The sequence below is a fragment of the Corylus avellana genome, chromosome 9 (assembly GCF_965113065.1).
Source record: "Corylus avellana chromosome 9, dhCorAvel1.hap1.2, whole genome shotgun sequence".
Taxonomy (NCBI): domain Eukaryota; kingdom Viridiplantae; phylum Streptophyta; class Magnoliopsida; order Fagales; family Betulaceae; genus Corylus; species Corylus avellana.
This window is the reverse complement of record NC_142498.1, coordinates 1,223,329-1,284,276: the sequence shown is the minus strand read 5'-3', so window position 1 is coordinate 1,284,276 and position 60,948 is coordinate 1,223,329. Positions and strand designations below refer to the sequence as shown.

Sequence of the window (60,948 nt, the reverse complement as noted above, 5' to 3'; positions counted from 1 at the left end):
AGTGGCTATCAGCACGTGAAGCATGCAGAAAAGGAGATCAGCACCATGCACGTGAAAATACAAGCAAGAAGACAAGCACGTTCAAGTCAACAGTTGACCTTCGCATGCAAATAAGAAACGTGGATAACGGCTGGCAAAAGGCCCAAGAAAAATATGACCCGTCAGTTTATCTCGTGAAGCCCAGTAATTCAACGTGGGATAATCATAAGGCTTAATCTAATTAAAAACAAAAGAATATCAGTAAACATTATTTGAATTTATCTCGTGAAGCCCAGGAGTTCAACGTGGGATAATCATTAGGCTTAATCTAATTAAAAACAAAAGATTAGTAAGCATTATTTGAATTTCTTTTAGAATTTTAGTTTATCTCTCTTCTTTGTTTTTTTTTACCCTCTATTTAATTGGAGTAATGCCTTATGAAGTATCATGTGATTCATGTCTAAGTTTCGATGCTAGCTCTTCGAGTGTAAACAATAATTCGGGCATGGCACGGGCAAAAGCCTAAACTTTAACTGACCTGTGTAAAGGGGGTTTTTGCATAGTATTCTGAATATCTGGTCGAGTCAAAAAGCCCCAAATACCCAACAAAAAAAAGGAGATTTTTTTGTTAAAATATTTATTGTTTGCATGAGGCCTAAGTTTCCTCATAATTAACCTACCATTGCACAACTTCCATAGTCAAAATGTGCAACCATTGGAAGAAAGATCCTGCTTGTAATAATTTGGTATCTATACTGGTTAAGTCAAATTATAGTTTAGAAGTGTGTTCGAATGTCAAATTACAGTTTAAAAGTGTGTTCGAAAGAAATACAAATTTGAAAATATATAAAAATGATTAAAATACACGAATTTAAAGGCTGAATTACGATTTTACTTAGCGTTAATTTAACTATGTTTTTTAAAAAATATATATCACTAATTTTTTTTTATAACTATATGTTTTAAAACTGGACAATACTTAATCCACTAATTAATAAATAAGTACTCATTACAAACAATTAAGCACACGAACAACAATATAGAATTATTTCATTCATTAGAATTTATTTCAGTACCCCTCACATTGATTTTTCAATATATATATATATATATGTGTGCGCGCGCGCGCGCGAGACACAATTGGTAAAATGAGGTAGAATTTGATCTAGCTTTGGTTTTGTCTCGCCAATCCTTTGCAACAGCAAGTGTCCTTATCGATGCACCCACCATTGATACTTTCTCCATAGTTTTTAACACAGCTTTGGACACATGCCAGCTTTGAACAGTTGATAATATTGATTGGAGGCTTGGAGCATGTTTGCGCCTCTCCTAACAGAGTACCTGTTTTCAACCAAGATCAAAAAGGAAATCATTAATTTAAATGTTTGGATTACTATAATTTTTATTATACCCATTTTTTTTTTTAAAAAAAAATTGACGTGGAAGTGTACGTGATACTTGTCATTATAAGTGTCAAGTAAATTGTTACGTCAATTTATAAGAAACATATAATAAAAATTGTAATATCCTTAACAACAATTCGTCGCAAAACATATACGTACACCTATGTCAATACCAATAATTATATAGTGGGGTATAAATATTTACCCAATTGGCAGATAAACGTTTTTTATCTTTTGTATATCTCTTGTTCATCTACATATGTACATAGATGAACAAATTTACCATTAAATCTGTAAAACTCACATATGGGTTTCACATATTCAATTATGAATTTGCAAAAGATCGATGTGAACTTGAAATGCACAAGAAATGAGAATGGGTTTTTCGAAAAAAAAAAAAAAAAAAAAAAAAAAAAATCATCTAAAAAACATTAACAAATGGAGCAGAATGGTTTCTAGAAGAGAGAAAGAAATTACCACTTGAAAAAACTAAGAAAAACAGCACAAGGAGAGGAAAAGCGGGAAAGCACTTCATCTTTGGAAACGAAAATGCAAGCTCAGTACAGGGTCTCAAGCATGAATAATCTCGTTATTTATAAGCCAATGCTAATAATATATCGTATACAAGGAGTAAATTTCAATTTTGGTACTCTTTTTAATCCCTAAACCAACCATTAATGTTAGTAAAAAATCCTTTTATGCTGATTTAATTTGGCGTATTCCCTAAGTAGGCAATGTTTTTAATTTTATTGACAATTACTACAAGTGAAATAAATGAGATTGCTCTATATAGAGTTTATATTAAGAGTGGTAATTAATATATATGTGTAGGAAATTTACAACTCTTTATAATTAAATTAAATTAAACAGTTTTGGGCTCCAGTTCAAATCATCGTCGACCATGCCTGACCCGACCCATTTAGTGATTGGGTTAGGCTTCGGTTGCATAATTTTTGCTGGGTAAATAGATTCTCTATAAATACCCAATAATTTCAACTGAATATATGTGGGTTGAATTGTCTGTTTTTCAAGAGATTTAGTAAATGGGCCGCTGAATCCAGATTTTCTGAAAATATTCCCTATTGTGTGTGTCTATATATATATAATTTAATTGAATTTTTAGGGCCTGAAAATCCAATTAAATTAAGAGAGCCCCATAACTAACTCAAATCTATTTGTTTGGGCAGGCCTAATTTGTACGTGGGATTTAGCTCGGTTCTGGGTGATCAACTCAAATGTTGTTCAAACACCAAGCTAGCTTTGACATCTTCACCTACCTCCTATTTATCCATATTCCATCCTAGAGATCAAAAGATCATGAAAACAAAACCCTATAGATAATATATATATGTGTGTAATTTTTTTTTTTTTTTTTTTATTTTTTATATTGAAGGTATTGATTGAACAGAAATTTGGAGTAATTAGCTGCAGTTGATCCAAATAAGGACCCACTAACTCGAGTTCACTTTATAGTTGAAGCACAAGATTCTCTCTCTCACCATTCGACTATTTTCGTGACACCCAAGCGTTGTTTATAACCAATTTACGTGCCTTGTACCTCAAGTTTAGGGCGCGCTTCAGTGTTGTGGACAAACATGGAATGAACACACTAAAAAAAGGGTCATCCTGAAACCGTCGGAGAACAATTAAAAGAAAGGTTATTATAAAAAATAACTTACAGGAAAATAGATTTTTGGTCTCTTCCCTAAGTTCTATCATATTTATTTTTAAATTGTTTCCCAAACACTTTACTGATTAAGCATCAGAAACATTTGCCGTTGGTTCACACCAACAAGCTCATTTGCTTATTTTACTCCTCTTTTGCAGGTACTTCATATTGACATTTCAACACGGGAAAAACTGTATTAAGTGCTCCCAAAGTAATTAACTGGCTAATTAAGCGTTACTCGTTGTTGACCACTATATCCAACTTTTAAACAATTCAAATTCCTGCTAATACGAAAAATTAATGCCAACAACACCAAATCTGCCATTGTTATCTTATACGTATATAGAAGGTGAGTAAAGACTGAGATTATGTGAAGCAAACTGATGAATAGGAGCCACATTAATTACCATTAATCCAACGAACTACATCACGCGATGAGATATGGATGCTGACTGTCAAAGAGGCTAATTTACAGTTACGGGTCACATTATCAAATCCAATTCCTTATTAAATGTAACACTCATTTATTTAGACGGACGCGGTTTCGCATTGCCGCATCTGCAGGACAGCTCAGCTTTCACATTGCCTTCCTAATCAAGCTAACCCAATGAAGCTTTAATTCCCGCCTCCCACTTGCATCCCAAGAAAACTGGCCATTTGGTGACACGTCTTTTTCATCCTTAAAAAAAATATAAAATAAAAAATAAAAAATAAATGATTTTTTTTTTAAAAAAATTTTAAATTAAGCTGTCGAATTTTACAAAAAGTACGGATTCAATCATATGGGTTTTGTAATGTCATTTTCTTAGATTGATTTTTTTTTTTTTTTTTTTTGAAATTCGGGCAATTTATTTTTCCGATTACCAAATAAACATAAAATACATCATAGGTGGTTTTTATTATTTTTATGTGACTCATTAAGAATATGTGCTTTGTCATTTTCTATCCTTTATTCCCAATGTATTTTAAGGCAACAATTCCACTAGCTAGGAGTTGATTTTTGAGTGATCTAAATGCTGTTGGGAAGTGAATCATATTATATAATACATAATACTTTTTGTTGTTTATTTCAGTGAAGTGAGAATACAAATTAAATACAAATAATGACTGTCCCTTTCCTAGCTAGCTGCGTCGCTTCTTCTACTTCTACTTCTACTTCTACTCATTGTGGTTTTGGTGAACCACTTTTTGTTTTGTGATCCACTGGTTTTGCCCAAAGTGCTTAATGCACTAAACCCTTACTTTCCTAATTTGCTTACAAAACATGGGTTGCGAGTGAGTGCAATAAAGCTGGCGGAGGGCACTCCGGTTTCAACCTGTTCGGGCAGGTATTCGAACAATCCCAATAAGGTAGAGTTCGAATAGTCAACTATACCTGACCGAACATATGAACTCTTAATACAACCCAACCCGATCATTTCCAACAATTAATTAAATGCATAAATTGTTGTTACGAGAAAATTTATATAAAATTCATCTGCTCGAATAAATTTTGAATTGCCTGAGAAAATTATTGGCAGGCTGGTTAATTGCCCAACTGTAACTGTTTAAGTGCATAGAAAAAGGAAAATAATGATTTCTTGGGGTGATTGGTCTGTAATTAACTCGGAAGAGAAAACTCTGTCGTCTTCTATTCAATCTCAGAAAAATTTACATCCTCGGATACTAAAGCCAAAAAAAAAAAAAAAAAGGTCCAAAAGCCCAGAAGAAAATGGATCAAAATGGAGAAATACTCATCAAAATCTCTCTCTGTGGAGAGTGGAGAACAAAAAAGAAACCAATTAAGCCTCTCTGCCTCACTGGTTGTGATCTTGGGCTTCTGGGGTCTCCTGGAGCTGTCCATTTTCTTCAGTGGAAGCGTGATGATGATGATGATTAAGCTGATCCCCCATCTCCTTTTTCATTGTCTCGCAGTTTTCTGCCTTGTCTCCGGCCTCTTTGTTCTCGCCGCCGTCATTCAAATGATCAATCCCACCACCAAACGACGCCGTCTTAGCGCACACAGGGGTGGCTAAGAACGTGGGCTTCTGATCCCCGGCCATGATCACCAATATCTTCTCCTCGTACACCTTCACCACCTTTCCCTCAGAGCCCTCTCCCTCTTTCCCTTCGCCGGTACCGCTCTCCAAATCTCTGTCGTCGTCGTCTCTGGCTCCGCCTCCTTCCCTCTCGTCGAACTGCCCGGCAAGCCTCCAGTAGGAGCAGGCCAGGAGGAGCAGAGCGAACGCTATGAGACCCAGCATCGCCGCCAGCCCTCCGAAGAGGTACGGAACCGGAGAGTGCCACGGCGACCGCTGTCCCTGAGGCTGTGCCACGTGTGACACCGATGGCGTTGGTGACAATGAAGAAGCGGTTGTTGTGCTTGCAATGCTCCTCATGATCTGTTTCTCTCTCTCTCTCTTTTAATTTTTGGTTTCTTTATTTTTTTTTGAGAGGAGTATAGAATGTGAGCTTGAGAAGCGAGAACTGAGAAGGCTGCATTTATAGCAATGGAAAAGTGAGGGGATAGGAGGATTTAGATTTATTTATTTATTATTATTTTTTTCTTCTTTAAGCTTTTGCTTTTCGTGGGGGTCACGTGTCAGGCGTTTGCTCACTGTTGTTTACTTGTTTATCAAGATGGGATAGCAAAGCCGCCTGCGGGTCAGGTTTGAGCTCCGTTTAAATTAATTTAATTTGATTTGAGAAGCGAGCTTAAACAAATTTTTAACTTTGTTTATTAAATAAACCCGATTTGACTCTTGAATATTTTTATTTTATAATGAGAACAAGATGAAAATTCGTAATTTAATAGTTTAATAAATATTTCTTAAATTATTATAATTATGAGTCTTAATATATATATATATATATATATATATATATATATATATATGCGCGCGCACGCGTGTACGTGTAATGATCAATTACAAGTTTTGGATTTTTAGCAATGAACAAAATGTCGTAACTTAAAAGACTTATTTTATAAATCCTATTTCATGAGAATCTCACAATCCGTTGTAATTTTTATTTTGTAATTACTCTAATATTATTTTTTTGACATGTTAATATAAGGAGATCGAGAAATGGGGGAGGTGGATTCGATTTAGTAAAGTATGCTTCATGATGTATAGTCTTTAGCCAATTTATTACCTCTTAGGGGACAGTTACCAAGAACAATTCATCATATGTTTTTCTTTTTTTTTTAAGTAATAACTGATGCATTGTTAACAAAAATTAATAGATGATGTGACATGTTTAGTCTACCTTTGATTTTTATTATTTATTTTATTTTTTCATTTATATTTAAAATGAATATGAGGTAGATTGAACATGTCAACTAAATAAAAAATAAAAAATAAACAGCACATCTCAAAAAATAATAATAAAATAAAAGTGCACTTTCTGAGGTTACTCCGTTGTGAACGTGTACCATACGCTTAAAACTTATAAGATCCTGTTTTGCCTCTAGGATGGTGTCTCCCATTGGGACAGCTGGTGGGGCTCAGAAGTATTGGACCGGTTGTTGGTGCAAGTGGGCCCGAGAGTGAAGACAGATGGAATGATCGTGACCCTCCGATCGACTGTCATGGGGACGAACGCCAGCTTTTTCACCCTCTCGCAAAAGGGTTCCAACTTCCAATCAAGATTCAAGAGCATTACGCTCGGCTTGGAGCCCCCTCGTACTATTTAACGTGATTCATGATGTTCTAGTATTTTCTTAGTACTAGTGTGGGTATATCTCTAAGATGTAGGTGTAGCACATTGGCTTCACGTGTTTTGTTGTTTTGTTGTTTTTTTTTTAGAAGACAACATTTACAAAAGACATGTAAAATTAGATGGTCATCCTACGAAATCCTACCATACATTTACATTGAAACCGCATTATACATGGTGAAGAACATGTTGTCATGTTGATCTCCTTTGATCAAGAGCTCCATAACACATGACGGTGAAGAATCAATTGATCACACGCTAGGTCATTTGAGCAAGAGTATTTTTGTAAAGATAAAAGGGAAGTAAGCTCAAAGTGCTTCATTGAGAGTCAACCTTATACTTAAGTCAGTATTTTCTTAAAAAAGTGATTCATCGAGGGTCAACCTTATACTTAAGTCAATATTTGCCTAGAAAAATGAATGTACCTCCAAATGACCAAATTATCTTCTTTTTTTAATAAGTCATTTTTTGTGCACTGTAGTTAAGAGAGAGAGGCTGAAGGGCTAACATAATTTGATTTTGTGGTCTTTACTCACTACAAAATCTGTTTCGTCATTTCTTGATAATAACGTGATGTCAGTAGTTTAGGTGGTAATGGCTAAGATATAATAGATGCCATTTATCTTTATGTCCTGTTCACTTGTTTCTTTGGGTTGCGCTGGGTTCGACCAACTTAATTCAAATAGGTCCGACCAACATGGATCAGGTCGGATTAGGTTGTCCTCGAATGGATAATGTTTAGTTGACTTATAAGTTTTATTGTCAATGGGCCGATTTGAGACTCTGCCGAGAATGGGTTAGTTTGAGCTGATTCAATAGTTGAGGGAGGAGCTCACCTTTACGATGTTTATTATGTGCTACAGCAAATTTGATTGTAGTTGAAGTAACAATAGTGCTATATAGACTGTCACGTCAGGATTATAAGTCCACGTAAAACCACGTCAACTATTAAATAATTAAATTTAATTGTTGCTAATGTGACAGTTTCACGTGAACTGCCACATCAATTTATAAAGAAGATGTAGTATATATGCTATAGTACACTATACATAATACATCCAAGCCTTTTTCATATCTAAAGTAAATGGTTTGTCGAGCCATCTCTGCAAATTGCACTAAAGTAAGAGGAGTGATCATGTCATTTGCAGGCAATCTGTTCTCTTGGCATGATTGGTGTTTAAGAAAACAAATAGCAACAGTAGTTCAAAATCTTGCCTTTAAAGATCTAAAGAAAGAGGGAGGTATTATTCTAAACCTCCACTAGGGTGTCTAGAATGTCATGGTTTTGGAGAAAACAAGTAGCAACAGGAATTCATAATCTCTTTTTAAGATCTAAAGAGAGAGGGAGTCATATTATTCTAAGCCTCCCCACTCGTGTCTAGAAATCTTATGTCATGTTTTTTGTTTGTGATGGTTGGAATTATATCCATATTCGGAGAGGCATGCACTTTGTTGTTTGTTGCCTTGAGTTGAGTGTCCTTGTCTTAGGGCAACAGTTAAAGCGCACTTTGTGTCAAATGTGATGAGATGTTTGTATAGTGGAATTAAAGCAACCACAATGATTAAGCAAGGATAAAAGAGAATAACAATTGTGGGTAAAGAGGCAACAAAGCTAACCTTACTTTCCTTTAACTTCATCATTTCCTATGTGATTTCATTTCCTAGTGTCTGGCTTGCAATCACCCCAACAAACATCTCTTTTTTCAGATAGAGGTTCCGTCGGTCGATTTTGTTGTCTGAATTGCTAATAATTTGAGCACTTTATAAGACAAAGTTTGTATGAAGTTTATTTATCCGAGTAGATCTCGAATAGCCCGTCTCCCTGTTCGAGAAGGTATAGGCTCGATAAAAGTTATATTATATTTACCGCTTAAATTACTAATAATTTAGACAACAAATTGCTAGAAATTTGAATCCTTTTATGTGCAGCACTATTTCTAAGAGGACAATCCGTCTGCAAGCTTTTAGACCTTGCTCCCAATGTGCTGCATGGCTGTGGATAAGATATTTTCGATCAGTTTTGAGTTCAATTGCAACATGGTCCCTACATATTCAAGTGCGTTTGACTAAGTGATTTTACAAGTTAAAAGCATATTTTTAAACAAGATTATAAAAAATATTTCATATGTGAGTGCATTTGAATAAATAGGGCACATATTTTTAAAACAACTCACAATTTTAAAAATCGAACTGTGATTTTAATAAATACTTAATTGTCTCTTAAGGAAACCTTTCCTCTAATTTCCTTTTTTTTGGAGGGGGGGTATGGTTGTATGACTTTTTTTAGTTCAAGTTACTCAATTACATGATCTTAGTTTTAATTTTGCTGTCTCAATTACATGATCTTGGCAAACATGATGGTCTCCCTGAAGGCATGAACCGGACAATAAACTTAATTTCTCATATAAACCAATTTAATTCCAATTAGAAAATGGGAAAATTTACTGCATTTTACTGTGATCAGTAGGGTCATGATATAACTCTCTTTATTTACATTCCTATAAAGACATTTTTGAGAATGGTGTCCGTTTGGTTTAGCGGTTTCAAAATGTATGGTGAAAACTTTTAAGCCATCATTTTTATTCAAATACACTCGCAAATAGGTCAATTTTCTTCATTTTGTTTAAAGATGCACATTATGATCTCAGAACTAGGTTTACAATTTAGCTTCGACTACAATTAGGTCATAGTCAAAATATCACCTCATCAGTGGCTTGCTTTTCCGCTGCATTAACCGTAATAGTTATCATATTTCAGTTAAGATTTTATTTTGTTGTATGTATTTAACAGAGTAAATGGTGAAACCTCATTTGAACATGGTGTCACGCCAAATAAGATTCGTCAACTTTAATTTTGACAATGAAATAAATCCTCTCCATTCGTGTTTAATCACATGAAAAATGTTCACTAAATTTGGTTGCATGGTTTTCTTTTGATGCTCGATCGTGTTTTAATTATGACGGTGTCATGGTGATAGTCAGACCTCCATGAACATGATGAAGTTCAAAGCCAAATTATTTCCCGCTAAAAAAGATGAGAAAATAAAGAGAAAAGATTTGTTCCCTCCAATTATTATTTTTTTGATCTTCTTTGTGGTTGCTCTAAAATATTTATGTAGTGGGAATGTACCCAAATGCTCGTAGATTACTGAGTCCTTGTCGTAATCATATATATATATATATATATATATATATAGTTACACAATGCAAAATGTTGATGGTGACATGGTCCAAAACATTGCCATCAAAGGTGCTGCGATTACTATTCACTGCTTAAAAACATGGCTGAGTTCTTCAATATTGCAATAGTTGATGATAGAAAAAAGAAAAAGAAAAAAGAAATATTTGTAATATACAATTTACCCAAAAATTTTGTACCACCTCAAAATTTTTTTATACCATTATAAACAAATAATTTTTTTTATAACATTTTTTAAAATTTTGAGGTGGCCCAAGATCCACAAGGCTAGGGGATTGGTTAAGAACAAAATAAGTTGTTCGAGTGGTAGAGTCGTGGATCCAGAGTAGAGTTGGCAATTTAACTCGCGACTCGCGAGCACGACACATAATTTTAAGATTAGGATTTAGGTTAACCGGATTCGAGTCATAAATAGGTCGTGTTGTGTTGGGTTCGTGGGTTGACCCGTTTATTTATTTATTTTCTTTTTAATATATATTTTTTTAGCTTATAAAAATTAAAATTACTTCTCTATCGGGTAGGGCCGGGCCAAGTCGTGTTGAAACCTATTAACAACTAAGTTTAACGTATTCATGGGTACCCGAAACGACACGTTTATCTAAATGAGTTATACGTGTCGTATCGTGTTATCTATTAAGAAAACATGTCGTGTTCGGATTTAGGTTTTCGATACGTTTATATAAACATGTCGGGTTCAGGTTGGCATAAACAGGTTCACAGGTCAACCGGGTTGATAAGAACCTGACATGCCAATCCATTTTGCCAGCCCTAATCTGGAGTTTATCCGACAAAAATTAATTGGTCACTCTATCATGAAAGAGTTTCACGTCATAATAAAAGCGAAAATTAAAATTATAATACCCATCATATCTTTCATTTAGTAGCCTTCTGTAGTTCTGTTCATATGTGCCCCCTTAGAGGGCATGCCCTAGGCTAGCTATTACCCTCCCTAGATGGAGCTTAATTATAAGGAAAGTAGACAAAACTTGATGGATGGAAGATTAAGACATATGTATGTATAGTGCACCACCCCACCACCACCACTTTATGCTTTGCTTGCCATCCTCTTCGCCCAACACGCCCCGTTGCTTGCGGCAATATTTCTTGCACTTTGGCCCCTCACCCTTCCTATATTTGGAGTTTACGACTTCATCTACGTAACAAAGCATAAATATAGCCCCTGAGCAGGCGCGCACTCACTGTGTGGGTACCCCACTCATCACCCTTTTCTACAAGTGTTTGGATCCCCCGACCATATTCCATTTCGACAACTTTGTTTGTGCGGGTCCTACGTTTTCCATTTGGACAAGTGTGTGGGCTCCCCACTCGATCATATGTCATCATCTTCCACCAATCTGCCTTTTGAGACTAGCATTACCAATTTTAGTAGGTCAGTAAGAGAGGTTCTCTACCGAGTTTACTTGTTCGAGCAAGTTTTGAGCGTTTATTCAGACAAGTGGGTTTTATTTTGGAACATCTAGTTGGGAATGTTGGAATCGAACAGGGGATTGCAGCCAATTCTGATCTCGGGTATAATATACTAGCTAGATCCATAAATCAAAAAAAAAAAAAAAAAAAAATTGATATACATCATATGATATTTGGACAAGTGTGTGGAGGTCCCTACGTTTTTCATTTGGACAAGTGTGTGGGGGCTCCCATATTTCATCATCTTCCACCAATTAATGTACTTTTTGCTACTAATATTACCCAATTTGTTCCTCCCTGTAGAGAAGATTAGGGTTTTTTGCAATTGGGAATTCTCTACAATTGCATGTCTCTGTAATTGGGTGGGCAATTGAATGAGGTTTTTTATGGGATTAACGTTTTTGAGCCTTGAATCTTATCAAAATTATATATAGTTAGGTAGATTAAAATCTAAGCAGGGATTGCAGCCTATCCTGAACCCTAATGAAAAATTGAGAAACACCATATGATCTTTATGACAAGCATAAGATTAGGATTAGGGTTTCCACATTAAGATTAAGAAAAGTAGATAAGACTTATAATTAGCCATGGAAATCCAAAACTCATTTTTGGATATACTTTTTTTAAAGTAATTATACATGCACTCTACACTTGTTTGCTTGCTGTTATGGAAGATATTATTCATTTTGATAGGATATTTAGCACTAACTTGATAGGAATCTACTGATAGATTTCTGGGAATATTTTTTTTTTTTAGTATTTGTGTTTATCCTCATTATCAAATCCCCACCTTAGTTTCAAAAAGTATCCATATAATATTTGAGATCATCTAATTGTTGGAGTTAATCCTTTCGTCTCATGTTTTGTTTAAAAACTTAATAGTCCGTTACGTCAGTCCCACAGAGATATATAATGAACTTTGCATTACTTTTTTAAACAGGAGAGGAACCAAACCATCTCTATTAATTAACCACTATATCTATACAATGGAAAATGATCTTCTCCATTTCAAATGAAATTAAAAGTATTAAGTTAGTGTATTTTAGAGGGGTAAAATTGTCCAAAAACTTAACATGACAATTTACGGTATTCACCCCTCTAAAGTCTTAATTCCTATATATATATATATATATATAGAGAGAGAGAGAGAGAGAGAGAGAGAGATTTCCACCTTGTTATCATCTCAAGGATGACCATTTTTGAAGGATAGAGGGGGCAGTCTATTCTCTGGGGTTGTGTCAAAGCAAAGCTACGTGGTTTGCTTGCAACCACAACCCAAAACTAGCCCAAAGTAGCAAAATAACAAGAAAGAAAGAAAGAAAAAACCCAAGGAAAACCATAACAAAAAAATTCTCAACTACTTCTCGAATCGAAATCTCCTACAATTAGAGATTCCTAGAATTTTTCTTATTCTTAGAATCGAGCATAGACTCTCTAACCGACCGAGCAAGGAGTCCACCTGGATTTGCTTGTAGGAATAGGATGCCCTTCTCACGACCCATTACAATTTCTCTTATACCCTGCACTTTGGGCAAATGACTGTAACAAGGAATTGTAGAAGATCGGAATCCCAACAATCTCTCTCTCTCATGCAAGATTTTTATTATCAATTGGCCTCTTGGATCGCAAAATATTCATATCAGCTTTTTCTTTTGTCAATCTCCTTAATTACACACCTTAATTCTTTCAAGCAATAGATAGCACCAAAATCAACTTTACTTTTTTTCTTTTTTTATTTGTCGAGTCTTTTCTGCTTTGCTTAATTACACAAGAATTTCATCTACTTAAGTTCATCGCACCCGACATGTTTCACATTTGTTTGTCACCTTTTCTCATGTTCATGAATAACCTGACCTTGTTTATTCAGTATTGATTTTATTCTTTTTCTTTTTTTTTTTTTGAATTGATCGATTCTATATTCTATTTGGTTACGTTGACATGTTCTCTCTCTCTCTCTCTGTGCACTTGTTTTTGTATCAATTTTGATGCTTCATACTCTCTTTTTTCTCAAAAAAAGAAAAGAAAAAAAGATACTCTCTTTTTTTTTTTTCCCTCTCTCAACGCCACTTGGAGTTGAGTTGATTTGTGAAGTTTGATTCTTGGAATTTAATAGTGACAACCTTTGAACCTTTCCTTTCACAACCTTACTAGATAATCTGATTCTCCGTACTTTATCTCATAATCTTTGCTTATTACTTCAATTAATTATACTATACTTCTTAAATATTATCCATCTCTTAGCTACCCTACTTCAATCCAGTGTGGAACCACCAAATCATGTACAATCAAAATCAATCTCTCTCTCTCTCTCTTTTTCTTTATTAGGGTGTAAGAAAAATGCTTGAAATATTACAATTTTTTATTATAATTCTTTTACAAACTCACGTGACAGTTTACATTTTATGAAAGTGAGTGTTATCCGCGTGGCATGGTAAGTGTCACATAGAGTACTTTTTTTTTTTTTTTTTTTTGACATATCTGCACAAGAGGGAGAATGAGGATTCGAACTAGTGACTTTCGCTTCATAAGGCGTGATCTCCAGCCGATTGAACTATCCCTTGGGGACATAGAGTACTAAGTTATATACTGTAACGTTAGTTTGTAAGCGGTTTAGAATAAAAGATGTGATATCCTTAATAACGCACTCATTATATTTTGGTAGCTTAGATTAGGTTTCTCTTTTCATTTTATGTGAAAACAGATCACGATTTATAGTAATTATAAACTATCCAAAAGCCTAAAAGGAGAGAAGAATATATATCACATCTATTCATCATAATAATCTGTTGGGGGCAAATATCCATGATATTATAAAGGACTCTAATATAATGCTCATAGTGGATAGGGCACTTAGATAGGGCCATATATACTTCATTGGTTCATTTTAAACAAGAGGTTAGCGTCTAATCTAATCTAGTTAACAAAAGGAAACCCTCGTAACAATCTGCTTATGGAATTTTTTTTTTTTTTTTTTTTTTGTCACAAGAAGAAATATGAGAGAGGGAGAGAGAGAGAAAGAGAGGCACTTGTTCTCACTTTCCACTACTTGGTGGATGCATGACGTAGGGTTTCATTTAATTATGCTTCTAAACCTAAGCACCTAAACCACAAGTGGGGATTTGCACCTTTTGGTCAGGCCCATAATTTTTGATGTAACTGATGAACTTAACACAAAATTAACAGGTTAAGGTTGATGAGGCTAATCCGTTTAATTAAATACGTTAGATTAGAATTAACATATATAGTTTTATTGATCTGAATTCGACACGCATACACGAATTGTCACCCTTTTACATGTTTTGTAGGTTTGTGATGGTCAATTACACACTATAACGTGTGTACCCAGTACCCTCACATATCAAATTCTCCCATAGTGATAGGTTCCCATGGAGACACGTCCGTTCATAGTGATCAGACACAACTCTTCAAAAGGTTGCATTTAATCAAAAAATGCAAGGTTTCATCATCCTTTTACTCTGTTATTCTCTCATGTGATAAACACCTAATGGAAAAATTATCACCATTATTTTTCAAGATCCTTCAGGTTTTTGCCTTTTGGGTCCCTCCCCCCAAAAAAAAAAGAATAAGCCTATCATAGGTGAGAGGTAGGGCTTGTGTCATAAAAGGTACCACCAGAGGTGCTAACAGGGATAATAATAAAGAGTACGATTATTATCCATAAAGGGGTACGATTATTATCCATTTCCTTCGTTTAGTACATTTTTGAAAAGGAGGAAAATAATCCTCCCCTTTTCAAAACTGAAGATAAAGACTTAATATACATTTACCAATTGAAAAGAAGTTGTCATTAATTCTGAGTCACCAAAATATATATTAAGGTCAATTTTTTTTGACACGGTTTGTAATATATGATACAAACCCAACATAAGATTAATGAATTAAGACCGAAAGATTTAACTTGTTTAATTAAATAAATAATCTTATATCCGTGCCTTCATACGACACAAACCTGACTTGTGAATATAAATTGCCACCTTTTTTATATATATCAGAAACAATGGTCAACAAAAGTGCGTGCATACTTCAGCGCGTGTTATTGCACCACAATCAAAACTGACATAATCTTCAAATCATTATTCTTCAATTAACCAATAACAGCAAATAGTAAAGTTTTTTCATTCAGTGAGATTTTTCAACAGCTTAGCGTCGACTCTGTATGGGTAAAGAAAACAAAACAGAGAACGGGATTCCAACGTTTCTATTTTGAATTTTGCTGGCTATAACGTTGTATTCCCTGGACGTCTATGATGCCGGGTGGAAAAACTGGATCAGTCGCCGCTCTGACAGCCACCTTCGCCACTGCAGTAACATTGACAGGAGGGTTGAGCAGAGGCCCAACAAGTGGCAGCTGGGTCAGCGGTTTTGCATGTTTGAGAACCTGCAACATTTGAGTACAATTTAGTCAACAGTTTGTAAGCACAAGGTTTCTTGATCTGCAACTTTAAACACAAAGGCTCTTCTGATTGTTTCCAAACGAATCACATTTCTCACGAAACTTTATGACACCTTCAGGTGCCTAGTAGAAAATGAAAAGTGGAACATGTTGTCAAAATGCACATAACATTCATCATGGGCGCTTTTCCAACCTAGGTACCATTTGGTTAACTGTTAGAAATCCGTATCCCCAACAATTTGCTGTCCGGATAACAAATATGAGAGCCATTATGAGGCTCACCTGTCCAAGCAAGTAGAAGGGCAGTCTAAAACACTATCAAAATATTCCTCAGGACGTAGGTATCTTTTGGCTGTCCTACAAGGTTTTACCTCAACACTAGAAAACCGAAGAGGAATAACAAAAGTGTTTGATAACGGTTTTGAAAAGTGTTTTTTGGTTTTGTTCGAAAAACTATTTTGAAGTGAAACAAAGTTGGGAATTGTTTTTGGTCGAATCCACATTTGAAAAATGTTTTACGTTTTGAATTGTTTGTTAATGGTTTCAAGAGAAGTGTTTTTCTTGTTTTGAAAATAGAAAAGTGTTTAAGCTCAAAGAAAGAGAAAAGTGTGTCTTATACAAAAATTTACAAGGAAAACAACTGATGACATAAATTGTTTTATGCTGAAAGAAAGAGAATAGCTTACAATCATTAGGGATCCAGGATGTGCACTTAAGGTCGAAGGATCTACTGCAAACAATAGTGAACCTCTAAATGATTGACTATTAGTTCGTATATGCAAATCCTTTGCATTAATTACATCAATGAAGAATACTGCTCTAAGAAGCACAATGGTGTAAAAAGACCATGTAGCTGACTCCATGTAGTTGTTATTCTGAGTTGAGTGTCTTAAACTCTCAATAGTTTGGCATGTTAAATCCATATGCTTGATTCCAGGCGATGCTACCATCCCAAGCTCTTCAAAAACTAGTTCTATTCTTCACCCTACTTTAAAAGCTCTAAAAGCCTACAAAATAAATCTAGAAGCCTCTGGCAAGTAGTTCCGGAGCACACTTTTACCCTCAAAGGTGACAAACAACAAAATGGAAACACAACTTACAAAAGAGTATGATATATAAATCTCATATGCAAGCAAGCAATCAGTTGTTAGGTTGAAAGACAAAGCAAAAGAAGACACTGGCTGAATCTAGTTAAACCAGGTACTCAGATGAATCACATATTTTTTTCATCTTCAATGGTTCCAACATAGATAAGGAACATTTGAAAAAGATAAGTATATATTATTCAAAGGAAGCACAGGACTTTACCATCTCCATAGGAGAACCAATTACACCTAAAGGTATCTTCATGCTCCCAACACTGCGAGTCCCATAAATAAACCCAGGCCTCAGAATCACTCCTGAAAAGATCACTAACATATCTTGTTATTATAACAAGAAAAATAAACTAATACTGTAGCCTCCTCTACTCAGCTACAACAAAATGATAATTTCATGTTTATTACACTATTGGGTAAATTAATTTGAATGATGAGATCCAGAATTCATATTCCTCACTAAAAGATGGTAATATCATTTAGTTTTTTGAGTTCAAAAGTTTTAAGTAGGTCTACTCAGCTCTCGGTTCTTATTCAAAGGACTTGCAATAAAAAATGATAGGCATAAAACAATACATAAAAAGAGTGAGAAAGCTCACCACCATAAGGAAATTTGGTTAGTAGCTCTGTTTCAGCAGCTCTCTACAAAAAAAAAAAAGATGCAAAAAAGATTTTGCATGAGATAAAATTGGAAGGTAAACAACCTTTCATTAAGCACCACATTCTACAAACACTTTTATTTATCTAGCTTATGTCAACACCAAGTATTGTCTTTTTTGTTTAAGATTGTAACGAAACCACACTTGAGAATTGTAAAAAAAGGTAAACACTAATATTTTTCATTAAAAAAGGAAATAATTACAACAAAATAGTAGATTTGCTTATTACTATACCGTTCTACTGGTAGATTATAATGATGCTTCTTAGCCTTAAGTAAATAGAAATGCATATGATGAGACTAAAGTAACCAACAAGCTCTTGCTCATTTGTTGAATTGTTGTGATAATAATCTGTGTGGTCTTAATTTCACATATTAACTTATTCTTCAACATTTGTCTTGTACTACTGAAAAAAAAAAAGCTGTATTGTCCTATTTTTGTATATTGATTAATTTACACATAATACGCTACTTCTATTCTTATAAAACTCGAGGTGAAGAATCTAACTAATTCAGAGCTACACAAAACATATAGGCAAAAAAACCAACTTAATTGCCACTATTACCACAAGGCCGGAAAGGATATGGAATCATCCACAACCTCCACAGAGCCAGCTTGGCATGAAACCCATTAGAATAACCAAATGCCACAAAGAAAGAAAAATGTGACAAAGATAAATGCTACTTCACAAAAACAATAGTAAGTCAAACCTTTTTAACTCAGCAAGGTAATGAAAAGACAACCTATCTTAAACAGGCTATAGTAACATTGTGAAAACAAAAAGGGGATAAATAATCACTTAGCAAGCTCTCTCTGTGACAATGATGGACTGTAAGGGTCTGAAATGCCTCTTTCAATTTTTTTTTTTTTTCAAATTGTTTGTTACCATTTGAAATGGTAGTGGCGCATTTAACAAATCAATTAAGAATTTGATTCAATGTAAAAATTGAAGCCCTCAGTTACACACAGTTTTGATTCTGGGTACTAAACTTAGAACATCAAAGTAAACAATCTGGTTTTTGCTTACTAAAATAACTAAATTAAACAATATCCAAAGAACTATAGAAGAAGATGTGGATAATTTCCAAATACATACAAATCCTTGAAACCCAAAATTTGTAGTTAAAATAAAAACAAAAATATTAAATCATATACATACTACTAAACCTAAATCACACATAACAGGGTGCAATTGATAGCCCAATTTTGAGTTCAATATGGCATTTCAAATGAACATTATGGCGATAAATATCTTTTAAGACGCGTTTCAATGCTCAGAATCGAGGATTAATTTCCAGATGTGACAGCAATACCTTTCCCTCATAATATCCTTGCAGTAAGTAATTTACCAAGCCAAAATCAGCAGCAGATATATACACAAATCTTTTCACACCTGCAGGATCAAGAGCAAATCATCCAACCCAAAAAAAGTAACGAAGTGTCAGATTGCAGATGAGCTGAACCAAACTGAGCTTTGAATGTTCAAGCATGGCTTAAAGAATGTATATAGTCCTCAAGCTTGGCTCAAGCCAAGCTTTGTTGTTGGAGCTCAAGCTCCTAGTCAAGCATAATCTATTAGTTAAGAAAATGGAAGCAGCTGCAGCCAAGGAATGTAAATCAGAATATAAACTGCAGCCACATCAACTGTCTATCATCCTGAGAGAGAAAGAGAGTCACTAAATTGATTAAGGTGAGACATTGAGTTATATGGTTCAACAGGTCCTATAAACAACATAAGGGTCCAGTAGTACTCAGGCAATCCATTTGAGCAGTCTTCAAATAGTAATAAACAGTAAAATGTATAATACCTTGTTCTGCTGCAGCTCTTATTGCATTGATGTTTGCAGTCCCATTAATTTTATACATATAAGAGTTGGAGCCAAAACCACCCACACAGGAGATCTAGGATATAAACTTTAATTAGCCGAGAAGACATACATCTCACCAAGAAAGCAATAATGAACAGAAACATCTAGCAGTGAAGGAGAATACTGAAAGCTAAGGGTAAAAGTTCTGGGTGGGGGAGTTTCCAACCTTGCCTTCTTCATGCACAATACACATAAATGTAAAAACAATTCCATACAAGAAACTCATAGCTCCTCACAGCAGAAAGTTTGGTCTTGAACTCATTTCTAGACACCCAGATTCAGACTTTTAGGTCAGTTGTGGAGATCTGCTTCGAACCACTTAAAAAGATCCTTTCAATTCATAATTTTCTTTTTTGGTTGAATGAAGAACCTAAATTTCTTCTCACTCTCATTCACAAACATCTAGTTTCTTTTTTCATTGTTTCATCATAAATCTGTCACTACTCTTTTGTGCAGTAAACAACACTTACTACTCAAGGCTAAAGCATCTCAAATTTAGGGTTGGCAAAATAGGTACCTGACACGACCCAATTACGACCTGTGGGTATCCGTTACACGATTAACCTATTCATGAACACGACTTGTTTAGCTAAATGGGTTAGCGGGTCTGACATGATTATAACACGGAAAATAGCCAAGTAACCTGACACGACCCGTTTAAAATAACCGGGTCATATCAAGACACGACCCGTGCTCTTAAAAGGTAACCCAACCCGACCCGTTAAAAACCCTAAACCCTAATTTTTTATTTTTATTTTTTTAAAAAAAAAAAGACATAGAAAGCATACAATTTTTTGACAAAATCGGGGCAATACACAAACACAATATGTTGATTCAACCATCCTAGCACAAAAAGACAGAGAACATACAATTTTTTGACAAAATCCCACTTAGAACATCAACCTTAATATAATGGACAAAACCCAAAAACAAATTTTCCAACATAGAAAGCACAATCTAATGAAGAGGCCAAAACTGTCTTCTCCTTATCTTCCTCAAAATAAAAAATCAGAGCTGTACAGATCATCAGCATCAACCAGAACCTCCCACCACCACTGTTTCCACCTTTCAGCGCAAGAGAGAGAGTAAGAGACATACTGCCGTGAGGGTGAGGAGGCGTGGCCGACGGCGATGGCAAGGAGACAGAGTGCAGACTGCAGAAAGACAGAGAGAGAGAGAGAGAGCCGAGAGGGAGAGAGACCAAGAGTCTCAGAGCAAAAGAGAGAGGTGCGGGCGGCGTACTAGGCGAGGCGTAAGGCATTTAGGAATTAGACGTAAGGCGTTTAGGCGACTCTTTAGGGTTTTTTTGACCCCTTTTTTTTTAACCGAGTCTGGCAGGTCGACCCGCCAGACCCGAACAATAACCGGGTCTGGCGGGTTGACCCGCTAGACACGAAATTAACCGGGTCTTAAACGGGTAGACCCGATTAAGACCCGAACATGATAAGGTAAAACCCAATACCTTTTTTTCGTGTCGGGTTCGTGGGTCATGTAAAAATTGCCAGCCCTAATCTCAATCAACTTTTGCACAACTTGTCTCAATGGGTAATACCTTTACCCTATCAAAAATACATTTGCTTTTTGTTTTTATCTTCTTCAGCAGTGGCACTCATTGATCTCACAACCCACAACCAAGCTACATTTATGAAAATGTTGTTCTTGATATCACAAAGCTCAGTTGCTTCCATTGTTAACTTAAAAGAAAAATCTCCATCAATTTAACAAATTGGAGCCAACTAATTGATACTCCTAAAAAAGGCAACCATATGATAATCCCAAACACTTCCTCCCCTTTACCCTGCATGCTCTAATTCTTCAAGCAATTCAAAGGAATAAAGACAGAACCTAAGCTTGATAGTAGAAATTATGAGATACAATTCAAAGGAATCCCCTATCCACAATATTATAAGCACATTGTCAGCCATAACTCATAAGAAGCATCCATCAAAAGATAAGAAACTACTTACAACAGATGTCACCCCACTCAAGGCTTCTCTCCATGAATCAGGTAAAAGGAGGTTTCCTGGCAATGGGAAGAAAAGTTTAGAGGCATTACACCATACCAAGTACAAGGTCATCAAGAAATATAATATACAAGAAAGCAAACCTTGATGCCAGGTCACTTTGTTAGCCCAAGAATCATGTATAGATGATTGACCAGACCTGAAATGAAGAAGAAAAGCATTAACGAAAAAAACATGTACCTTATCACAAGAGAGAACAAAAATGAAGTTTGCTGAAAAGGGGGATGGCAAATACAGCCCAAAGAGAATCTATTTCCTAATAAACCATCTTATTATTAAAAAAATATATATACGTCCAAAGAGAATGGAAATCTAAATGGTCATACAAGGGAAAACCTTACATTTTGATCCAACCACCATAAAGAACCAGAAGTTCCTATAAAGAATCTTCTACAGCATTATGAAAGTTTTCACTAAGATTGTGGAAATATATTTCCAAGTTTTTTTTTCTTTGAATCATATTTGCTGGTTTACAAGAAAATTATTAGTGGACCTATCTCAACACTGTTGCTTTATGCTCATAAAAGAAAAAAAAGAGTTAGTTGCTTCATGACAAGTCAGCTTGAGATGCCTAAACTCTATATTTTAGTCAAAAAATTGAAATCACTAATACAAATCCAAGTAAATGAAGGCAGTTAAGTACATTCATCAGGGGACTGCAGCATTGGGTAGCACAAGCAAGTAGTGCTAAGTAGTAGAACCAAGACGACAGAACGCAAGATGCGCTTACAGTATATTATTTCAAGTACTTGCAGCAAAGATATATTAATCTACTTATTTTCCAAATGCTAATTATGCATAGCTTTCTCACTGTCATTGCATCCTTTGAACTTCTAGTGATCTATGTTCCTATATAATAAAACTAGATTATCCCGGATTTTTATGTATTAGAATGACATAAGGGCTAATATACTGACAAGCCATTGTATTCAAAATATCTTTAGCATCAGCAGGCACAAGAAGTTGCATCCACCTAGATAAGTACCGTCAGTGAGGGAAACCTACAAAAGACTTATGGGTATTAAAAGCTTTATACCTGCTGAGACTGGCAACGGACAAACCACGATCTAAAGCTTCTCTACAAACATGTGAGCCAACAAATCCATTTCCACCCAACACAAGTAACTGAGTCAAAATGCATATAAGTCAAAGTCAAGAGTGTACAAGAATCTGTACAACAAGACTGATGGATTAAAAAATTTGGAATAAACTGCTGTCCTCACAGTGTAATACCTTCTCTGTTGGAGGTGGGGGAACATTTACTGTCTCTGCTTCCTCAACTTTGAATGGTTCGTCAACCTTGGTAGAATCTGTAGACAAATGTCTCCCATTTCTGGTTGCAGCCATTGTACTACATTGATAGGAATACAAGTATAAAAAGTTTTGTATCATTGTAGGCAATGGTCAATTATAAAGTCAACATGCTGTCTCAATTGGACATAAGACTCACTCACATTCATGTTACAAAATGAAAGCAACTAACTTATCTAGAATAAAAAATACAGGGGGAGAAAAAAGCCAGAACCAAATAGCCCAGTAAATGATGTCAATAGCATTATAGCTTAGTAAATTTTGCCTTTCCAGGGTCTCAAATATTTAGAGAATATGAGAATTTAATCATGTCTTACAGGTATGTCCCATGCACGGGCTAATATTGGTATACTTCGTAAATACCGAATCAACTGTATTCCATTAGTATAATGATGAGCTTAAAAATAGAAGAAGATGCAGTACCAATCAATGTGAGCAACAAGCTTCAAAAAGATTGACTGACCCAAGAAGATGAGATCATGCCGATCAAAGTCGCACTCAGAGCAATTTATTTGTTAAAGATACATAGCTTACTACAAAAAAGAGAAAGAAGAGAAGTTTGGCAGCAATATCCTACAAACTTTAGACAACTAAAACTCAAAAGGGCAAAAAACCCACAAAGTTCACCGACCCAATTGTTTTTACAAACAAATTTATCAATGCAGTAGGATCCATTTCATATGTCATTGAAAGATTTACAGCATATGCATAAAATCATCCAACAAATCATAAAATTTTTTGCCAGAGACAAATAATTAGAATTTGAAACGAAGCAGAAGCATTTTTGGGTCAAAATGATTGTTTTCAGGTCCCAAATGCAACAATCAAAGCATTAATTAACATAGGAAAACAAAAATTAAGACCGAGCAATTATCACATTATAAGAGAAACCTATACGAAACAGAAGAATAAAAATTGATCCAAGTAAACTCAAAATAAAATGAAAAAAAGTTGGCGGTTTAGAGAACTTACTTGTGCCTGGAAATCCATGATTTAGAAAGGATCAACCGCGAAACAACTGTCCTCATTTGATAATCCTTTTCAACGCAATCCTTTTTCTTTTTCTTTTTCTTTGTTTCTGTCTGAGCTATGACATTTAGGTTGCCTGCGGCACAAGTAGTCGAAGAGTGAGCAGCTCCGAAGAAGAGGGACGGTTTGGTCTAGGAGACACATGGCGGCTGCTACTGTTGGCACGTATGGGAGCACACGTGGCTCATGGTAAGCCTAGGGAAACTGAAAACCTATTTTCTAAGGACCATTTTTTAAAAAATATTAATAAATTGATATTAATTCATAAAATTTGATTAATTTAGTATATTAAATTGATATTTATTCTTCAAATACATTCTCATGTCAGTTTAACTTTGAAAGAAAATAAATAAAATTTATTTTATTTTAGGGGAAAGTAAATAAAATTTTAGAGATTTTTCAATTTAATCCCCTAATGTCTTAAAAATTTTCAATTTAGACCCTCTGTTACTAATTTTCGTCTAATTGGACGAAAATCATCCCACGTGCATCTCACGTGGGATTTTGATACTCTCTATTTCAATTTTGCATTCATTAAAACCTATGAAATTATGTAATTACCCTCAATTTCATAAGTTTTGAATGAGGGCAAAATTGAAATAGAGGGCATCAAAATCCCATGTGAGATGTATGTGGGATGATTTCTGTTCAATTGGACGAAAATTAGTAATTGAGGGTCTTAATTAAAATTTTTTGAAACATTAAGGGGGTACATTGCCAATTTTTAAACATTAGGGTTCAAATTAAAAAACGCATGAAACTTCAGGGAATAGAGTGAATTTAATCATTTATTTCTTGTAGCTGGGATTTTAGAAGCCCAAATAAAATGATGGTCAATTTTATGAGAGAAAAGGTTCATAATATATGGATTATAATTTTTGTTTTGCCTATGTTCATGAATTTTATGAATCGATTAATATATACATATAAGTTGAGAAACAATGATACACAAAATTTACATAATTCACAATGTGTTTTCCTCCGCAAGAGAGCAGAATATGATTACAACTTGTATTCGACCCGATTTGAAAGCATTATGATTTAAATGAAATTTTTTTTAGGCTTAGTCCATGAAATGGAAATTTGGTCCGTATTTAAAGTTGGTGTTTTGATTGAGTTAGAGGTTATATTTAAAATAATTGACACTTTCTATATTGTTTCTCAAGAAGTAGTAAAATTTCGCTTAAACTATAGTTCTTAGTGGTAAATCACGCAAATTAATCTCTATTTTTGTGATATTTTGTTTTTGCATTCTTCTTATTTTTTGGCATCTCATTGATTTCGAAAAATATAATAGATTTTTTAACCGTTTCGAATAGCAAATGTGAAAAAATTAATATTGGTTACTTGCTCAAGGAAGTAATAGACTGTCCGGGTACATGCTCGGGTGCATATGTCGTAAAATCTCTTTTACATTTGTTTTCTAAATTATTAATGATTTGAATGGTAAGCTTGTTTGGGATGGAAATCCTTCCCAACTTATTTCAATTTTTTTTTTTTTTAGGTTAATTTTGACACCATTAACTAAACTCAACTCAAACTTTTCAATTTTACTCAATATTTTCCAACTCAACTAATAAAAAAAATCAAATAAAAAATATATATTTAGGGGTGGTGGCTGGACCACCCGTAAGAGTCTCGGGGTAGCCGATCCACCCTGAAACTCAGTTGAGAGTGGCTTTGAACCACCCCATTAAAAAAAAAAAAAAAAAAAAATTAATTTAATTTATTATTATAATATATGTTATATTCTTTAAACAACTCAAACGTAATCTTAATTATTTTATTTTATTTTTTATATCAATATTCATAATTTTGAGTTGATTGAAAAAAATCGCACACCCAAACAGCGTTAATTAAATCAGTGAAAATCCGAACACACATAGCAAGTAGTGGTGACCATTCCAAAAGTGTCCACGTGCGAGACAAGAAAGAACTAGAAAAATCCATAAACTCCCACTTCACACAACCATCTTCTACAAAGTACCAGAAAAACCCAAAACAGAAACAATAGCGTTGAAAAGATTTGAAAAATAAATAAAGGAAAGCGAAGAAAAACAATTGCAATGGCAACTTCGGCAGCCGAGTTTCATTTTCTCGTCAACTCCACGAACTATCCTTCACTTTCCCAGAAACCAAACAGAAATAACTTGTTTTTCGGGCAGCGAGTGAAAACGCAATGTGCAAGAGCCTTTCGGAAAGCGAAGCCCGAAGCTGGTACCGGTGGCTTAGCGGTGGTGTGCGAGAAGGTGGTGGGGATAGACCTGGGAACGACGAACTCGGCGGTGGCGGCAATGGAGGGTGGAAAGCCGACGATCGTGACGAACGTGGAGGGGCAGAGGACGACGCCGTCGGTGGTGGCCTACAAAAAGAACGGAGACAGGCTGGTGGGGCAGATCGCTAAGAGGCAGGCGGTGGTGAACCCAGAAAACACCTTCTTCTCCGTGAAGCGGTTCATCGGGAGGAAGATGTCGGAGGTGGACGAGGAGGCCAAGCAGGTCTCCTACAAGGTTGTCCGCGACGAAAATGGCAACGTCAAGCTCGAGTGCCCCGCCATTGGCAAGCAGTTCGCGGCCGAGGAAATCTCTGCTCAGGTATGTCAAAGTAACTCTTCCTATCGGGATAACCGTAATTTAATACGGTAATGATTAAATGACTAAATTTATATATTTATATCTTAAATTTATATATTCATATTGGCTTTAAGTTTTTGGGAAAATCGGTGATTTATCAGGTATATTAAAATCACCATTTATGAAATTAATCATTTAATTTATTAACAATGTGGGTGCATTGTTGTTTCAGGTATTGAGGAAGCTGGTGGATGATGCATCCAAGTTTCTGAATGATGAGGTAAGCAAAGCGGTGATCACGGTGCCGGCGTACTTCAATGATTCTCAGAGGACGGCAACGAAAGACGCTGGTCGCATTGCTGGGTTGGAGGTTCTACGAATTATTAATGAACCAACTGCTGCTTCACTTGCTTATGGGTTTGAGAAGAAAAATAATGAGACCATTCTCGTTTTTGACCTTGGCGGTGGCACCTTTGATGTTTCAGGTATGTATTGCTTACAGTTACTTGCTTGTAGTGGAGTGGTAATTTGTGTTTAATCTGCTAATTTTGTATTGGGTTCGTGTCAAGTTTGTGGGCTCGGTCTTTATGTCGCGTGCATGAATCGTGTAGAGGCACGAAGATAAGATTATATAGGTTAATTCTGACCCAACTCATTTAATTAAATGGGTTAGATTTTTGAATCATAATTCGCTAATGTCATATTGGGTCGTGTCGAAAATTGAGCAAATGTTGTCATTTCCTCTCTGTTACATGTGGTGCCGGACGGGTGTTTGTGCTGGTAGCTGAATTTGGGCTATCAAACAGAGAAAAATTGAAAATTGTCCAAGTGGAAGATAGAAAGATTAAGGAGACAGACATTTGATGCCTGATTTGAGATCAAATTTGCGCAAAAATATTTACAGAACAGACGGTTTAGTTTTTATTCTTCTTGTTTTGTGTTTTTCCTCTGCAGTACTTGAGGTTGGAGATGGAGTGTTTGAGGTACTTTCTACCTCAGGTGACACGCATCTTGGAGGTGATGATTTTGACAAGGTTGGAAACCAGACCAATTAGTAGTTCTTAGTTTCTGTTCTTTGTTATCTCTGTATTGTTACCCTGCCAAGTTTTATCAATTTTTGATTTCAAACAGAGAATAGTTGATTGGCTTGCGGAAAATTTTAAGAGGGATGAAGGCATAGATCTTCTGAAGGACAAGCAAGCCCTACAACGTCTCACAGAGGCCGCTGAGAAAGCGAAGATGGAGCTGTCATCTTTGACTCAGACCAATATTAGGTAGGTAGCTATTTCTGTGCCTTTTTCTACAAGTGAATCTCTCTCTTAGGCATGATCACTGAAAAGTGCCTTTTGTTTTTTCCAGTATACCTTTCATTACTGCCACTGCAGACGGCCCTAAACACATTGACACCACCCTGACAAGGGCCAAATTTGAAGAATTGTGTTCAGATTTGCTAGACAGGTAATGCCTCTTGGCAATTGCGAGTGTGTGATTTCCATTATCAATGCATGTTCAGAAACAATGTTTAGTATATACTTGTGAGTGTGAAAAGATTGAGTCCTATGCTGAAAAATGTCACAATTGTGAGCCTAAACCCATAAGCTTAAGCTCTTAGGTCCTATGAATATAAAGGAATATAAAGAACTTTTTTCGTAAAATTTCTGCAATCCAATTACATGCAAAATATAGAAATACTCTTTCTTTTTGTAGTAGTGGTGTCTCAACATTCTATATTACAGTTTTATTGAAAGACTTTTAAATGTGGGAATCTCCTTAACAAGTGGTAGTAGAGTCGATGGTAGTATGTAGATATGGTAGAGTAGGGCAAGCACGGACAAGGGTCTTGGAGTATTGACAAAGGTGTAAGGTGTGAGTATGAACGAGGGTCCTTAGAGCAAGAAGCAAAGGTTGGTAGGAGCAAAAACAAGAATTTTTAGAGTAAGGACAAAGGTGCATGGCGCGGGTAAATCCACGTAGCCCACGAGTGATCTTGAAGATGGCACAATAGATTGATTAAAAAAAAAAAAAACTTTTATTTTTGTGGTGATAGACTCATGTGAGGGAAATTATGATTTTTAAGTATACACTTGTGAGTGTAAAAAGATCGAGTCCCACATTGAATTTTTTTTTTTTTCAATGTGTCAATCTTTCTAACTATATTATGATGTCACTAAAAGACTCCCCAAGGTGTCAATCTTTCTAACATAGGGTAATTCTGATATGCTAATACCAGTGTGTTTCATTTCCACTATTTCAATTTTGAAGTCTCTTTTTCTGCCAATCTGGATATCTACTTGCCTGCTCAAGTTCAGTGGCTTATGGCTGCATTATACTTTTTTGTAGGCTACGAGCACCAGTCAAAACTGCCTTGGAAGATGCAAATCTTTCCTTCAAAGATATAGATGAAGTAATCCTTGTTGGTGGTTCAACTCGTATCCCAGCTGTTCAGGAGCTTGTTAGAAAGATGACTGGAAAAGAACCCAATGTGACTGTAAATCCTGATGAAGTTGTTGCCCTTGGGGCTGCAGTTCAGGTTGGTCCCTTTTCTTGTTCTTCTACTTTTTCCTTTTCATTTATATATTTTGCTTGCTGTAATACCTACTGGAACTTACACTAATATTTAAGGCATTGATTCTGCCTTTTATTTCCAGGCTGGTGTTTTAGCAGGGGAAGTTAGTGACATTGTGCTCTTGGATGTCACGCCATTGTCTCTAGGACTTGAAACTTTGGGTGGTGTAATGACAAAGATCATCCCAAGGAACACAACTTTACCCACTTCCAAATCCGAGGTGTTCTCCACTGCAGCAGATGGACAGACCAGTGTTGAGGTTAATGTTTGTCAGGGTGAGAGGGAGTTTGTGAGGGACAACAAATCCCTTGGAAGTTTTCGCTTAGATGGCATCCCACCTGCCCCACGCGGAGTTCCTCAAATTGAGGTGAAATTTGACATTGATGCCAATGGTATCCTTTCTGTCACTGCTATTGACAAGGGAACTGGAAAGAAGCAGGATATCATCATAACTGGTGCTAGCACCTTGCCTAGTGATGAGGTATGTGTTTGAAAAACTGTTGTCATGAAGAGAATTTGGTGTTTTTTCAAACTAGATATTGCAAATCTAAGACAGGTTACATTTAATTGATAGTTGAAGCTATTGTGTCTAGAGATGTTATTAGAACGAGTTTGAACGCAGAATTATTGGTTAATTTTTGGGTTTGGATGAGCCTCAAGACACATCTTATTTTAACTCATTATATACTTATCTATTTGAGAAATAACTGAATATATATAACAAATGCAAGTGCAAGACTGTTAGAGATGTTTTATTACCAAACATTAAGTATATTAATTTTTTTTTTCTTCATGTATTAGTGCTGGATAAGTCTTGTCTACTGCAGACATATTTTTATAGTCCAAGAACCTGTCATAAATAGCAATTATTGGCAGAGGATGATTTCTTTTTCCTGGTTGAGATGCTATTTGCATTGAAAGAAAATGTTCACATTTCATATTCTACATCTCCTCGTGGGTGCAAATCTAAGCTAGTTATGTTACTGAACTCCATTATTGGATGCGCAAAACACAATATTGCAGGTGGATAGGATGGTTAAAGAAGCCGAGAAGTTTGAGAAAGAAGATAAGGAAAAGAGGGATGCAATAGACACAAAGAACCAAGCTGACTCTGTTGTGTACCAAACTGAGAAGCAGCTTAAAGAGGTGGGAGACAAAGTCCCTACCCCAATCAAACAGAAGGTGGAGGCTAAACTGAAAGAGCTCAAGGATACAATCTCTGGTGGATTAACCAAAGACATCAAAGATGCAATGGCTGCACTGAATCAAGAAGTTCTGCAGCTGGGGCAGTCCCTCTATAATCAGCCCGGCCAACCAGGCGCTGCAACTGCATCTGGATCAACTGGGAAAACGGCCGACGGGGATGTGATCGACGCAGATTTCACTGATAGCAAATAACTCGTATAATCTGCTGGTTTGATGGTGGTAGGTGTAATTTTGACCATGCATACTTGTATATTTTCTGTGTTATTTTGTACAGGCTATATTGGCTATGATTTTGCTAGGTATGATGTGTACATTGTGACTCATGGTAGCCCCCAGTTCTGTGCCGATGATCAATGTGATTGAGAGAATGGGTAGCTGTCGACGGCATAAAACTTGGCAGGAGGTTTGGTCTCTTCTATAACAAGCGAATATCAATAGGATTTCTGTTTTCAAACATCTCACAAGATGGTTCATATTTGTGAAAATTTGTCTAGAAAACAATCAGTGTAATATATTAGAGATCCCATTACATCTATTGTTTTTCTCAAATGTGCTGACTCCTGCTACCATAGTGTGAAAAAAAAAAAAAAAACAAAACAAAACAAAAGAAAAAAAAGGTGATGAATTTCCTGTCATGGAGACATGGATTCTTTATTTTGACAAACGAAAGGCACCACTTTGAAGAAATATTTAAGGCTGAAAAGTCAACAATTTATGTAACATACACACTGGTAACCCTCTTTAAAATTAGTCAAACAAACACCGTTTCCATTCTTCTGTTGAAGGCAACGTTGCCTGCAAAATGGTAAATTGCATCCATTTGGGTCCATAATGGAAATGCACCTTCCTCCATCATCTACCATTACTTCCATCACATTTGCTGCTAACCATCAAAGAGATAAGCATTAAACATGCCAAAAAAAAAAAAAAAAAAAAAAAGGGAGAGAAAAGAATCAAAACAATAACAAGATGAAGAAAAATGTTCAAGATACTACAGTAAAAACTTCTTTTTTTTTTAACAAAATGACGTGACAATCGATCATTAGTAAAATAATTATGAGTGTATGGTTGACAAATCAATTACTAAATAATTAAAGTGATATTTCAGATTTTTTGCTTAATCATTTATTCAATTATAGACTTTTATGTTAAGTTTGCAAGAAACTTGTAGTAAAAGTTGTAGTATTCCTATCGACATTTTAACATAAAATGTATGGAAGTAAAAAAAATGACTTCTTGGGATTGATACTAGTGCCCTAATTCGATAAAAATGAATAAAAGATCTTTGGCAACAATCTGAATAGTAAATGTGAAAGAATACTTATGAAGCTCACTTGTCCAAGCAAGTTTCAAGCAATTCTCCACTTTACTCGAACAGGTAGACCAATTAAAGCTTTATCACATTTATTATCTAAATTGCTAGCAAGTTGAACAACAAATTGTTAGAGATCTAGATTCCATATAAGACCTGTTTCTTCTCTCTATCTCTTTCTTACATATAATTACTTCACAGATGGGAAGAAAAAGAAGGTAAAAGATAATTAGTTGAAGCAAAGGTGGATAAGATATTCTTTGAAGCTGCAAGTGATGCACCAGATGTTGACATCTTGTTGGTCATGAGAGACTCAGATACACCAAAGCAATATTCCCACTTCCTGTAAAATTAAGGAAAGGAGAATGCATGTCCTAAGCATTTAAGTAAATGCAAATTGTACCTGAGGAGGCCAAGAGAATCATACTTAACATCCAGCAACTAAACAAGTAAAGCTTCATCCTTACAACCCACTACAATTGCTTCATCATCAACATGTTTCTCTAGCTATTTATGCAGGGTTGGAGAGAGAGAAAGGACAAAACTTGCATATATATAGCTTAATTTTCTTTTCTTTTCTTTTCTTTCACACTGAATTCTGAAGCCCCACAGTCACAGAGATCCAGAAAAGACATACAGCATGCAAGTGGATTATCATTTGTCAGATCTTGTCTCAGCTCTCTCTCTCTCTCTCTCTCTCTCTCTCCCTCTCTCTCTCTTTACATCGTGCGCATGGTTTTGTTAGATCCAAAGGACCCATGCATGGTGTCTAATAATAGAGCAAGTTGAATTTGTTATTTCACAAAAAGTGGATTAGTGGGGAGTAATGCATCATCCAACTAAGATTGGTTTGAAATAGTGAGGCTTCCACTACCGCTGGACACTAGTTTGCACTCATGGTTTTATCCCAAATCCTCTGGCACTACAAGCATCTGGCTCATGTCGCCGCTACTACGGTTTATGCTGTTGGTCCGATGCTAATGATCAATATTTGGGCCGCCGCTAATAAGGACTCAATAGCGGCGACAATATGTCACCACTAATACTACTTTTTGTGAAATAATCACAAAACGTAGTGTATATATATATATATATATATATATATGTCCTTAATAGCGGCGACAATACCGCTAATACTACTTTTTGTGAAATAATCACAAAACGTAGTGTAATATATATATATATATATATATAGAAAAATGTTAAAGGTACAACTATTTTGCTCAACTTTAAGCCAATTTTTACCTTATTTTTTAATTTAAAAAATAATAAAATTAAAAATAAAAAAAGTTTATGAAGCAATAATTTTTATTTTGGTATTTTTTTTTAAAATAAAAATTTTATTTTGCTTCAGAAACTTTTTCCTTATTTTTTAATTTAAAAAAAAATTAAAAATTAAAAAAGTTTCTGAAGAAATATTTTTATTTTGGTCCTTCTTTTATTTGGTATTTTTTTTAAAAAAATTGTATTTTTATTCATAATAATGACCAATGTTTTTAAAAATGGTCATTATTATGAAAAAAATACAATATTATTTTTTTTTAAAAAAAAATACCAAATAAAAGAATGACCAAAATAAAAATTATTGCTTCAAAAACTTTTTTAATTTTTAATTTTGTTAAATTAAAAAAATAAGGAAAAATTTGGCCGAAAGTTGACCCCAAGTTGGGTTGTATCATTCCTCATATATATATATATATATATATGTCAAATTAAAAAATAAGAAAAAAGTTGGCCGAAAGTTGACCCCAAGTTGGGGCTATATCATTCCTCATATATATATATATGGGATAGTTGTGGGATAAAATTATAAGGAAAAAATGGCACCCAAAACGATGTCGTTTGGCGAACCCTAAAAAAAAATTAAAATATTAATTAAAAAACAAATTAAAAATTAATTAATTAAAAAAAGGGGTCGTGGGGTGGCCGTCCAGCCACCCCCATGCTCCAAAGCCTCCTCTCTCTTCTTATCCGAAGAGCTTAATTATGATAGTCACATGGTGCCCCATGGCCTTTGCTATCTTCACCCCCATATGTCCCACTCCTCTAAGCACCAATATCCCTCCTCTCAACCCACTCTACTTCAAACCAAAGTGTCTCAGTGGACTGTAAAATGTCACCCAGGCACACAACAGCGGTGCCACCTGCTCTACATCCATCCCATCTGGTATCTTCACCACAAATCTGTGAACCAAAAGAAAAAACGTCAGCTTTACTTTAAATTTCATTCGACGGTGATTTTTTCTGAACACATCGAAATATGCAAAAGTCATGGGGGTGGCTCGCCCCGGCCACCCCTAAACCACCCCTTCTAAATTCGTCTTTTAATTAATTTGTTTTCAGGGTTTGCCAAACGACGTCGTTTTGGGGGCCTTTTTTAAATTGATTTTTTTTTTGTTTTTTTTTTCAAAATGGCATTTTAGTAACTTAACATAAAAAAACGACACTATATTGTATTTTCCATCCAATTTAGCTAACGGAGTGGTCAAATTGCAACTAGCTGGTAGTTTGTGGGGCTACTTTATTATATTTTGAACATTAGGGGGGCCAAATTACAAATGGCTAGTAGTTTGAGGGGCCATTTTATATTTTTTTCCTTTTTTTTTTAATGAATTAGCATCAATTTTATATCAAAAACTATAACTCTTTACACTTATGCACAAAACCTGCAGAAACCAACCAAACCAGATTTTCAAACACCCAAACAAAATCTAAATCTAAACACCCAAACAACTATATCAAAAAAACAAAACAAACTCTAAACCAGAATCTGGGGATCAATCCCCCAATTGCAGCAGATGAAGGGAAAATAAATTGCAGGTAAAGGGAAAATAAGTTTTGTTCTACCTTTGTTATTGACATCCTCGACCCCGATGAGGGCATCCTTCTTCTAGGTTTGTACCAAGTTCGTCTCGGGAGCAGAGCTAGGGTTTTCATCGGAATGGGGGAGAGGGAGAGGGGGGGCACTGGCTGAGGGAGAGGGAGAGTGGGGGGCGGCACTGGGCGCCGGAGAGACGAGGAGATTTGCCGGAATGGTGAGAGGGAGAGAGTGGGTTGCGGGAGAGAGACAGAGGGATTTGCAAATTTAGATTTATTATTTAAAGTCTTGCGCGCCTACGAAAGTAATTAATTTGAATTTGGGGCGCTCGGCTAGAAAACGCCCCTAATATATTAAATTGGGGTGCTTGGCTGGATATTGCCCCTAATTTGGGGCATTTGGTTAGAAAGCACTCCTAATATATTAAATTGGGGCACTTGGGGTGTACTTTGTTGGAACACTCATTATTAGGGGAGTTTTATTGGGCAAGCGTCTCTAATTTTTTGTAGGGTTGTTCGTATTATAAAACGCCCCCATATAGGAGTGTTTAATTAAAACACCCGTATATCAAGCGTTAGTAATATGATTATTATTATTTTTTTTTTTTGTAGTGCCTGTGTGTATATATTGGTAATGTGGTAGCAAATCTACCACAGGTTGAATATCCTAACCCCAAGGTCACGTGGCCACCGGCTCCCCCATTCAACTTGTTGGAGTTATCCTCAATCGGTTGTAGAAAGGATTGTTGGTCAGTTTATAAGTGTGAGGGAAAGCCTCACCTCTTGAGCTAGTTTTTGAGGTTGAAAAAGACTCAAGACCACTCAACACTGGTATCAGAACCCAGGTTTACCAACAAGTCTCGGCCCAACATTCCATGGAGAAACAGGTTGTTGCTGCTCCAACCTAGGACCCGATGTGTGAAGGAGAGATTGTTGAGATTATTCCACGTCGATTGTGGAAGGGCCTAGTGATCAGCTTTTGAGGTTGTGAAAGGTCAAAACCACCTAACACATCCAACCTGTTAGCAGTATGAATTCCACATCAGCAAAAGCCTTGCAAGCTGTCAACCATCCAGCTATGACATCCTGCTGTGAAGACCCGTTGACACCAATTAAGGAAACACTATCAACCATGCAAGTTGTCAAGCAATCAGCTCCTATATTCTACAGCTGTGGAGAAACGTTGACACCAGCTAAGGAAAGCATGGGCAACCAACCAAGGAAACATTCTTTGCCTTACAAGGAAACCATTAATGTGCAGACAACCAGGCATTCTCAAGATTTACAAGGAAACACATCAGTAAGGAAAAATAGCAAAGAACTTTCAACGGCTATAAGGAAACACATCAACAGAATATATCTCACATAAGGCAATTGGGCTGTAATTGATATCTTCTTTATTATTGTAAATTAGTGTATGTTTTCATTCCTTATTTTTCAGTGTACCTTTTGTATATATATTACAGTGTACCTTTCAGTGAAAGTTAAGCAATAAACTTCTCTCTTTGCATCTCTTAGATTTTCTTAACTTGGTATCAGAGCCATTTAGGCTAACCCCAATTCCTGTTTTATTTTTACTTTTATCCCAAATGGCCTCTTCTAGCTCCAGCAATATTAATGCTACCTTTGTGCCTCCAAATACTACCTCTCTTGTTTCCCTCAAACTAGAGGGACCCAATTACCAAAGTTGGACCACCCAATTCATCCCCGCTCTTCGCACCAATGACCTCATGAGCATAGTTGATGGCTCAGAAGTTTGTCCTTCAAAATTTGTTCTTGATGATGAGGGCAAGCCTACCTCTGCCATAGATCTTGCATATCAGGTATGGCAGAAGAAAGATCAGTTTGTCCTAGCTTGGATCAATGGCACTCTCTCTAAAAGGGTTCTGTCTATGGTTTACGGACAAAATACTACACACCAGGTTTGGTCTCTTCTGTCTAAAAAGTTTGCTCCCAATTTTAAGACAAGGATTTCACAACTTAAACGTCAGCTTCAGACCTTGAACCAAGGTTCTCAAAATATTTCCGATTATTTGCTCACTGCAAAGAGTTGGGCTGACCAACTTGCTGCAGTAGGCAAAGCTGTAGATGATGAGGATTTAATATCCTATGTGGTAGAAGGCTTAAACTCATCCTATCATCCCTTTATTACATCACTGAGCTTTGCTACGAGGGATGTCCCAATTTCATTTGATGCTTTTCAAATAGAGTTGCTGATTTTGAATATTTATTGGAATCACACGTAAAATCTATCCCACCTGAGGCAAATCAAGTTGTGTTTTTCACGCAAAAACCAAAGCAACAATACTACAACAAGAAGACCAAATTTCAGCAATATCCCAATCAGCGTTTGCACCCTCCTCAGCAGCAACGCCCAAATTTTCCAAACTCCAATACCAGAGGAGTACTACCTGCTACATCTCCACGACAGAATGGTAAACCTTACTCTCCAAATTCTCAGTTTTTCAATGCTAATCGTACTCCTTGTCAAATCTGTGGAAAGACAAGCCACCAGGCACTTGATTGTTATTATCGCATGGATTTCTCATTCCAAGGCCGACATCCACCATCTCAACTAGCAGCAATGACAGTACATACACATGCTGTTCCAGAAAATGAACAACCTTGGTACATGGATAGCGGAGCAAACAATCATGTCACTGCAGAGCTTGAAAACTTGTCCTTGCAACAACCTTATCAAGGATCCAACAGTGTGACAGTGGGAAATGGAGGAGGAATGCAGATTGCCAACACGGGTTCTACTCTGATTTCTACTCCTAAAACATTGCTCCATTTACATAATATATTACATTGCCCCAATGCCTCTTCTAACTTGCTTTCAATACAGAAGTTTTGTAAGGATAACAATTGCTACTTTATTCTTACATCTACCTATTTTGTGATTAAGGACTTGCAGACCAAGGAAATCCTTCTCCAAGGACCGAGTGAAGATGGGTTGTACCCCATTTATCTCAAGCAGCTTCAAGGAAAGAAACGTCCATCAAAAGTTGCTTTTGTCTCATCTTTTACTGCTTTTCTAGGAGTCACAGCACTTGTCCATGTTTGGCACTCTCGACTTGGACACCCATCAGAGTCCATCATCCACAAGTTACTTCAAGAATCATTACTCCCCGTTTCTGGAAGTGTCAAGTTTAATAAGCTGTGTGAGTCTTGTCATGTTTCTAAGAGTAGGAAGTTACCTTTTTCTGATTCCCTAAGAAGATCCACACATCCGCTTGAATTGATCCATTCGGATGTATGGACTTCACCAGTTGTTTCCATTGGTGGTTGTAAGTTTTACGTTGTTTTCATTAATGACTACTCAAGATTTGCTTGGTTGTTTCCTTTAAAACAAAAGTCAGATGTGCTTACTTGCTTTATTAAATTTAAATCACTTGTAGAAAACTTATTCTCCTACAAAATTAAACAACTCCAAACTGATAATGGAGGAGAATATGTTTCTACAAGCTTCAAGCAATTCACTGACTCACATGGAATACTGCATAGACTCACATGTCCTTATACATCCGAGCAAAATGGAATTTCTGAAAGAAAACACTGCCACATCACAGAAACTGGTCTTACTCTTCTAGCACAATCAAAACTTCCACCCACATATTGGGTTGATGCTTTTCTCACAGCTGTGCATCTCATAAATCGAATGCCCACTCCCGTATTAGAAAACCATTCTCCATTCTTTAAAATCTTCAAACACCACCCTGATTATGCATTTCTTAAGATTTTTGGATGTGCATGTTATCCATTACTAAGGCCTTACAATTCCCATCAACTCGCTTATAGAAGCAACCAAATGCATTTTCTTAGGCTACAGCTCTAATAAAAAAGGGTATAGGTGCTTAGATCCTACAACCAGTCGTGTCTACATTTCGAGACATGTAATTTTTGATGAAACGACCTTTCCTGCTGCTACTCTCTTCACTCGGCCTGCAAAGGATACCTTCCTTGGTACTACATCTCCAACATCATCAGGTATTCCTCTCTTAAACTCTAACTTTTCTGGTCTTAATAATAATTCGTTTTCCACCTTTATTAATTATGTTCCTGCAACACCATGTTCATCCCCACAATCTGGTTTTGACATCACTCAGCACCTACTGCAGCAGTTGAATCTGCTGCAGAACCTATGGCTGAAACCTCTGCTTCTGCAGAATTCACTGCCGAAACCTCTGCTTCTGCAGAATCTACTGCAGCAGCCTCTGCTTCTGCAGAAAATGATGTAGAAAATGAAGGTGTTACAGCCCCATTGGCTCTCTTGCCGTCCTCTCAGCTTCAAATGCCACCACAGCCCGATTCCTCCCAAACTCAACAACACCTTGCATCTTCCCGAATGATCACCCGGTTCCAAACCAATTCCTCTAAACCCAAAGACTTCCCTGATTACCACTTGTATTACTCTACCAAGCATCCACTCAAAGCCCTTTCATCCATCACCCTCCCTCTTGACCCTAAAACCTTCAATCAGGCTATTGGTAACCCATGTTGGTTTGATGCAATGCAATCTGAATTCCAAGCTCTTCTCTCTAATCACACTTGGACTCTATGTCCTCGTCCTCTCCATAAAAAGGTTGTAAGGAACAAGTGGGTTTTTAAACTCAAACAAAAACCTGATGGCTCCATAGATCGCTATAAAGCGCGACTTGTTGCTAAAGGGTTTGATCAAGAAGAAGGAATTGACTTCAATGAGACTTTTAGTCCTGTGATAAAGCCAGCTACCTTACGGTTAGTTCTTGCTTTGGCCGTGCAATTTAATTGGTTTATCTATCAACTTGACATATCAAATGCATTTCTTCATGGTTACCTTGAGGAAGAGGTGTATATGGAACAACCAAAAGGCTTCGAAGACACTCAACACCCTGATTTTGTTTGTCGTCTTCACAAGTCTATTTATAGTCTCAAACAAGCTCCTCGAGCTTGGTTCATGCGGTTATCCCAAGCCTTGCTGGAAATTGGTTTCACAGGTTCCTTAGTCGATACCTCCCTCTTCCATTATCACTCATCTACTGTTAGTGTTTTTGTTCTCATATATGTGGATGATATCATTGTAACTAGCAACTCATTTCCTGTCATTACTAAACTTATTGATCAATTGAAGAATGAGTTTGCTGTTAAAGATTTAGGTGCTATTGCTTATTTCCTCGGCATCCAAGCATCAAGGACCGAAACTGGCCTTCATCTTCATCAAGGGAAGTTTATCACTGATCTTCTCCATCGTACAAAAATGGTTAGAGCAAAGCCAGCATCTACCCCATGTGCAGCTGGAGGCAAACTGTCACGGTTTCATGGTGATCCATTACCTGATCCTCGTGAATATCGTCACATTGTGGGAGCTTTGCAATATTGCACTTTGACAAGACTCGACATTGCCTATAGTGTCAATCAACTTTGTCAATTCCTCCATACTCCCACATCTGTTCATCTCACTGCAGCTAAACGAGTCTTACAGTAGTTGAGATGTATTGGTTACAGATGCTCCTTAAAGAACTACACATTGTGTTATGTGTCATGCCATGTTTATGGGTGCATAACATTGGTGCTCTCTCCCTAGCATCTAATCCCGTGTATCATGCAAGAACAAAACATATTGAGGTAGACTATCATTTCATTCATGAAAAACTTCTTAACAAGGATTTGATCGCCAAATACATTTCTACCTATGATCAACCTTCGAATGTCTTCACCAAGAGTATGTGTAACGCCCCGATATTTGTACTAGCAAATATCAAAGTCGTGACGCTGCAACTTTAGAAAATACAATCTTATAGCGGAGTATGTATAATTTTTTCCTTTTCCATGACCTAGGAATAACTTACACAACACAATTGAGCTGACTGAAATACCTCGAGGTGATATATTATTAACTAAAATAGAAACATAGTTTTCATTACAACATATGTACACACTAGGTGTACCAAATATATGCCACAGACGGCACCTAAATTAACATAGTAATATTTATTAAGTTTACACACATCACCATACATAATAAAAGCGATTAACATAAATAAGACTTGCTCCATAGAGTAAGCATAAATCCTGCAGCAGATGGTCTATCAACCATCAAAACCAGTAAAAGGACCATCGTCCTAACTTTCTATTCCTGCATCAAGATCTATGTAAAGATGACGTTATCATATTTACATAGGCAAACAAGTGAGTAATCTATTTTCCTAGAGATAAAGATTAAAAGGAATAGTTTGAACAAGTAAGATTAAAGAATAAAATATATAATAATGAATGAGTTGTGAATGCAGCGTAATGACATATTAGTTTGTGTTTTATGATAATCTTTCTTCAGACCTCTTGTCATGAGCTCTCAGCCCGCTTACGTCCGTTATGTCCCTCACACTTTAGAGGTTTACCTGTTTGGTGCTGGCAACTACACCGCCCCAGCTTAGTTATATATTAGGCCTGTTGGACGGTTATATACCCCTATCCACTGAGATACCGACAGTTCCTCGCGGCAATCCACCAAGCTTGTTCTTAAAGTGGCTATCTTATCAGCCCATTTTATTAGACACATTATGCAGCAGTTGTATTGCAAAATTATATCAATAAGACAAAATAAGAATTCCTATAACAATAAAACAAAGCTAGTACTCTCCTTAGTGTAGTATTCTGCTCCACTTCTGCATATAATACATACATACAAATAATACTTAGTTCATTCTCCAATAATATCATTGTTTAAAGACCCTCATCCTTTTATATTTATTTATTATCCGTCACTTCATCTTTTCTTACTCATTTTATTATGTTAATCTAAGATAGTTACTTATAACTAGCTTTATGCCTGAATTCATTTTTGGTGACGAGGCTAATGACCAGTATCACTAAATACAAACAAGTATTATAAATAATATATATAAAACATGACTCATATTTTGGAGATGAGACCAATGGTCCATACGTACCAAAGTATGAATCAAAATTTAAATGACAATAAAAGAAATGACTGAATGTAAATACTGAATTCATATTCTGGGGATGACCGCCAAAAATATGAATTAAAATTTAAATGACATAAAAGAAATAACTGAATGTAAATAATGCATATTTCGGGGATGAGATCAAATGGTCCTTACCGCTAGAAATATGAACAGAAATTTAAATGACATAAAAGAAATAACTGAATATAAATAATGCATATTTCAGGGATGAGATCAAATGGTCCTTACCTCTAGAAATATGAACAGAAATTTAAATGACATAAAAGAAATAACTGAATGTAAATAATGCATATTTCGGGGATGAGATCAAATGGTCGTTACCGCCAGAAATATGAACAGAAATTTAAATGACATAAAAGAAATGACTGAATGTAAATACTGTAAAGTAAATAATATATAGATAATATTATAAGTCCTTAATTGATTTTGTCCAGTAACTCTTTATTATTAATTCACTTGTATCTATTACTTTATTTTACATTATACGCTTATTGGGTCTTTAAACAATTAAATGAGGACAAGTAATAAAAGCAATAAATCATGATATTTATACAAGAAACACTTACCCAATAATCCTTTAGAAGTAAAACTCCACCAAATCTTCTCTAGGTAGCTAGTTTTAGAAAAACGCTTGAACACTACAAAAAGGATCTAGGCTATATGGTATTTGACTAGAACTAAGAAATAAAATGAAAGGAGGAGCAAACAATTTTACTTGTTCTAAGATTGTAAAAACTTAAGTGAAAGTGAATTTAGCTAAGGCTTTATTTATGAGAGAATGAATGGTTAGGATTTATTTTTACACATTTGATCTAAGGGTTGAGATGTATTTAACCAAAAGAATGAACATAGTCCATATTTCATGGTCTATACCAATTAGAATTTTCGTCCAAAATGAGGGCAGTGTATCCCGATCCATTTTTCAATGTCCAAACATACTCTGATTGACATGAAATTTTGAGAGTAGATAAAGGACTTCGAGACAAACATTTTATATTTTTGGTTCGACTTCATCCGAGTTCGTTTTAGCCTATTTTTGGCCTATACAAAGTTTCCAATTCAACTTAGGCTTTAACTATTTGCATTCCCACTTGGCCACTTGCCTTATTAAATCATTATAATCATGATATTTACTATAATCATCATTACTAGAAGACTTTAAGCTTTCAACAAAGGTGGCTAGCCTTGGTATCTTTCTTTAGCAGTTTTAATCTCATTTAGACAGTATGAAAATTAAGACACTGCTTTTTAGGCTAAAAATTGCAAAGCTTCAAATTAATTTCTAACTTCACTAAACACCAATATAAATAATTTATTTACTAGATTGGGTTTGATTATGCCCATAAACATATTAGTGAAGCTAAATTTTTAGAATTGAAGTAATATACATAAGAAGTCAAAAATCAATGTAATATACCTTTAACACTAAATAGTTATTTAATATCATTAATCCACATATCATTGTTCTAATTTATCGATTATATTTTTAATCTATTTAATATTATTTAAATAAGAGTTTTAAAATCTAGGTCGTTACAGTATGACCACTTCAAGATTCCTTCTTCTTCGTAACAAGTTGATGATTCGTCCCCTCACCATCAACTTGAAGGGGGATGTTAGCAGTATGAATTCCACATCAGCAAAAGCCTTGCAAGCTGTCAACCATCCAACTATGACATCTTGCTATGAAGACCCGTTGACACCAATTAAGGAAACACTATCAACCATGCAAGCTGTCAAGCAATCAGCTCCTATATTCTACAGCTGTGGAGAAACGTTGACACCAACTAAGGAAAGCATGGGCAACCAACCAAGGAAACATTCTCTGCCTTACAAGGAAACCATTAATGTGCAGACAACAAGGCATTCTCAAGATTTACAAGGAAACACATCAGTAAGGAAAAATAGCAAAGAACTCTCAACGGCTATAAGGAAACACATTAACAGAATATATCTCACATAAGGCAATTGGGCTGTAATTGATATCTTCTTTTTTATTGTAAATTAGTGTATGTTTTCATTCCTTATTTTTTAGTGTACCTTTTGTATATATATTACCGTGTACCTCTCAGTGAAAGTTAAGCAATAAACTTCTCTCTTTGCATCTCTTAGATTTTCTTAACTCAACCTACCCAATTCCCTCCTATAAAACTGAGCCACTGGTTTCTCCGTAACTGCATCCAAAGCACAAGATTTCACAGCAAAGCTTAAAAAGAGATTCCGACTTCCTTGCTCGATCTTTTGAAACTAGCTAAGCTGGTTGAGTCAATTAAGCGGGCCGACACATACAGATCGATGGCGTCAGTGGAGGAAATCCGAAATGCTCAGCGAGCACATGGTCCCGCCAACATTTTAGCCATTGGCACAGCCACTCCCTCCAACTGCGTCTCTCAAGCTGACTATCCCGACTATTACTTCCGGATCACCAACAGCGAGCACATGACCGAGTTGAAGGAGAAGTTTAGACGAATTTGTATGTGCTTAATTAATTTTTAATTAATGATCTTGAATTTACATCTGATCGAGATATATATATACATGCCAAATGAATAAAGTGGTCACTTATATTAATAAGTGACCACTTAATAATTACTTGTTGTGGATTTAATTAACAAATGGAATTAACGTGCATGCAGGTGATAAATCGATGATAAAGAAACGTTACATGCACTTGGATGAAAATATTCTCAAGGAAAATCCCAACATGTGTGCGTACATGGCTCCGTCTCTTGACGTGCGTCAAGACATAGCGGTGGCGGAGGTGCCAAAGCTTGGGAAGGAAGCGGCAACAAAGGCAATCAAAGAGTGGGGGCAGCCCAAATCCAAGATCACCCACCTCGTCTTCTGTACAACCACAGGTGTAGACATGCCCGGTGCGGATTACCAACTCACCAAGCTCCTCGGTCTTCAACCCTCCGTCAAGCGCTTGATGATGTACATGCAGGGTTCCTTCGCCGGTGGCACCGTCCTCCGTCTCGCCAAGGACTTGGCCGAGAACAACAAAGGTGCTCGTGTTCTCGTCGTCTGCTCCGAGATCACAGCTGTCATTTTCCGTGGGCCCAATGATACCCACTCGGACTCCCTCGTGGGTCAGGCCCTTTTCGGTGATGGTGCCGCAGCAATCATTGTGGGTGCCGACCCCGATACATCCATTAATGAACGACCACTTTTCCAACTCGTATCCGCGTCCCAGACAATTCTTCCCGACTCTGACGGTGCTATTGATTTACAGTTGCGCGAGGTGGGTCTTACCTTTCACTTGTCGAAGGACGTGCCGGAGATAATATCCAAGAACATTGAGAAAAGCTTGGTGGAGGCTTTTGCTCCGCTAGGTATAAGAGATTGGAACTCCCTGTTTTGGGTTGCACACCCGGGCGGGTCGGCCATTCTTGACCAGGTTGAGTTGAAGCTGGGACTGAAAGAGGAGAAGCTCAGAGCAACTAGGCACGTTCTGAGCGAGTACGGGAACATGGTGAGTGCATGTGTGCTCTTCATATTGGACGAGATGAGGAAGAATTCTGTGGAGCAAGGAAAGGCCACCACCGGAGAAGGGCTGGAGTGGGGTGTTCTCTTCGGGTTTGGGCCCGGTTTGACCGTCGAGACGGTGGTGCTGCACAGTGTTCCTGTGCCTGTGGCGGCCATTCACTGATCGGTCGATATATGGATCTTATATATATATTGGGAGGGAATTAATTAAAGAATAATTATTCAACGTACGCTGCTCGTACGGAGAACCAAACCAAAAAAAAAAAAAAAATTTTTGTTTGATTAATGCTCATCTAAAAAGTAATTGTACGTGTGTTTCCCAATAAAAGAGTATTTTACTATAAATATATTTTTATTGCTTAATTGCAGGATTGCATCTACTGTTATAGTAGATTTAAGCTTGCCTTGTGACGGGTTGGCTTGGTTCAAGCTCTTTCCTGTACCTTCCTGCCTCTGTCTAATGTCAATTCTTAGGTTTTGGTTTCCTTCGCATGTTACATTATGTACTCATTATGCGTATAAAGTTTTTTAATATAGTAATGCTAGAAACTATTCTTTTATTTTTTTAAAATTGATGTGATTTTTAAAATTACAATTAAATTTTAGATGAATTATATTTGAATTTTGATCCAATGGTAATTTTGAAAGTCACATCAACTTTAAGAGGATAAAGGAGATGGTATATAGCATCACTTTTCATAATATCTCTCTTTTACTTTTTTTATTCATATATCTCTTCTTCTTTTTTTCTTCTTTCTTCTTATTCTTTTTATTTATTTATTTATTTTTAATTTATCTTACAGTGTTAAGTTCAGCCCAGGACAAATTTAAAGGTTTTTTTTTTTTTAAAAAAAAAAAAGAATAAAAATAAATAAGAGACAGAGAAATCACATGGGATGAATTGGCTCCTCTCTTCTATTCTATATTGGCAATTAATCGAAAGTTTTATGAGACTATGAGTGTTAGCATTGCCACCGACAACGGATAAAAAATCACAACATCAGGGGTGGACCCAGGAATTTTTTCCTGGGGGGTCCCGGTTCCAAAATTATATATATATATTATTGGGTAAAGTCTATATACCCCCCTCAAACTACCACCAAATTGACAATGTCCTTCCCAAACTTTCAATTGTGATAATGTCCCCTCTAAACTACCAAAATATTATCAATGTCCTCCCCAAGACTAACAATTAAGACAAAAATTCCCCTATAAATTTCTCAATAAGACAAAAATACCCATATAAATTCAAAAAAAATATATATTTTCTTTAAAATACGAAAAAATTTAATTTAAAAATAATATTTAAAAAAAAACATTTTTTTTAAACAAAAATTTTTATTTTATTTTTTTTAAAACGGAAATTTTTATTTAAAAAAAACTATATTTTTTTTTATTTAATTTAAAAAACAAAAAATTTCATTTTATTAAACGAAAATTTTATTTTTTTTAAACGTAAATTTTTATTTAAATAAAATTATAAAACAAAAATAAAAATAAAAATAAAAACGAAAAATTTTCAATTTTTATATATAAAAACAGAATCGAGATTTTTAAAATTTTTTTTCTTATAAAATTGATTTAAAAAAATATGTATATATATATTGGCCAACGTTTGGATTTTTTTTTTTTTTTGTTAGTTTTAGGTTTTTTCTAGAAGTTTTAGTTTTTATTTAAAAAAAAAAATTTACTAAGGGTAATTTCATCATTGGGGGGAACATTGACAATTTTTGATAGTTTGGGTGGGACATTTTCACAATTGAAAGTTTGGGGGGGACATTGTCAATTGAGTGGTAGTTTGAGGGGGTTATGTAGACTTTCCCCTATATTATTTTACCCCTGGGTCCGCTTCCTGCCCTCATTTTCTCTCCCAGTCCAAGGGCTTTTTATTTTATTCATCTCCTCTCCCCACCACCACACAATTGTTTTATTTATTTTATTTATTTGTTGTCCTCTCTCTCCTCTCATTATTATTTTCTCCTTTCTAGATATATAGGTTTTTAGTATTTATTTTATTCATCTCCTCTCATTATTATTTTATTTATTTTCTCATTATTTTTTGGTATTTTTTTTAAAATAAAAATTGTATTTTTATTCATAATAATGACCAATGTTTTTAAAAATGCTCATTATTATGAAGAAAAATACAATTTTTTTTTTTAAATATCAAATAAAAGAATGACCAAAATAAAAATTATTGCTTCAGAAACTTTTTTAATTTTTAATTTTGTTATTTTTAAAAATAAAAAAATAAGAAAAATGTTGGCTGCAAGTTGACTTCAAGTTGGAGCTGTATCATTCCTATATATATATATATATATATATATATATATATATATATATTAATTAGCGACTGCCTCAAATTTATGTCTCTCTCTTTCTTTGCTTTCACTTTCCTACAATTTACCTTATTTCACATTTTATATTTTAATGTGCAAAATAAGATAAGAGCATTTGTGTTTTGGTCATCCTTGCACCAAGTAACAACAATTTATGTAACATAAACATAAATTCTTTAATTTGACAAAAGAAAGGCTTATAAACATTAATAAAATTGACCACTTTATTGAATAAATGCTTGAGTCTAAAAATTTATCAATTCATATACATAACATGCGCCCCGGTATCCCTCCCTAAATGTATTCAAATAGACACTTTTTTCATTCTTCTGCTGAAGACAACGTAGTCCCATTATTTCCAATTTTACCTTCGCTGCAAGCAATTAAGAAATTAATAATCAGTGAATATGAAAAAGGGGCTAATAATTGGGAATCTAACATTGCAAATTTTGATAATTTAAGGTTATGATTGCAAAATCCTTGATAGTTTAGGGTTAAGTCAAGTTTCTCCAAAAAAAAAAATCAAGAGTTGGTTAGGACAGTCACGTTAACATTGTGGAATAGTTGTGGGATAAAGTTATAATATATAACATTTCTCTCTTTCTCTCTCTCTTTAAAGAGTAATGTTAGAAGTTACATTTTTATCCGAAGACTATCCCACAAGGCTGATGGTGCAGCCTCAACCGATTTTTGGAACTGCCACATTAGCATTATAAGATAAAAAAAATATGTTCTATAGCATTACTCTTTTTAAAATCTCACAATCTTAAATTCACTCCTATGCGCCACCTAAGCCTCATTGTTAATGGTTTAATGTTCAAAATCCTAGAGTAAAGCTCCTAAAACATTACCCCCATAAGCTGTCAATCTTTCTCTTTCATAACTTTTTTTTTTTTTTTGTTGAAAAACATGATGCGGTTTTAAATTATTTCGCTTAGATAAGTTGAAATCAATGGTTGTTTGTAAGTCATATGGATCGATTGTCAATGGAAAAATGCCCTATCCGATTCTCATGGTGCTCTAAAGGATTAATATTTCATGTAAAACTTTGAATATATATTAATGTATGTAGACATAAAATCATAAGAATAATAATAATAAAAAAGAAAACTGATTTGTATTCTCAAAAATGGGTTATTTCAGAAACTTTAGAGGTCAAATTCCTAATTAACTAACGAAAGGATTCAGAAAAAAAAAAAAAAAAAAAAAGCCTTAATTATCATATGCGGAAATATAGAGAGTAGAAAAAAGTAAATAAATAAAGAAAGAAAGAGCAGGGATTAGGATTTAATACCCCATGGACGTACGCATCGTTCATAGCAAAGCTCGTCGGCACGGGAATTGGGATGGTATTGTCGTCTACATTTGGTTATACATCTAGACATGCATTCAAGTAACTTTTCGAGGAGTTCTCTCAGTATTATCAGGTCGTTTTGTTGTGGAAAAGAGACAAGACGACGGGAAAGTGGAGTGGGAGGGAGAGGGTTAGGGTGATCACCAATTTGCACTTTGATGAACACAACTAAAATCAAGACCATCACAATAGTTTGCTTTTTCCCTCTCATTAATAATTTTGCCATTTGCAAGTGGATAATAATAAGACCATATATGAGGTTATAAATACTTGGAGAATGGTACCTTTTAGAAAGGGGGAAAAATTAAACTTCTTGATTTGACCAATTAAAATGACTTTTTGGCTACTTTTAGGGTTTTATTTTTTATTTTTTATTTTTTGACATTACTTTTAGGGTTTTAGAGTCGTCGTGGCTTTTGGATAAAATCATAAAATCATGTCTATTGTCTATGGTCATAAGTTTTTATAAGAGTTATTAATTAAGTAATTATTTAGAAACTCTTTACAGCAATATTATATGATACATAGTAAAATATTACCAAATATATATTTCAAAAATGTAGGGTAGATCTTTTGAAGACGTTAAATTAGTCACAAGCCGGCCTTGTCTCAAAAACTAATTAAGGAATTTCCTATTTAATTACTGTGTAAATTGTTCTAAACCTTTTCTATTACATGCTTATAACCTTCTTAACACAATTAAGGTTAAGGCACGTTTGACATAATATGTTTTTTGTCCGAAAATATTTTCAACCCGTTGACCACTATTTTATGTCGAAGTAAACATTGTAAAATGTGGAAATCATTTTCTGAAAACCATTTAAACCGAGCCTTAGTTTAAGTTTTTGAGATGAGTAGTTGAAGAATGTCTGAAAACCATAAGCGGGTAAAGTAGTGCTCAAATTATGAGAAATTATGAAGCTGCACATTAAGAGCATTTCACAAAGTAAGAATCCGACATGGGATTTCAAACATTGTTCAAAATAAGATCATTGCACCAAGAAACAACAACTTATGTAACATAAACATAAATTCTTTAATTTGACAAAAAAAAAATGCATAAATATTCTTAAAATTAATTAAGCACTGGTTTTTATAACATAAGCACTGGTATCTCTCCCTAAATGTACTCAAACAGAGCTTTTTCATTCTTCTGCTAATTACAACGTTGTAGAATTGTTTCCATCCCCTTCGCTGTGAAAGCCTTATATTGCTATTTTCACAAGAAAATGCAAAAATATTAATTTAAATAATTAAATTTATTATTTTTTATCAGTTTAATCTTCTGAGAAAATTGGTGATCCAACCGACTCCGCAATTTATCTGTATTTTCAATTAAAATATTATATATATATATATATATATATATATATATATATATATATGTGTGTGTGTGTGTGTGTGTGTGTGTGTGTGTTGTTTGAGTAGTGACAGAACTTACGCCTGGTGTGCATCAACAGTGATGCACGCCAGGCAAAAAAAATTTTTCTTTTTTTTTTAAAAAAAAAAATTAAAATAATAAAATAATAATAAATTTTTTTTTTTTTGCCTGGCGTGCATCACTGTTGATGCACGCTAGGCGTAAGTTCTATCACTACTCGTGTTGTTTGGTCCTACAGGTGGGGAGAAAGTCAAAACTTAATTTAAATAAGTAAATTAATCAATTCTAGCACAAAAAGTGAATAAAAACAAAAATGTTGTCCTACTTAATTAGATCTATACAAGAAAATTAATTAATTAATACACATGAAAAAAATTATGGACGAAAAAAAAAGAGAGCAGGCCAAGGTTCGGATTTAATACCATACCCAATGTTGGTGAACATGGATTCCACAGAAGCAAAATAAAATAATTATGGATAAAATGAAGGATTTTGCAGGCATTTTGGTACGCATGGCACAATGCAAAGCTCGTAGCCAAGGGAATTTCGTACATGAGTATGGGATGGACGGAAATGTCGTCCACATCTAATTTTACATTTAGAGAGGCATAGTTTTGCCATTGGGTGTACTTTCAGCGTAGGCGGGTTGTTTTGTCGTGGTATAACTCCGGCACGGCGGGAAATCGGAGTGGGAGGGAGATCCGAGGGGGGTTAGGGTTGCCAACTTGGACTTTGATCAACACAAGTAAAATGAAGACCATGATCATAATGGCTTCCTTTCTTCCCTTTAATCTTTTTCCCATTTGGAAGTGGAACATAATAAGGCCATCTATGAGGATTGGAGATTAGTTACTTTGTATGGGTATTCAAAAAGGAAACCTTTTGAATTTAACAAAATTGGAAGAGGCAGTGACTTTTTGGCTAATGTGGGGGGTTTTGGGGTTGTGATTTTTGGATCAAATCAGAAAATCATGTCACTTTTCTGTAGTCACAAGTTTTTCTAATATTTCTTAAGTAATACAAAATTAATGTATGGGGTGCAATAGTTTTACGAGGAATGTTATATGTAGGAGTAGGACTTTTATTCCCTAAAGGTGATGTGCCTTTTATAATTACATTGAATTTGTAATGGATTACTAAATCTTGTAAACTTTCATTAATGAATTATTGACAGAGTAATTGTTCTGTCAAAACAATATCACCGATACATAAAGAAACTTCCTCCAACCAAGTTGTATCTATGACTTATGTAATTGCCACTTTGGCTAATCCGTGGGTTGCCTTGTTTGCATCTCGATTCACATGTTGGATTTGCCATTTTGGAAAAGAATTTAATACCAGTAAAACATCATCCACTAGTTGACCAAACATGCAGGCAATCTTTCCTCGAGCTTGTATGGCATCCGTAACTTGCTTAGCATTGCCCTCGACTATGAGCTGTGGTATCCCTTGTTCATGGAAGAAAATTACTCTTGGATTTAATCTAATAACAATTTTAAAAGTTACATCACGTTCTGGAGATAAAATTCTTACGTACATCACATTTATTGCATTTTTTAATGGTAGAATTGTAATTTTATTAGAGTTCCTTTTTTTTAAAAAAAAAAGGTTTGATCTGACCTCTCAGCTCGATTAAGTCCAAAAATTTTACTTCGGACCCTCTTGGGCTCGGAAGTTGGAACCGCATATTTTCCAACGTGAGAGGATTGGCTGGGTTTGGCCTAAGCTTACAGCTGCTATTGCTGTAGTGACTTACAATTCTTTGATTGAGTGTTCTTGTTTGAAAGATAGAGCGGATGAATGTGTCAAAATATTTAATACAATAGTTCGAAAGGGTTGTTCGCCTTCTATTGTTAGCTATAACATATTGATCCATGGATATTGTAAATATAGAAGAGTTGATGAGGCAATAAGTCTTTTGTGAAATGTCTAACAACAGAATGATTCCCGATGTTGTCACTTACAACACTCTTATAGGTGGGTTTTGCCGAGCTAGGAGACCTCACAATGCATTAGAGCTACTCCATGATATGCAAGCTTGTGGCCAACGTCCAAATCTACAAACATATGCTATTTTGTTAGACGGCCATTGTAAGAACCTACATTTTTATGAGGCAATGGCATTATTTCTGGATATGGAAGACCAAAAGTTCGACTTTAATCTTGTGATTTACGTCTTGATTGATGGTATGTGTACTGCAAGGAAACTGATGACTGCAAAAGAACCCTTTAATAGTCTTCCTACCAAAGGGTTGCAACATGATGTTCGGACTTACACTATAATGATCAAAGGGCTTTGTAAAGAGGGACTACTAAATGAAGTGAGTGAGTTGCTTGAGAAAATGGACAAGAACGGTTACTCAGCTGATGATGTTACGTATAACACAACCATTCAAGGGTCACTACAACATAATGAGACATCATGGGCAATAAATTATCTCCTGATGATGGTTAACAAGGGTTTTTCAGCAAATGCAACCACTGCAACCATCTTGATTGACTTGTTGTCTACAAATGAGGTAGATAAAACCTTACAGTATTTCTTTTTTCAAAAGTTTGTGTGAAGGCTTCCTAGTTCTTCTCCAATGAAGATTGAAGAACAACCATCAAACTTTAACCCTTCCCGAGTCAATCTGTAAGGAATAAGCGTATTCGCTACAAGCCAAGGTGATATTTCATTCTATATTTTTGGACTAGGTGAACTTGTGTTGTAATTAAAATTGTTTATATATATATATATATTCCTGAGGCACGTCAGGAATATATATATATATATATATATATATATATATATATAATAAAAGGAATTCTTGACGTGCCATATGTGGCACGTCAGGAATTTGGCACGTCAGGAATTCTTGACGTGCTAAATCTGGCACGTCAAGAATTTCTGACGTGCCACATATGGTACGTCAGAATTTCTTTTATCTTTTTTTTTTTTTTTTTTTTTCTTCTTTATATATATATATTCCTGAGGCACGTCAGGATTTGCCTTGGAAGGCCAGCAGGCAGCATGGCCCATCGCACTTGCCTTCTATTTTTTTTTTTTTTTTTTTTATCTGGTATATATATATATATATATATATATATAATATTATAAATTACTGAAGTGCTAATTTAGCACGTCAGTATTTTTATTTTTACTTTTTTTTTTAAATATCAGGTATATATATATATTGTAAATTTTTGACGTTCAATTTAATTTTCTCTCTTCTTTCTCTCTTTTATTATTTATTATTTCCCCAGATCTATTTTTCTTATTTAATTCCAAATTTTTTTTCTCTCTTTTAATCTCCCTCTTCTCTCTCAATCTCTTTGAATCTCCCTCTTCGCTCTCACTCTCTCTGCACAGCTGCTAGAAGAAAAGCAGATCAAGAAGAAAAAAAAAAACAAAAGGAGAAGAGAAGATCGAAGAAAAAAAAAAAAAAAAGAAGAGAAGATCAGAAGATCGAAGAAGAGAAAAGAAAAAAAAAAAAAAAAAAAAAAAAAAGAGAGAAAGAGAGAAGATCAGAAGATCGAAGAAGCAGAAGAAAAAAAAAGAAAAAGAAGGAGAAGAGAAGAGAAGCAGCAGAAAAAAATAAAAAATAAAAAATAAAAAATAAAAATAAAGGAGAAGAGAAGAGGATCGAATAAGAGAGATTTTTGATTTGAAGAAGCTCTGATTTGGTTTATTTTGATTTGATTTGAGAGATTTTTGATTTTTGATTTGAAGAGAAGAAGATAGAAGAAGGAAGAAGGATAAAGTTTATATTTTGATTTGGGTTTTTGATTTTTTGAAGATTTTTTGGGTTTGGGTTTTTGAAAATGGAGGAAAGAAGAGAGAGAGAGAGAGAGAGTGCAAATGGAGGAAGGAAGAAGGCAGCAGGGAGAGAGCTGGGGGGAAGAAGAAATGTAGCTGGGGGGAAGAAGAAATGTACTGTTCAGACTAAAAAAAATATTTTTAATTGAAAAAAAAAAAATCCAGAAAATTTTTTAAAAAAGAAAAATAATTTTTTTTAATAATTTTAAATTTCCTGACGTGTCAATTTTGGCACGTCAGGAAATTTAAAATTATTAAAAAAATTAATTTTTCTTTTTTTAATTTTTTCCTAGATTTTTTTTTAATTAAAAAAATTTACTGACGTGTCAAAATTTGACACATTAGAAATTTTTTTGACGTGTCAGAATTTGACACGTCAAAAAATTTTCCTGACGTGTTAAATCCAACACGTCAGTATTTTCTGACGTGTTGGATCTAGCACGTCAGGAATTTCTGACGTGCCATATTTGGCACGTCAGAAATTGCCAATTCCTGACACCCACATTTTTCACGACTGAAACACGTCAGGATTGCCCCGTCAGGAGGGTTTACTGACGTGTCAGACAGCCTGACACGTCAGTAAACCTATGTCAATAAAAAATCCTTTTTTTGTAGTGAAAAGCCTTGCAAGCTGTCAACCATCCAGCTATGACATCCTGCTGTGAAGACCCATTGACACCAATTAAGGAAACACTATCAACCATGCAAGCTGTCAAGCAATCAGCTCCTATATTCTACAGCTGTGGAGAAACGTTGACACCAACTAAGGAAAGCATGGGCAACTAACCAAGGAAACATTCTCTGCCTTACAAGGAAACCATTAATATGCAGACAACAAGGCCTTCTCAAGATTTACAAGGAAACACATCAGTAAGGAAAAATAGCAAAGAACTCTCAACAGCTATAAGGAAACACATCAACAGAATATATCTCACATAAGGCAATTGGGCTGTAATTGATATCTTCTGTATTATTGTAAATCAGTGTATGTTTTCATTCCTTATTTTTTAGTGTACCTTTTGTATATATATTACCGTGTACCTCTCAGTGAAAGTTAAGCAATAAACTTCTCTCTTTGCATCTCTTAGATTTTCTTAACTCAACCTACCCAATTCCCTCCTATAAAACTGAGCTACTGGTTTCTCCGTAACTGCATCCAAAGCACAAGATTTCACAGCAAAGCTTCAAAAGAGATTCCGACTTCCTTGCTCGATCTTTTGAAAGGGCCGACACGAACAGATCGATGGCGTCGGTGGAGGAAATTCGAAATGCTCAGCGAGCACATGGTCCCGCCAACATTTTAGCCATTGGCACAGCCACTCCCTCCAACTGCGTCTCTCAAGCTGACTATCCCGACTATTACTTCCGGATCACCAACAGCGAGCACATGACCGAGTTGAAGGAGAAGTTCAGACGAATTTGTATGTGCTTAATTAATTTTTAATTAATGATCTTGAATTTACATCTGATCGAGATATATATATATATATGCCAAATTAATAAAGTGGTCACTTATATTAATAAGTAACCACTTAATAATTACTTGTTGTGGATTTAATTAACAAATGGAATTAACGTGCATGCAGGTGATAAATCGATGATAAAGAAACGTTACATGCACTTGGATGAAAATATTCTCAAGGAAAATCCCAACATGTGTGCGTACATGGCTCCGTCTCTTGACGCGCGTCAAGACATAGTGGTGGCGGAGGTGCCAAAGCTTGGGAAGGAAGCGGCAACAAAGGCAATCAAAGAGTGGGGGCAGCCCAAATCCAAGATCACCCACCTCGTCTTCTGTACAACCTCAGGTGTAGACATGCCCGGTGCGGATTACCAACTCACCAAGCTCCTCGGCCTTCGACCCTCCGTCAAGCGCTTGATGATGTACCAGCAGGGTTGCTTCGCCGGTGGCACCGTCCTCCGTCTCGCCAAGGACTTGGCCGAGAACAACAAAGGTGCTCGTGTTCTCGTCGTCTGCTCCGAGATCACAGCTGTCATTTTCCGTGGGCCCACTGATACCCACTTGGACTCCCTCGTGGGTCAGGCCCTTTTCGGTGATGGTGCCGCAGCAATCATTGTGGGTGCCGACCCCGATACATCCATTAATGAACGCCCACTTTTCCAACTCGTATCGGCGTCCCAGACAATTCTTCCCGACTCTGACGGTGCCATTGATTCACACTTGCGCGAGGTGGGTCTTACCTTTCACTTGTCGAAGGACGTGCCGGAGATAATATCCAAGAACATTGAGAAAAGCTTGGTGGAGGCTTTTGCTCCGCTGGGTATAAGGGATTGGAACTCCCTGTTTTGGGTTGCACACCCGGGCGGGTCGGCCATTCTTGACCAGGTTGAGTTGAAGCTGGGACTGAAAGAGGAGAAGCTCAGAGGAACTAGGCACGTTCTGAGCGAGTACGGGAACATGGTGAGTGCATGTGTGCTCTTCATATTGGACGAGATGAGGAAGAATTCTGTGGAGCAAGGAAAGGCCACCACCGGAGAAGGGCTGGAGTGGGGTGTTCTCTTCGGGTTTGGGCCCGGTTTGACCGTCGAGACGGTGGTGCTGCACAGTATTCCTGTGCCCGTGGCGGCCATTCACTGATCGATCGATATATGGATCTGATATATTGGGAGGGAATTAATTAAAGAATAATTATTCAACGTACGCTGCTCGTACGGAGAACCAAACCCAAAAAAAAAAAAAATTTTGTTTGATTAATGCTCATCTAAAAAGTAATTGTACGTGTGTTTCCCAATAAAAGAGTATTTTACTATAAATATATTTTTATTGCTTAATTGCAGGATTGCATCTACTGTTATAGTAGATTTAAGCTTGCCTTGTGACGGGTTGGCTTGGTTCAAGCTCTTTCCTGTACCTTCCTACCTCTGTCTAATGTCAATTCTTAGGTTTTGGTTTCCTTCACACGTTACGTTATGCACTCATTATGCCTTAAAAGTTTTCTAACAGAGTAATACTAGAAACTGTCTTTTTATTCTCTTAAAATTGATGTGATTTTTAAAATTATCATTAAATTTTAGATGAATCATAATTGAATTATCATTAAATTATCATTAAATGTTAATTTCGAAAGTCACATCAACTTTTAGAGCATAAAAAAATGGTCCATAGCATCACTTTTCATAATATCTCTCTTTTACTTTTTTTATCCATATATCTCTTCTTTTTTTCTTCTTTCTTCTTATTCTTTTTATTTATTTATTTATTTTTAATTTATCTTACAGTGTTAAGTTCAGCCAAGGACAAATTTAAAGGTTATTTTTTATTTTTTATTTTTTTAAAAAAAAGAATAGAAATAAATAAAAGATAGAGAAATCACATGGGATTAATTGGCTCCTCTCTTCTATTCTATACTGGCAATTAATCGAAAGTTCTATGAGACTATTAGTGTTAGCATTTTTTATTTTTTACTTTTTATCTCCTCTCCCCACCACCACACAATTGTCTCCCATCTTTTATTTTTTTATTTATTTTATTTATTTGTTGTCCTCTCTCTCCTCTCATTATTATTTTCTCCTTTCTAGATATATAGGTTTTTAGTATTTATTTTATTCATCTCCTCTCATTATTATTTTATTTATTTTCTCATTATTTTTTGGTATTTTTTTTAAATAAAAATTGTATTTTTATTCATAATAATGACCAATGTTTTTAAAAATGCTCATTATTATGAAGAAAATTACAATTTTTTTTTTAAATATCAAATAAAAGAATGACCAAAATAAAAATGATTGCTTCAGAAACCTTTTTAATTTTTAATTTTGTTATTTTTAAAAATAAAAAAATATGAAAAAAGTTGGCTGCAAGTTAATCGACCTCAAGTTGGAGCTGTATCATTCCTCATATATATATATATATATATATATATATATATAAAGGCTTTGGTCATTCACTTATATTTTAATGTGCAAAATAACAGCATTTGTGTTTTGGTCATCATTGCACCAAGTAACAACAATTTATGTAACATAAACATAAATTCTTTAATTTGACAAAACAAAGGCTTATAAACATTAATAAAATTGACCACTTTATTGAAGAAATGCTTGAGTCTAAAAATTCATCAATTCATAGACATAACATGCGCTCCGGTATCCCTCCCTAACCCGGCTTGCTTATGATTCTTTTGGGATCATTGGTAATTACCATTGCCTGCTGTTTGGTCCTTTTGGACTAGATCCAGAGTTTGTTCTTGTATTTGCACTGTTTTTTACCATTTGAGCTTTGTTGCTGGGGTGGCCTTTCCTTTAGTTTTTATTTCTGTGTTGTTTTAGTTTATTTTGGGTTTATTGTTGGGGAGTCCACCCGTTTTTCGTTTTCAGGATCTCCCACTTCTCCTTCCTTTGATCAGAAATGGGAAAGATCCTTCCTTGTAACCCTTTCCTTATTCAATTAGAAAAAAAAAATATAGACACTTTTTTCATTCTTCTGCTGAAGACAACGTTGTCCCATTATTTCCAATTTTTCAATTCCTTCGCTGCAAGCAATTAAGAAATTAATAATCAGTGAATATGAAAAAGGGGCTAATAATTGGGAATCTAACATTGCAAATTTTGATAATTTAAGGTTATGATTGCAAAATCCTTGATAGTTTAGGGTTAAGTCAAGTTTCTCCAAAAAAAAAAAAAATCAAGAGTTGGTTAGGACGGTCACATTGACATTGTGGAATAGTTGTGGGATAAAGTTATATAATATATAACATTTCTCTCTCTCTCTCTCTTTAAAGAGTAATGTTAGAAGCTACATTTTTATCCGAAGACTATCCCACAAGGCTGATGGTGCAGCCACAACCGATTTTTGGAACTGCCACATTAGCATTATAAGATAAAAAAAATGTGTTCTATAGCATTACTCTTTTTAAAATCTCACAATCTTAAATTCACTCCTATGCGCCACCTAAGCCTCATTGTTAATGGTTTAATGTTCAAAATCCTAGAGTAAAGCTCCTAAAACATTACCCCCATAAGCTGTCAATCTTTCTCTTTCATAACTTTTTTTTTTTTTTTTTTGAAAAACATGATGCGGTTTTAAATTATTTCGCTTAGATAAGTTGAAATCAATGGTTGTTTGTAAGTCATATGGATCGATTGTCAATGGAAAAATGCCCTATCCGATTCTCATGGTGCCCTAAAGGATTAATATTTCATGTAAAACTTTGAATATATATTAATGTATGTAGACATAAAATCATAAGAATAATAATAATAAAAAAGAAAACTGATTTGTATTCTCAAAAATGGGTTATTTCAGAAACTTTAGAGGTCAAATTCCTAATTAACTAACGAAAGGTTTCAGGAAAAAAAAAAAAAAAAAGCCTTAATTATCATATGCGGAAATATAGAGAGTAGAAAAAAGTAAATAAATAAAGAAAGAAAGAGCAGGGATTAGGATTTAATACCCCATGGACGTACGCATCGTTCATAGCAAAGCTCGTCGGCACGGGAATTGGGATGGTATTGTCGTCTACATTTGGTTATACATCTAGACATGCATTCAAGTAACTTTTCGAGGAGTTCTCTCAGTATTATCGGGTCGTTTTGTTGTGGAAAAGAGACAAGACGACGGGAAAGTGGAGTGGGAGGGAGAGGATTTATAATACCATTCTCCAAGTATTATAAATACTTGGAGAATGGTACCTTTTAGAAAGGGGGAAAAATTAAACTTCTTGATTTGACCAATTAAAATGACTTTTTGGCTACTTTTAGGGTTTTATTTTTTTATTTTTTTATTTTTTGACTTTACTTTTTGGGTTTTAGAGTAGTCGTGGCTTTTGGATAAAATCATAAAATCATGTCTATTGTCTATGGTCATAAGTTTTTATAAGAGTTATTAATTAAGTAATTATTTAGAAACTCTTTACAGCAATATTATATGATACATAGTAAAATATTACCAAATATATATTTCAAAAATGTAGGGTAGAACTTTTGAAGACGTTAAATTAGTCACAAGCCGGCCGGCCTTGTCTCAAAAACTAATTAAGGAATTTCCTATTTAATTACTGTGTAAATTGTTCTAAACCTTTTCTATTACATGCTTATAACCCTCTTAACACAATTAAGGTTAAGGCACGTTTGACATATATAAAGTGTTTTTTGTCAGAAAATATTTTCAACAAAATTATTTTTCAAAAAAAAAAAAAGTGACCTTCTTGAAAATATTTTTTGGCGTTTGGCTCGTATGGAAAATAAGCAATTAATGATAAAAAATGGCTGGCAACTTCTGGTAACCTCCAACGGTGGTGTGGCGAACTCTGATGATTTGAGAATTAAGAAGAAGCCCAAACTTAAAAAATGGTTTATAATTTTAAAAAAGAAAAATCATTTTATGAAAATTAAATAAGTTTTTTTTCAGTCAAGTTAATCAAAAACATTTTCAGTTTTACTATTATTTTCTATCACACCAAACACCGAAAAATACAAAAAATAAAAAATAAAAAATGATAGTAATCATTTAAAGCAATGAGGTATACTTGTTCAGTATAAAAGACTCATTTCAATGCAATGAGCATTACGTACGTACGGGCAATTTGACCGGCCATAATTTAAACAGGGTATGCCATGAATTAAAAACGGTGTCGTCTAATCCCATTTATGCCAACCCAAAATGTTTATGGAGATTGTAAAAAGCAGAAAATGTTGGCTGGAAAAAAAGTGCTTATGCGGCTTCTTTTACTTATTTTTCTTAAGCCGCTAAGTTAGTTCTTCTATTTCTCTTTCTGAAACAGAATTAATGATGCAATTAGGGCTGTAAACGAATAACGTCACTCGTGAACAAGCTCGAGTTTGGTTCACATAAGCTTGGCATTGGATTTCATTTAATAAACGACTTGAGTTTCAACACTAAACTAGGATTGATTATTAAACAGGATGTACTCACAAAAGCTCGACTCGACTTGACTTGAACTTTGTGAACAAAGCTCGACTCAGTTGGTTAAGCTTGTTTATAAATATTTATAATTCAGTAGTCTAATAATTATGTCTTCTATTCTAGTGCGGGGATTGGAGGGATTGTGGCCTGTTGGAAGGGATGGACGTGTCTGAGGTCATATGTGGAAAGAGTGGGAAAAATATTCGTAATTTAGGCTTAGATGGTTTAGACCGAAAATGTAAAGACTACTGTTTTTTTCTAGTGTTTGATTGTTACCTTAAAATGTTTTACTGAAAACATAAAATCATAGCTTAAATAATCTCCAAGCCTTCTCAAAATCATATATCAATCAATATGTCTAACGATCTATCAACATACAAATGTCTAAAAATTACGATTACAAATTCAAATATTCAATCTCGTTGGTCGAGTTGTAAGCTCTGCCTCTGCCTTATCATCTTCAGTAACTGCATCAACTTCATTTGA

The 60,948-nt window shown here is 35.2% G+C and overlaps 4 protein-coding genes and 1 pseudogene across 5 annotated transcripts; 3 read left to right on the top strand and 2 right to left on the bottom strand.

Annotated features, from left to right (window-relative positions):
* Positions 1-4,639: 4,639 nt before the first annotated feature.
* On the bottom strand, positions 4,640-5,507 carry LOC132190277 (protein GLUTAMINE DUMPER 1 pseudogene; annotated as a pseudogene).
* A 9,841-nt stretch (positions 5,508-15,348) lies between these two features.
* Positions 15,349-23,894, bottom strand: LOC132189858 (NAD(P)-binding Rossmann-fold superfamily protein). Its single transcript, XM_059604673.2, has 10 exons — positions 23,719-23,894; positions 22,669-22,786; positions 22,472-22,560; positions 21,519-21,574; positions 21,379-21,434; positions 19,352-19,445; positions 18,857-18,936; positions 17,484-17,526; positions 17,096-17,187; positions 15,349-15,772 (listed from the first exon to the last, which is right to left on the bottom strand). Exons 1-10 carry the CDS (start codon positions 23,772-23,774, stop codon positions 15,593-15,595), a joined length of 864 nt encoding a protein of 287 aa, XP_059460656.1. The 5' UTR covers positions 23,775-23,894; the 3' UTR covers positions 15,349-15,592.
* Positions 23,895-25,742: 1,848 nt separating this feature from the next.
* On the top strand, positions 25,743-30,655 carry LOC132189466 (stromal 70 kDa heat shock-related protein, chloroplastic). 2 transcript variants are annotated; one of them, XM_059604204.2, is made up of 9 exons: positions 25,743-26,369; positions 26,581-26,833; positions 27,303-27,382; positions 27,480-27,622; positions 27,708-27,806; positions 28,689-28,878; positions 28,997-29,395; positions 29,938-30,339; positions 30,420-30,655. In XM_059604204.2, the coding sequence occupies exons 1-8, from the start codon at positions 25,842-25,844 to the stop codon at positions 30,310-30,312; spliced, it is 2,067 nt and encodes a 688-aa protein (XP_059460187.2). In that variant the 5' UTR covers positions 25,743-25,841; the 3' UTR covers positions 30,313-30,339; positions 30,420-30,655. The 2 variants fall into 2 exon arrangements, with proteins under 2 accessions (XP_059460187.2, XP_059460186.2); XM_059604203.2 differs by having other exon boundaries at positions 25,744-26,369; positions 29,938-30,655.
* A 12,680-nt stretch (positions 30,656-43,335) lies between these two features.
* Positions 43,336-44,951, top strand: LOC132189059 (chalcone synthase). Its single transcript, XM_059603545.2, has 2 exons — positions 43,336-43,690; positions 43,854-44,951. The coding sequence occupies exons 1-2, from the start codon at positions 43,513-43,515 to the stop codon at positions 44,864-44,866; spliced, it is 1,191 nt and encodes a 396-aa protein (XP_059459528.2). The 5' UTR covers positions 43,336-43,512; the 3' UTR covers positions 44,867-44,951.
* Positions 44,952-54,594: 9,643 nt separating this feature from the next.
* Positions 54,595-56,258, top strand: LOC132189030 (chalcone synthase-like). Its single transcript, XM_059603504.2, has 2 exons — positions 54,595-54,997; positions 55,163-56,258. Exons 1-2 carry the CDS (start codon positions 54,820-54,822, stop codon positions 56,173-56,175), a joined length of 1,191 nt encoding a protein of 396 aa, XP_059459487.1. The 5' UTR covers positions 54,595-54,819; the 3' UTR covers positions 56,176-56,258.
* Positions 56,259-60,948: the final 4,690 nt, after the last annotated feature.

Bases quoted from the DNA above. Each gene is read 5' to 3' on its own strand.
- LOC132189858 (XM_059604673.2), bottom strand. From the start codon at position 23,774: ATGAGGACAGTTGTTTCGCGGTTGATCCTTTCTAAATCATGGATTTCC. The intron at 22,787-23,718 runs GTAAGTTCTCTA...CTATCAATGTAG, and splicing joins TCATGGATTTCCAGGCACAA to TACAATGGCTGCAACCAGAA. The intron at 21,435-21,518 runs GTTTGCTTTCTT...TCCCATTGCCAG, and splicing joins CAAAGTGACCTGGCATCAAG to GAAACCTCCTTTTACCTGAT.
- LOC132189466 (XM_059604204.2), top strand. From the start codon at position 25,842: ATGGCAACTTCGGCAGCCGAGTTTCATTTTCTCGTCAACTCCACGAAC. The intron at 27,383-27,479 runs GTTGGAAACCAG...GATTTCAAACAG, and splicing joins GAGGTGATGATTTTGACAAG to AGAATAGTTGATTGGCTTGC. The intron at 29,396-29,937 runs GTATGTGTTTGA...ACAATATTGCAG, and splicing joins GCACCTTGCCTAGTGATGAG to GTGGATAGGATGGTTAAAGA.
- LOC132189059 (XM_059603545.2), top strand. From the start codon at position 43,513: ATGGCGTCAGTGGAGGAAATCCGAAATGCTCAGCGAGCACATGGTCCC. The intron at 43,691-43,853 runs GTATGTGCTTAA...ACGTGCATGCAG, and splicing joins GGAGAAGTTTAGACGAATTT to GTGATAAATCGATGATAAAG.
- LOC132189030 (XM_059603504.2), top strand. From the start codon at position 54,820: ATGGCGTCGGTGGAGGAAATTCGAAATGCTCAGCGAGCACATGGTCCC. The intron at 54,998-55,162 runs GTATGTGCTTAA...ACGTGCATGCAG, and splicing joins GGAGAAGTTCAGACGAATTT to GTGATAAATCGATGATAAAG.